Below are 72,089 nucleotides of genomic sequence, written 5' to 3'. Positions count from 1 at the left end.
AAAGATATTAACCAAAATGGCAACGGAGGAGTACAGACATGAGAAAGATATTAACCAAAATGGAAATGGAGAAACAAGTAGCATGAGAAAGGTATAACCTACATCAGAGAGAAAAATTAATACTAAAGGGCACAACTTTCAACTTCAAACATTAAACATTAAGTGCTAAAAATCAAGTTTCTTTGCAAGAATTATAATTTGTAAAGCTGGTCAAGTCTAGTAAACAGTGCCAGAAGCTCAGAAAAGACACAAAAGCAATTTCTGCATCCAAACACAGTTCCAAAAGCTGTCCTTGGATGAGCATAGACTTCTGGTGACCCAACTAATCAAAAAGTTACAACTGACTCTTGGAATTATGTCCAGGCGTCCAATTGGTCAAAGGACCACTTATTCCCGTTTCTCTAATGTCATATCTCTCCAGAAACAAATATGTAAATGAACCACTGTCTTGGAGATTATAAGAAGGAAAAATGAAAAACCAGCTCTAGTCATCGAAGTCACTAAAGGTGATTGCATCCTCCCCCTTCTCCTCTCCGTGAAGAACTACTATGTAACGACATCCCTCATCCCAATCAACTCACCAAGGGTGAGAATTTTTCCATCTGCTGCCACCTTAACAGCTACAACTTGCCAAATCCACTTAGGACAGAGAAAAAAAATTCAAGACCCAATATGTAGTGTCCTGCCCCCATCCACAGGGGCTCGCTGTTCCAATGCCTCACCTGGTATATGCTTGCATGGAAGCTACCTGCTGTGGCCCTCAGACCAGCCTAGGACACAAGGCATGAACATATCCTCAGGTGCAAGTCTTATGCCCCACCCAGATGAGTAAAACCTACATCAAAGTGAGTGCTTTATCTCATTTCAGCCCCGAAGAGCCTCCAGTAGATGTCCATAATCAGCTTTTCTCCCACAGACAAGCCCATAGTCAAAAACCTCCCTTCATAGTTGATCTTTCAGGTGACAAATGACCTCACAGACAATTGTCCAGTCGCCACAATTGATGTTTTAGAAGGTCATTTGGCCTGGCCAATGCCACAGCCAATCTCTCAGTCAACTGTTCTTGCCTATCTGCCAATATCATTCACACTATCTCATCAGTCATCACATAATCCATCCACTAAAACACATAAATATGCATCTCTTCTATCATTATAATATGCTGGTCCCAAGTACAAAAAGAACATAATATCAGCATTTCATCATCATGCTTTGCTTAATATAATACAATTTAACATGGTAGATTAACACATGCTAAGTATTGCATCACCACACAAGCCTTCCCCCAAGACATTGTTGGTCATCAATCTCCTCCCTTGTATGGTCTCAAGTAATGACTATGCAATGCACGGAAACATATCTCAGTAAGTCATGGCCAATCAATCTATTCACACACAGCAAGCAGGCAGCCACAAGGTTCTCAAAATCACTTCCCCCAAGTGCACCCCTAGGCTCATGTCCTATACTACCTTGGCAAACATCACCTCACACAACACAAAGGGCACTAAGTTCACCTTTGGCAACCGTTACTCCACACAACATAAGGGGAGTTTCTCACCTATGACACTGAGCCCACACAATCTCACAGCATGTACACAATGCATGGAAAAATAATACTATGACATTCACCAAGCTGCCTCAAAACATTTTGTGCATAATGCCATGTACTAACCATAACCGTGCACTTAGCTCACTCAAATCTCAGCTCCTCAAGTCTGTCTCTCAGCCTTCCAGAATCTGGTAGAACCTCCTTATTTCTCAGCTTTCCATCACCTTATTTCCTTTTCTTCTGCACTTCCCCACTCGACCCTTGAAAGGATGGGAGGCTAATTGTAAGCATACTGTCAAGACCCTAGGGTGTCCTAGGGTTTGAATTGGAATTTAGAAGAAGAAGAAGAAGAACAGAATTAGAGGGAGAGAGAGAGAACAGATTAAGGGAAAAAGAGAGAACGAGAGAGAGAGAGAGAGAGAGAGGATTGAAAGAAAAGGACTTGTCATTATTCTCTGATGATCCTTACTGCTGTGTAGGTCTTTATATAGAGCCTCTAGTACACTTCCTCAGCTAATTCAACCACCTAACTAACATACCTAACCGCCTAACCCTTTTTAGTTAGCCCCCAATGGCTCATACAAGATAAATGCCAATCAATTACAATTATAACCCTAGGGTAGTGACAATCCCTTCCCCTTCAAACAATTCTTATCCCCAAGAATTGACAACTGCTGACCCTGTTCTTCAGCCAATTCTAGCCTTAACAATCTAGTTCATTCTTCTCCTCGTTCTCCTTGCTTTCTTTCTCCTTCGAAGCTTTGGCCAGTCTTCTCTTACGCTTTGTTGCTTTTGTTTTTCTTGTAAAAATAAAATGTAGACTCCAAGAATCGCCATGTCCAGGCTCCCTTCTCCAATGTCCCATTTCCTGAACCAGATGGCAGTTGTCACGCCCTAAGCCTAACAATACCCTTCCTCCCCAATCCAATAAGAATTAGGACTTTACACCCAAACAGATAATAGAACAGAAAGAAAAAGAAGAATTAGTGAGAATGGAGAGAAGAACAGAGAGAATAGGAAGAGACAGACCGTGAGAATTCTGAAATTTTTCATAATGCCTTCCCCTTACACGACTAGGGGAATTATAGCAGCACTTGGGGGAGAAGATTCTCCTGCCAGGGTGGGCCCTACATGCCTAACAAACTCAGGAATCTCTAACTTCCCTGCATGTGGCAATAACAACCTGCCTTCTAGAAGTTACAACAGTAAAATGAAGAGCTAATCTACTAACTTAGGGGTACAGCAGTGAAAATAACAGCAAGCAGTAATAAGCAATAATAGTTGGCAACAAGAAAATTTAAAATAACTCAAAAAAGAGGGTCTTCTAGTGACAGCAACAACCTCCTCTTCTACAATATCAAAACTCACGAACAAAATGGCAACACCCTTCTCTTCCTTCATCTTCCGAATCTGGTCTACATCAGGTGACATGACAGCAATACTATCATATTGCCCAAGATCAAAATTACTCAAAAACAACATGGAGATTTTCTTCCGCTAGAATTATCTTAGCCTGTGACTCCTCAGTCTTTTCGAAAACCAAAGGAAAAGAAACCATACTCTTAGAATCTTCTTCCTTAGAACCATTCATGCCCTTAGCCTCCAATTTTTGTCTTTGGTCTGAATCCTCATCGGTTGCCTGTTCACCCCCAACAACTTCAGTATCAGCTTCCTTGAAGCTAATGTAAAGTTGTTCCGATCCGAATTGTTCCGTCAAAACTCCTTTAGCTACATGTGGTCAATTACAAACTTGCAAGCTGCTCTTATGATAATTTTCCAGTTGCAGTCCATGTTTTCTGTAAATGACTTCCAGCGCCAATTCATGCAACCTCGCCTTCTCCGTCGCTTGTTCCACTGTAGTAGGACAACATATTTGCACATTAAGCCTTAGCGCATCATCAAGACCATTAGTGAATTTTGACACAAAGTAAGACTCATTTTAAGGTTAGATGGGAGTTGAGCATCAACACTCTCCATTCCTCAAACCTGACCTTGTAATCTGTTACAGTGGCCAAGGACAGCTTGGCTCTAAATTCGCACCAATATCACCATTGTTCTGGCTCACCTACTGCATCGAGTCTCTTACGCCCTCTTGTTAGCCTCCAAGATCCGTTCTTGGACCTTGTCTGATGCCAAGAACACTGCTAGGCTCACTCGTCTCACCATGCTGGACCCAATTGCGATCGCCCAATTCTTGGGTCAACAGAATCCGGCCGAAATTCCCTAGGTCTGCCTTGTTTTCTCATTACGGTAAGAATCGCCCTCCACAATTCTAACTAGAGTCTTGCGAAATTTGGGTTGGGTTCTGATAGTTTCAAACTCGCTCTTAAGAGTCGTTGGAAGTACCGTCGGAACACCTGGCCAAGACTTGAACCAAGAATTGCTTGCTCGCTTGAGTTTGTTGGAATCAACGCAATTCACCAACCAACCTTTTAGTCATCAATACTTCGCCAGCCTATCTTGCTGCCGAGATCGCTGGAGAACTTCCAGGAATCACAGCCAAAGAATATGGCTCCACATTGGATCTTAACAGTGTCGAGAAACGAAACTAAATCCGCTGAGTCATTGCTAGATTAATTTCACCGATAATCGAATCAAATCACAGCTTCTAAAGATCCCCTTAGAAACAAGAATTGGTTCTTGTAACCTAGTTTGCCTCTTTAGCGGCCTCAAGTCCTGTCCACGTCTTCAACCCTCTGACAGAAATTAACACCAACCTGATCACTACAATTTTGCACCCAAAAACGTCCGACAGAAATTCACTTCAATTTTGCACCCAAGAACGCCCGACTTCCTTTGTCACCTGTTCTGCTGCAACTTAAAATCCGAGTCGTCGTCTCCAAAACTAGCTTCATCTTTCAATTCCGACCGAAAATCTCCGTAGTCACAACCTTCTATTCTATGTTGCAGATTCAAGATCACCCCAAGCCTGCGTCCACTTCTTACCCAATCGTCGACCAGTGGTTAGACGTCAGAATTTGTTGGAATCATTGCCAAGAATTGCACCAAGGAATTCAAGATCGCCCGACCTGCTTCCACGCCATGCCTTCACTCACCCAATCATCGTCCAAAGGCCGCAAGCCTCCGACTCTAATGAAATTAATTGTTTCGGAATCATCGAACTTGTCGCTTCTTGAATTATCTCCAGCGACTTGGTCAATTCCACCACAAACTCAAATTGCTTCATCCGCTTCATGTCCGTCTGTAAGCTTTAATCAAGACCGCCTCTTGCACCTACACCATCTTCGGGTCCATCGTACTGACTCGTCTAGGGTCGCGCCTTGCCTGCGTTCAACCCAGATCACCTTCTTTCGTCTGTTCATTTTGCCTACTGTAATCGGGCCAGACTTACTCACTCATAAATTCCAATGTCGCGGCCCAACTCAACCAGCTAAAATCTGGGTCCGCTACTGGATTCTTTGTCGCCGGAATTGTCAAAATCACTACTAGAATTAGTTGGATCCACAGCCAAGAATATTGGCTCTGATACCACTTGTCAAGACCCTAGGATTTGAATTGGAATTTAGAAGAAGAAGAATAGAATTAGAGGGAGAGACAGAACAGATTAAGGGAAAAAGAGAGAACGAGAGAGAGAGAGAGAGCGGGGGGGGATTGAAAGAAAATGACTTGTCATTATTCTCCGATGATCCTTCCTTACTGCTATGTAGGTCTTTATATAGAGCCTCTAGTACACTTCCTCAGCTAATTCAACCACCTAACTAACATACCTAACCGCCTAACCCTTTTTAGTTAGCCCCCAATGGCTCATACAAGATAAATGCCAATCAATTACACTTATAACCCTAGGGTCGTGACACAAACCCAAGCTACCTACAAGCTAGTGAATCAGCTTGGTAGTGTGTTTCTCCCATTCCTTGCAACCTAGTCCTAATTCATTAGCAAATTTTCATCTATACACCTCAGAAGCTACTTTAACAAACTGGCCACCTCATGCTTGCTTCTATAAGCCTCTAGATCTCTAAAGAACGGGCTGGAATTGTTTAAGAATCTAGCTAATCTCAATTAGTTTCCTTAATCACCTTATTAAACCCAGTGTTATTAAAGGCGCACCTTGGGCACCTAGACTGCTTCTAGGCAGGCGCACACCAACAAGGTGCGCCTGAGATTTTTTAACTATTTTTTAGGATTTTATTTTACTGTTTATTACTTTATTTAATTTTTTACTATTTAGGGTTTAAATTTATTGTTTCAACTACAAATTTGACAATGAGTAAAATGGGCTATTACTTCAAATGCTCCAATTGAATTTGAGCTAGATGGAGATGGAGAAGGAGATGACATGGAAGAAGATATTAGAGATGATGCTTCTAATGATGAAAATATGGAAATGTTTGATCTTGATGATGAGGATGAAATTTAGATTATTTAAAATGCATAATTAGTTAATCTTGATTAAGATTTAATACCTAGAAGTTGTTTTAAGATTTAATTTAAGTTGACTTAAAGACTTTTAAATTGTATTTTTTGGCATTTTTTATTGTTTTTTTCATTAGTATACATTGAATATGCTATCAGGAGTTAGGACCTATTTTATACCTTATTCTTCAACTAGTATATATATTTTTCTTTTTTTTTAGTTACCATGCGCCTAGTTCAATCAGGCGCACGCCTCACCTTGTGCTTTAGGCTTCAACACTCTTTTGCGCCTTAGTGTGCATTGGGCCTTTAAAAACACTGATTAACCCTTAATCCAAACTTCCACAAACCTAACCAAAATTAAAAGTTTTTATATATTTGGAAACTCTCACTATGCCTACCACATCTAAAATGTGCATAAATATTTCTTAATTTAATCCCTCAAAATCGAGCTTAAAGTCAACCACTTGCCTTATTCAGTGCAGCTGTTTCAGCAGAAGACCCAACAATCATCTATCACCACAATTGTTGGCCTTAGTCCTCAAATTCTTCACACAGTCAATCTCCACAGTGAATTGATGGTCAGTTGTTATTGCAAACTAAAGACAGCCAATGCCAAAATCTACTTTAGGTCTGCTGTCACCACTTCTTCTCATCCTTTATACACTATGTCCTAAAATCAAATATGAGGTATTACACAACTACTCCATGAAAAAGTATGGAACTTAATTCCCCCTGTCCAAACCCCACAAAAGAACTAACTAATTCTATATCCCCCCCCCCCCCTTATTGAACTTCGTCCCTCACAACATATCAAAAAAATCAAGCACCAACAGGCCTTGAGAAAAAAAAAAAAAAAAGGAAAATCGAAATAATATCAATCTTGTATATTCTATTGGATCCAACAACATAAGCAACATTTTACTGCCAACTCATACAAAAAAGGATCATGGTAATGAAGCACCCACAGATTGGACCAAAAACTCACCCTTTTCTGAATTTCATATGCAAACAAGCAGGAAAGATGTCCAAATACAGTACCTGGATTCTTAGAATGAAGACTCGGTTTCCATTAATTCTCAAATCCCTCGTTCATACAATGCGGTATGTTATGGAAAACGAATTTTCAGTTCTAAAAAATTTTTATCAATTGTTATCATAACAAATTCACGATTACCTAAGTGGACACAAGCTTTTGCATGGTGTCAATGTGATATTTAGAAGTCAATTAACATTATTAATGGCATGCCACCGACCGTAACTTGGTTAGGATAAGATGCAGCTGTGATGATGATATGGAAGGGGATGCATAGGAAAATGTTAGGTTCCATATGTAACAAATTCGCACAAATGAGCCCTGGCCTAAGATGCAAGACCGTTAAAAGAGGAATATCTTACCGTGCCATCTACTGAAGCAGAAACCAAGCGGGTAGTCATCCACTGGCACATTGACAAATCGGTCACCTCTCCCTCGTGGTTACCAAAATGTTGGACTCCATCAATTAAATTATCAATAGGGCATTTGAGAGGTTCTTCGGCTGAACATACTTCAGCTTTTCCAACTTTTGTAGTATCAATTCTCAGAACATGTTTTCCAATTCCAACTACCAGAATTTCCTGCAAAAGACAAAAGGAAAACCAAAGACTAAGAAAAAATTCGGAAACTATAATATGAAGTTACCTGACACAATAGTAAAAGAATTAGGGGAACCCAGAAATCTAGGAGGTCCAGGACCAAGATGTATTGACAGAGAATTCGCAGCATTATTTATAAACAAAAATTTCTATACTTGTTTGTGACAGTGCCAACAAACTCGTGGATGAACAGATTCCCCATCTCCTACTATCTGAATGGCAATGACTATCTTTCCGCTAATCTGTGGTTTATCTTCATCATCCGGACCTTCAGTAATCTTCCATATATAAACCCGCCCATCTACGCTAGCACTGCATGAAAACACACGAGAATAACCAGAGAACAAACTTGGACAAAGAATTTATCAAGAAAGAGATCAAGAATTACCTAGCCAAAAGGTGAACATCCTCAGCAAAGAAAGCCATGTCGGTGACCCTCTGGTAGAAAAGAAATTACTTAAATTAATAAACAAGTAGCCCCACAATGACACAAGCAATTTGGTGAGTTAACCTCCCAAGAGAAAAAGGATTTAAGAAAATAAAATAAACATGAGATGGAACAAACTTGGTGAGAAAATCAATTTTCAAAATCAATTTTTTTTTTTTTTGCAAAATTCATGCTATTTATTTCAATGGGGTTATATGATCAACAATTTCATGAGCTTGGGCTTCCACTGTTGAGATAAAAATATCTTTTCAAGTCTTCCGGTAAAAGCTACAAGGGCTCGTTGTCTTTGTGCATAATCCCTTTTGAGTTTTCACATGGTTTTAATAATTCTTCCGCTTCCAGGATAAATCAACCTGTTTGTGGTCTGTGATATTGACAATACACGTTCTGAGTCCGATTTGGACATAAGTAATTGGTGTCCCCAGCTTTCTTGGAGAATTAATTCTCATGATGAATTGGAAAGTAAACATTTTTTTTTTTTTACAGAAATGGTCAAATCATTATTATTTACTACTTAAGACTGTTGCCTCTGTTATGATATCTGCGGATGCAAGGTAACTTAATATTTTCCCAATTCAAACTAACAATTCAAAATGCACCCCTATAAAAAGACAAAGTAGCATACACTTAAAGAGACCACTCAATCCTAATTTACATGGACGGAAACCATGCTTAGCTTTACCTGAGGTAAGCAGGAAAATTATATAGGAAACCAGATAGGCCACAGATGCAAGAATCACTATATATAGATCATTTCCTCAATATGTGACTGTCTATTGAACAGTAGTACACACTCATCAATACCGTGAGGCTGATCAAAGGGTTGACGAACCACTAACTTCTTGGCAATACTATAAAACTTGGCCCTTTCTAAAAATTACCCTATCTTTCACAAGAAAATCATTTGATCCATTACCTTTAGATAGTTCAATATGGTATTCTAGCCCGCCTATGGCCTTAGTTAATAACTTGATATCTCTCTAAAAACTAAAACCATATCTCGCTTCTGTTCATAAGATGACAAAACAAATGAAAACGGAATTTCTATACATGATTCTACCCTCACAGCCATGATCACGATCACAGTGAACCATTTCCATTTAAACAAACTAATAAACGCTACCATTATACTGTATCTAGGGGTAAGACCGAGAACAAGTTCGCAGAAACCAGAACACACGTTTAATATATGACTTCAATTTCACAATATCTAGGATCACCGTGTACGCGAATAATTTTAAGAGAGAATAAAACTCGACTTATTCTCCACCAAAACAGAGCAAATTACCAACCTGGGCTAGACCTTTAAGCAATGATCTCAATGCAGTGTTTATGTTAAGGACCCGAATAGCTCCCATCTTCAGTCCATAGCATATGTAAGTCTTATTGACCGCAATTTGCCGGCCCAAAACGAGACCGGGATCCGATACGTACTTTGTTATTGGAGTGACTTCGAGCTGTGGCTGCACCTCGCCGTCCAATCTAACATCGATATCATACACGAGGCGATCGCCGATCAAATGGCGACCCTTGGGCAGCTTGCTGCTGGGCATACGCATCGGAGGCGCATTCGCGATCATCCCCGGATTAACAACATTAACATTTGGCGGCACCGAGGCCGAGAACTCTGAAGAACCGGAAGACGAGGGCTGGATAGGCGCCATCGGGACGGCCGAATTCGCCGGCGGGGCGCTCAGCAGGGCCATGAGCCTGGCACCGGCATTAGGGTTTTGGGCCTGGAGCGGGGGCGTAGGAAAAGACACGGACCTCTGATGGTGCAAGTTGGCGACGTGGGGGAGGTGATCTGGCTGCGGATAAGGAGGGATCGGGAACTGAGGAGAGTGGTGAAACTGAGAGTAAGGGCCAGTGGGTGGAGGATAAGAAGCAGAGGGGGGTGGCGGATAAGGAGAGCCCAAATTGGGGCTGGGGTTTTGAGAGATAGGGCTCGCCTGGGGCTTGAAGAACTTCTGCATATCGAACGGGCCTCCCGGCCCTGGTGAATTCGGATTCGCCATGGAACAGAGACTCAAACTCAACTCGATTTCGATTCGAATCTGTGGCCGCTGATACGGAGATCTGAAGATGAGTATATACGAGCGTTGTATATAGCGATATAAATCTAGAGAGGGAAATGGATTCGTAGAGATAGAAAGAGAGAAGAGACTGGAAGATTTGAGATCGGGAACTGGAAAGGGTTTGGAGAGAGAGAGAGAGAGAGAGGCGGAGAGCAGAAATCCAGAAACAGGGCCTCGCTCGAGTGATAAAATAGGTGGAAATAATGGAAGCGGGTCAGAAATGTTATTTTCCAATCTTTTCTGGAGCGCTAGACAATTTTCGGATAATATCACTTTACTCCCGAGAACGGCCAGGAATATGTAATTGAGGTCCTCGCTCACATCACCAATACATTTCTACTTAAAATTAGGAGAATTTCTTCATGTTTGGATCGGTTGCAGCATTTTTCCTTCTAAACCAATGAGTGTTTGGACTGTGAAAGGTGCCCTCAAAATCCGCTTTGATTCTTATGTCAAAGAAAGAGGAAAATAAATAAACAAAAGCTATTCATTCTAGTAAATGCTACTCCATTTGAGGGTGAAAAATGATAAATTATTTTGAGAAACATTTCTTTGCATGTACTCTCGTGAGAATGTCTTTTTATGGATGCATGTAGCCTCGATCGTCAACTTTTAGAGTCGTTGAAAATTTAAATTGTTTTTGTAACGTTACTATCAAATACGAAGAATTATAATTTTTTTCTTATTATAAGCATAAATTAAAAAAGAAATAAGTTAAAATGTGATGTTTTTGTAACTTTATCCATTTGACCAATACGAGAAGTGACGTTTGAGTCCATATAATTGATTAACATAGCGTAAAGATGCCAATTTGTCGTCGTGATATATCTCATCAATATATATATATATATAATAAATTTCACTGAACCCATATCTTGCATATAAAATTAGTTTCTTGAACTAATTTAAAACACGTAGTATTTCTCGCATCGCTTGCAAATAAACCACTAACTAATCTTCTTCAAAGAGCTATGAGGACAATCTCATCAATTCTTATAGTCCTAAATCCTTTCAAAACAAGATAAATAATCATTCAAGTCTCTTGAAATGAATGACAACCGATCAAAAAGAGTTTTAATCTCTATGTAAATTTGATTTCCGTCAAAACTAGACATAAAATTTTATTTTAATAGTACGATTAAGTAAATCCAAATAAAAACCCATTAAAAACTAAATTATTACTTATTATCATATTAAGTATATTATGGGACAAACTTTTTTAATCTTGTATTGAAGAAACTCAATCATATTATTAATCCATTGTTTCTTGTAAAATGGAAGAAACCAAATTTTGGGTAGTAAGAAAAAGGAAAACCAATAAAAATTGCAATTTCAATCATTTCATTGGATTCATTATAAACCCTAAAGTATTGATTGTGTAGAAGATAATATACCAAAGCCACGAGTATATAAAAAAAGATATCAAAAGAATGATGTCATAATAATATTTCATAACTTATAATTATTGTAGTGACTTCTGAATCTATAATTATTATTGAATTAATTTTTTATGTTATATTTTAATTTAGTCATTATGTTAGGGACAAGATAGAAGGACCAACCATTAAATCATTCAGTTATTCAAACATTTGATTATTTCTTATTTTTTATTTTCCTTTTTAGTTTAAAAATGTTTTGGAATGTCAAGTAAATCTTGGACAAAATCAGTAATAAAATAATTTAGGGTTTAGAGTCAATTATGAAGGTGTTTGGCTTATCCGTTTGACTGATTATGTAACTTATTTTTTGTACACATTTAGCAACATCTAAAAGATTAAATGCTACCCAGTTTTTAAGCTAATTCAGTAGTATTTTTCAAAAGCTCATTCCCCAATTTTTCTAAATAAGTTCTTAACAACTTATTGCGTTAACCAAATAAATGACAAATTTACTCTCAAATATATTCTAAATATTTACACACTATATTTCTATCTCTGTCTTCTCTCTCTCTCCAAACTCATCCCCAACTTTTTCTGTCATTGTCAGCATCTCCATCTCTTTCATGGCGGTCGTTGGCCATCGTCTCCATCCCCATCAATTGTTGCCTCCAACCTTCAGCCTCCATCATTGCCTCTTCCATCAACTTCTCTGTCGTTTGCCACCTCTGTTGCCATTGCCCATCACCGCTTCCCTTACTATATATATATATATATATACATACATATGTATATATATTGATTTTAATAACTTTATATCTATACTAGTGTTCATCCGTGCAATGCACAATAGGTGTAATCACAATAAATTTAAAAATTAAATATTAATTGATATTAAAAAGTTTATATATTAGTATTGAAAATGCACTATCTTAAATCTTAATTAGTATTGAAAAACTCATGCATTGGTCTTGCATTAAATTAAAGGTAGTGAGTGGTTAATTATTAAAATAAAATTATTTATTATATTATATATTTATTTATAAATTATAAATATAAATATAAATTAGAACTTATAAATGTGAGGAAATATGGATTTTTCAATGCTAATTAAAAATTCATTTGAAATTTTTAATTTCTGATCTTGAAATTTAATTTTTGCAGTGATAACAAAACTTTGAAAATATGAATTTTGACTTATTTTTCTTTCATTATATATTAATTTTCTTGCATAATCTTGCAAATGTGATTTGTTAAATCTTAATTAATATTAAAAAACCCATACATTAATATTTATTTTTTAATAATTGAGGAATTAATAAAAAATAATATTATAAATATTTTTGATTAATAATATTTATAAAAAAATATTTATTTTTAATTCATTGAGAAATTATATATCTATACATGACTTAATTAATAATTTAAAATGTCTTTTCAAATTTTCTATTAATAATATTTATTTAATTGATAATGAAAAGTTCCAAGGTACTTTATAGGAGATCTCCAATTGCTTTGGAATAATAAGTACTAAATACAAATTATTTTTATTTTATATAAATAAACAATTTTTTATGATTTAATTAATAGTTTAAGTTGTCTATTCATATTCTTTAGAAATAATATTTATTTTTGATTGATTGAGGGATTAATTGAGAAATTAATCAAAAATAATATTATAAATATTTGTAATTAATAATATTGATAAAAAAATAATACTTATTTATAATTAATTGAGGAATTAATTGATGAGAAGATTAATTGAGTTTAAAATTAAGTTATAAATAAATATTATAAATAGTATTCGAAACCCATGCTTAATTTTTTGATTTAATTAATATGTTTAATTTATTAAAAAATACAAGCATTTAATTACTGCTACTTTTAGTAATTAATGCAAGGTTTTTTTGGGAGGGGGGAATTATTTTGCAAACTATCCTACTTTTATATACATAAAGATAACACATATAATATATATTAACTTTAATAAAATATTATATTAATATATTTTTTAATATATAATATATCAACATGTAATGGTAAAATTTTATCAGTTGGATATTGATTTATAAATTTTTAATTAAAAATTAGTATTTTTATATATTTTATTTGTATTATTTAACAATATATTTGTTTTTGTCTTTTTATCAAGTTCTAATAATTTATCAATTTTCTTAAATCAAACACATAATTATATAAGTGACAATTTAAAGTACATTTATCTAAATATGTTATTAGTTTAAACGTTACTCAAGTTTTAAGTTTTACACAATTTAAAAACTAAGCAACTTAAAATAAAAAATCGCTTTTAAAAAAGGGTAAACCAAACACCCCTAGATTAACCTTCTCATTTAGCCATTTTAAACACGAAAATAGTGTTCCTAACAAGACATGCTAGGTAAAAGGTGAGTATTATTTTAGTTGCCACTAGGGCATATGTCAAGTGGTCGAATGAACAATATGTAGGGGCGGAGCTACGCCCAACCAACCCTTCAATTTCAAAAATCCTTCAAGTATATATGTATTTTATTTTTTTTTAATTTTTTTTTGAATATCTAGCCACCAGGGGCTATAAATGCCTACCCTTCAAGTATTATTTTTTTCCAACTGGTACTCCCATAAATGTTAAAACCAAAAAAGTTAAAATAAATAAATAAATAAAATAAAGTGCAAGTGGGCTTTATGTGGTGGGCCCCAAAGACAGGGAACTTTTTTTTGTCTGAATTCGGGTTAAACATTCAAACTTGCATCCAAATATTATTTTGAATAAAAATATTATGTAAACATTCAAACTTGTGTCCAAATAATATTTCCCTAATTCGAAAAGCAAATCATGATCAATTGAAATGTAGGACATCTCTGTGTTTCTCTCTAGCATGTCTTCAGATTTCACTCACCCACATGTCTTCTTCTTCGTCTTCTTCTCTCTCGTTTGTTTTCCTCCTCTATCTCTCCTACGAAAGCTCTGTAAATCACATATTTTGCAAAATCCAATCGTTAGATCTTGAATCCGATCATATTTTCACCGTGAAATCAATCCCGATCTATAATAAGGTAAGCTTTTTAGTTTTATTAGCTTTACTTTTAGCATAGATTCGTGAGGTGTTTATGTATATATGCATTATTTAGTTTGATCGAAATTTTAAGCTTAGATCTATGGAGTTTCGACCGTTGGATCTTACTGGTTTTTGAGTATGTTAGATGAAGGGGGTAAGGGAGTCGAGTAGTGGCCTTAGATCATTATAAAATGCTGGTTGTGGTGGCTGGCGGTGGCGACGAGGCTGGTTCAAGTTGTTATTTTGCGTAGACTACCGAATTATCTTATGTTTAAAAAAAAATTAGTTCATATTAGTTCAATTTCTTTACTAGTACCTGATAGTTTAAATTGCCGAATTATCTAATGTTTTAAAAAAATCATGTTTATTGTCTTTATACAGTTGATACATCATCATACCATTTTAAGATCTTGAGGTTTAACGAAGCCGTGGTCTTCATAGACGACATATCCTTCTTGATTTCAGATGTTTAACAAACAATATATATGTATATATATATATATATGCATATGCACATATAGTGAGTTCACGAGCAAGTCATGAATTGATCGAGGGTTGTTGTGATGGTTTAGGGTTTTGAGCAGAAACTCGATTGATTGTTATTTGTGAATAATTTTTTGAAATTTTGATAAAATGGGTTTATAACCCGAATAAGACCATGAATCACCTCAATCTTTCAAAGAAATATTGTTGGAGTAGGAATTGAGAAAATTTGGAGATTGAAATGAGTTTGGGGGTTTTCAGTTCATTCGTGTGCGTTTTTAGGTTCTAGGAGTTCTTCAGCTTATCCTTTCTCATTTTCTTTAGAAGCAACTAGAAAATCATGTCAAGATTGGGTTTTCTATGCAATGCGTGCAAGTACTTGAGAAGAAGATGTATCTAATTGTGCATTTTTACCCCTTATTTCTGCAACAAAGCATGAACTACTGATTTTGAAACTATTCACAAGGTTTTTGGTGTTAGAAATGCCTTCAATCTCTTGACCCATCTTTCGATAAGAGATTGTAATGAGGCTGTCGCTACAATTTTGTATGAACTTCAAGCTATGATTCAAGATCCGATTTACGATTGTGTATCTAAAATTTTTTCTCTCTAACAGCAGGTATGATGAACTCTAAATCCTTAATCTTTTTGAGTTTCTGAACTTAATTTACTAATTATGTGTGATTTTTAGGTTAACAATCTGCAAGTTTATCTATCATTTTTTAAGGAGTTTGCAGACTCTTATGCAAACTTTCAAAATATTCAAATTCGATTTCACCCAGAAACCAACCTTATTCTAGAACTGGATTTGAGCATCGCCAATGATTTTGTTCATATCCCAAAAGAAAATGTCGATGAATTTCACCATTGAGTGGGTGAATTAGATTTTTTTTTTTATTATGTGTATGATTTATTAAGATGTAATAATGAGAAATGAATTGAGAGAAATGAAGAACTTTTTCAAGATGTTATTTTCATCAATCAAATATATTTATTTAAATTATAAATATATAAAATAATTTAAATGGGTAAAAAATAAAATTAAATTAACATTTGGAGTGGTTAACAACGGTCGCAAAATTTATTAATTTAATAATTAAAAAATAATTTTTACGATAATTTTTATTAATTTAATAATTAAAATTAAATAATTTAATTTTTTTAGTATTATTTTATTTTTGCCCACCTTGCTTAAAATTCCTGGCTTCGCCCTTAGTAATATGTCGTTATAATTCGGTGGATTATGAGTTCGATTCTCGTGCTACGCAAAGACTAAAGACTCAACTTGTGATTTACCTCTCATGATGTAATCGAAGGTACAAGCACCGAGGGTAGCATAAAGGTGGTCATCCCAAGTATTATTTTAGTTAAAATTGAATTTTCCAATTGGATGGATTAATTTTGATTAATCCATATTGATATTTCTTAAATTCAGTTCAATTCGATTTGATATAAAAGTTTGATTTTCAAATTATAGTTAGGTTTTAACAATGGTTTTTTCATGTTAGAAAATTACTATTAAATTTTGAATTATTTAATGAAATCATCACTACTATGTAAACTTAAATGGAGGTCTATCACAATAATTGCTTATACAAAAGTGTCTTAAATTCATTATAAACCTATTTAAACATTGATTATTTTGAATAAATTTCTATTATTTTAACTAATTTTCACAATTTGATTGTTTCGATATTAATTAATTTTTAAAAATTTCACTTTAATTCAATTATTAAATTACTTTATAACTAATTGACATAATACTCACCCTTAAAGTTGAAAAATGAAAAATCTAACAAGGTGATACTAATAAGTGACACCCCTATCTAGACCAAAGAGCCTCGCCTCTACTCCACATGTTACATTTTAGATCAAATCAAAATAAAATTTGATTTAGCCTAAGTATAGCTTAATGGTTGGGACCTTACACACATTGATTTCATAGAGTTTTGGATTTAGCTGTTATATAGTCGGTGCAGGCTCCGTGTTCAAATCTCGTCACTGAGTTCTGTGATTTAATTTCTTGCAGAAATCTTGGGGCTGAGCTACGAAAGTCCTAAAATGAGAGATTTCACCTTTTGGTTCCCCCCCCCCCCCCCCCCCACCCCCCCCACCCCCAAAAAAAAAAAAAAAAAATTGACTTGACTACTAGAATGCTTTTACCATGTGAGCACATATCAACCAACTAAATTATTGAAAATTGTGCCTTTAACATTAGGACTACTAACGTTATGCCCCTAACAAAATAAAACCATCATGGTTGCGACTTTAACAAATAAGAATCACATTGATTACTTGAATGATAGATGAAAAATGTTGTGATTAAAGACATTTCAAAATAAAGGGTATTAACACTTATAAATACTATAAAAGGTAACTATATCATCACCATCTTCAACTTCTTATATGCTGGTATCATTTCACACCCCTCTTTATAACCATTTAGTTTTTGTTATATTTTTCCAATGCTTTCAAACTATCAAACACCCATGCTTTTATCTAATTATTGATTTAAATATCGAAAGATACTTCAAATCAAGTTTTCTCACAATTATTTGAGTTATTTTATGAGTACTAATTTTATTCAAATTAACAAATCTATTAAAACAAAATTATTATTATGTTATTTGTACCAAGCAACATAATGTTTGCCTAATGCAAATAACGTTAGAAAGGTAGCGTGGGCCCCCCTGCCCCCAACATCAGCACATTGGGCAAACCTAATGTGAATCGGAGAACAATACTCCAAAATAAATACTTTAGCATGGTTTAGACTACAAAAAGAAGCATTTATTTAGACTAAAAAAGCACAAATTTATTCTCGCATAACATCACATGCCTATAAGCTAGATATGAAATTCATCTTCAAAAGGGTTTTCCTTGTGATAATAGAATAATGGGAAGGCTCCCTATGATTCTTATGTAGCCTTCATATCATATTTTTTTGGATGTGATCATACCAGATTTTTTGAATAATAATTACTCAGTCTACTTATATATTTATTTAAAATACATCTTATTTCTTATATCATTTAAATATATTTTTTATAAATTTATTTTAATTTAAAATATGTAATTAGAGTTTATTAGTAAATGTTTAAATAAAATTTGTCCCTATTACTTAAAATATATATTTATAATTATTTTAAATTTTAAATAAATAATTATTTACTCATAATATTCTCAAAAAATCAGTGAAGCCATTGTTGACTTGACCCTTGATTTTAGTAAAGGGCATAAAAATGCCCCTCAACTTCAAAATATAGGAAAATTCTATTGGCAACTCGACAAATTACTCTTCACAGCTTATTTCCTGCAAAATTATACATTAATTTTCAACTTCCCATTTTAATCTCAACCCATTACCTCCTCCGACTATCGCCTCAGCTCTCTCTTTTTCTTCCACACCATATACACACAAACACATACACCATATATATATATATATATATATACACAATAGCCACGGCCATGAAATCATGTGTGTATATATATATGTGTGAGTGAGTGCGTGTATATATATATATGGTGTATGTGTTTGTGTGTGTATATGTGTATATGGTGCGGGAGAAAAAGAGAGAGCTAAGGCGGTAGTCGGATGAGGTAATGGGTTGGGGTTAAAATGGGAATTTGAAAATTAATGCATAATTTTGCATGGAGTGGGCTGTGAAGAGTAAGTCGTCGAGCTGCCAATACAATTTCCCCAAAATATATTGCGTTCTTTAACTTTTAATTTTAAATATATTATGCCCATCAACTTTTAATTTTATAATAATCATGCACTCGATCCAGTAAGCATGGCGTGTGAGTTACACGCGCAGTCTGATGTGGGTCCAACATTGATTGGGCCAATGAGAAGGTGGGGCCGACGGCGAACGACATGACGCTGCAAGAGAGAAAGTGAATGACGTGACAGTGGACAACGTGTTTGATATTGTTGTTGATTCACAAACACAAATTGGGCTAAATCGCCATCAATTCATGAACACAAATCAACGTTTTTGTACTCGGTGCTATCGTTGTCACTACAAATGATGAAGATGAAGACAACGGAAAAGGAAGGCAGTACTAGATGTCGTTGATTCACAACTCTGTTTGCTCGGTGGTCGTCAATTCACTAACACAAATTAATGTTTTAGTGCTTGGTGTTACCATTTCTGTGCAATACTAATCGTCACTATCCCTTGTCAGATTCGATTCACAAACATAAACTTCGATTGCTCAATCTTAATTTGGTGATGAAGAATGCGAGACTAAGGTTGGCTAGTGGTAAGGAAAAAAGGACTAGGGTCGATCGTCAGCAAAGAAGACGAGATCAATTGGGTTAAGGAAAGCGAGAGGTTGTCGACGCTAGAAATAAAGAAGAAGGAGATGATAGTTTTACCTTCACGTACATCAATTGTGTGTATGTTTCACGCATCATGCTTATTGGAGCTAAGTGTGTGATTATTATAAAATTAAAAGTTAAGAGATATAATAGATTTGAAATTAAAAACTCAGAGTACAATAAGTTTAATTTAAAATTGAGGGGGCAAATAATCTTTTATTAGAAATTACAAAAGACTAAAATGTTTTCACCCACGTTGCATTGGAAAAAGTGCAATGTAATATGGACGAGAGCATTTTAGTCTTTTAACTCCTATTCTGTAAATTTATCTGTCAACTTATCTGATTCTCAAAAAAATTTTCTTTTTTTACAAATCATGCCAGTTGGCAGCCTATTATTTGTCCAGAGTGTCTTCGAAGCCTGAGATGTTAGCAGAATGGGAGACATTTGGCCCGTGGCCTGGGTATAGGCCAAATGTTCCCTGTTGGGCTTTGTCCTTTTATTTATTTTTATTCATTCATCATTACTACAAACAATAATGTATTAGGTTTTTATTCTTAGAGTCGGTTACATAAATTTTAAATTTTCATGTATTAAGATATAATATAATTATAAAAACAATTACTATCTTATTATTATGATGACATTATTGTATAAAAATATAAATATAAAAATACTCTTTTATTATATTATGTAATCACTAAAAGTAGTTTAAGTGTTCAAGAGCCAGATTATTATTAATTTTTGTTATATTTGTTAATAATTTGTTATAATAATTTAATTTATTAGAGTAGTGTTTTGATATCCGATGTCAACATGCAGGGGGTGTTGGGGAGGAGGGAGGAAAGGAGTAAGGCCCACACTCCTTCTCTAATTTTGTCCACGTTAGACAAATTTTATGTTGTCTGATACAAGTAACATAATAATTTCGTAGTTTATTATAGTAAGACAATGAAAGAGTGGGGCTCATGCACTCTCTCTAAGTTTATCTATATCGGACAAATCTTATATTGCTCAATATAAATAATATAATAATTTCATAATTTATTATAGTGAGACAAGTCTCTTCAATATTATTAAAATTAACATATTTATATATGATAGAGATAACTCTAACACTGAACATTCAAATTAAGAAAAAAAAAACTGACATCTTAAAATTTCATTTTTTAACTCAAACAAATTTAATTAGGATTTAAACCAGAACTGGACCGATTAAACTGAAATAATTGATAGAAAACACACAAAATCTAAAAAATGATGTCGGTTTATAAATATCAAAACAATATCGTTTTAAAGTTTGGTGGGTCCAATTAGTTTGGTTCTTCTAACCAAAAAATTAAATTGAAAACCAAACTTTTGAAAAAAATTAACCAAATCGAATCGATGCAAGAAAAAAAATTAAACCGAACCAATAGATTCGATTAGTTTGGATAAACTAAATTTTTACTTTCCCCTAATTAATGCGTTCACGTGGTACCACCTCACACAAACCCCACAATAAACAACCTGTATTAAGTCAGTTATTAAAGGCGGTGACAAATTATATACTTTTGGGAAGATCACCCCAAAAATGCTGTAAAATAAATTAAATTGATTAAAATCTAATATTTTACAAAATACCACAAAATTCTAGGTTATTTACAAAATTGCCACTATTACAAACAATTTTGACATCTATTTCAACAATTGTATATACTAAAATACGTTAAATTCCCAGTAAACCTTCTTAACATTGATTGTTTTGAATAAAATTTGATCATTTTGATTAGTTTTGACAATTTCAATTATTTTGATTAATATGATTAAAGTAATTTTAAGAAAATTTGGTTATATATGAATTTGTTTAATCTGAGAATCTATACATGTTTGATAGAGATTTTATACAGACTAATTAAAATATAAACATGACAAAGTACCTCTGTTTCATTTAATGAAATTAGGTCAAATAAATTTTTAGGAGGCGTTTGGTATAAGAGAAATTTTTAAATTTTTAAAAATGCTAGGTTGGAAGTTTACATTTCTATATTTGATACAATTTTTTTAAAAAAAATATTAAAAAAAAGCATTCATAAAATTTATTTTTAATCAATTTTTCACAAAAAAAATTTAGATTCCCATGGACTAAGAAAATTTTTTAACAAATAAAAAAAAAATTAAAATACCCCCTCTACCCTCTTATATAAACATATATATTATATATATATACACAAAAATATATAATGTGTAAAAAAAATAATATTTTTTGACTTTCTAAAGAGATTGTGAGTTCTAATAATTTATATACTATAAAGAATTTATCATTTTTAAATAAAAAATCAAATAAGAATAATTTTAGAAAAATAACATGAATTCCTAGAAATATTACATTTAAACTAAATATAGAAATATAAGATTTTCATAAAAGAATACCCAACATTTCTGAAAATATTTAAAACTAGCCAATTATAAAATTACATAAATCCTAAAAATTAAATATTCTCAAAGAACATTCTTAAAAATCATGAATTCTAAAAATTTAAAAACTTCTCCTATATCAAATATCAAGAATCGCAGCAGAGTGGACAGAGCAAAATTTGACAGTGATAGAAAGGGAGAGATTTTTTTTTTTTTTTTTAATTTCAGAAGAGCAATAATAGCGTAATTGACGAATTACAAGGAGGTACATGCGCGTGGCGTAAGCACTTACCTTACCTTGGCCGATTGGGAGGGGGGAATGTATTGGCCATCTAAAGAAACATGTACCAATTGGCAGCACACAAAACAACAAATTGGTACCAATTGGTAATGATATGTTTTTCTATTGATGAGCCGACAATGTCATCATCATCATCTCATTTGATAATTGTAGTAACAATCAACTATGTATGAATAATTCATTTGTTACAAAGTTTTGATATGGTTTCTTAATAATTGTATATTGAAAAGTAAAATATATTTGTCAAAGTGTGATATAACCCGAAGAAGAATCAGAGAAAAACTAAACAGAGCTGTAGTAGAATCACAGTCGTTGGATATAAGCTATAAGCCAAAAATTGGACAATTAATAGATAGTATCATCATTTCAATGCAACATATATTATGCCAACCTTTTCTCTCAAGACAAAAGCAAAATTTCATTAGATGTACAGTTGTATTTGATCGCTGTGATGCACACAATTGCAACTGCTATATAGGCATCACCAACAGGGAAAGTCTCCTACACGACTCCATTGGGTCTATCGCCCGTCTTGCCAGATCTCTTCTGCGAGTCTGCATCATAATGTGCAAAAGCAGCATCCAGAGCCTGCACCAAAATGGTCTCTGTGCATCAGGCTAACAACACAAGTGCGGGGCGGCGATAAAGCAAGAAAAAACCCCAAACTTTTCCGTTTATTAAGAAGTAACACTTGTCCAAGAAATTATACGAGTTATAAGGACTTTACATAACACCATAGATAAAAATGACCAACAGGCTAAAACAGTTAGTATCCATAGATAGAATAACTACCAAGCTAGAATTCACGTAGTCGACCTTACATGATGGAACTAAGAATTGATGCATTGTTTTTGACAAACTTGTCTGAGAAATGACTTGCACATAAATAAATTATTTGTTATGCATAGTAAGAATTGAACTCACATGAAATCACTCCATGGTGGTGACAACTTTTATTGTTTACCTCCATGTCACTTCCCAATTCTTCCCCAAAATTTATCTATCTAATAATTAGGTTACTCAAACGGTTATATATGCATTTCCTAAACTCAAATGGGTAATAGACTCTAACATGGTCTATAGATGCCAACTGCTTTGAATTAATCCTTCATATTTCGTTGCAAGTTCATTCACCATTGGCATACTAGAAAACTCAGGATGCTAAGGAGTATGAAGGTGAACCGCTAACCTGAAGCATTGGTTGAACAAGAAGGGAAACTTGATGCCTGAAATCTGACTGCACCTTTTCCTTGATCTCCTGAAATTGAAAAAGAATAAAACAGAATCTTCAAATTGGGCATACGCTAAAAAAGTGTGAATTCACTACAAAGATGGGAGAGGAAAAAATATCTTGGAACTAGCATCCTACCCCATGCCTTTGATCAAGGGCATAAAAGGTCCATTACATTTCAGTGTCATGACCATGCATGAATGCACTAACTTGTCAGAACTAAACTTCAGGCATGCCGGAATATCTACCATCATCTAACCCCAAAACGCATTTGTCACTACACTCAAATAAAATCAACTAGCTAGTAGCACATTCAAGGGTCACCTATATCAAAAAGACTACATAGTGGCTATGAAGTGTGGACAGACACAAGGAGATGAGATTTTTCAAAAATAAATAGGACGCAACACAATCAAGATATGTTATTTAATAAAATATTTTTTTATATTTTTAAAACATAATAAAGTATCAAAAGATTCAAAACTATATTTCAAATTCACAAATATGCATTTAAAATTCATAAGCCAAAATTTCAAATAAATAACTCTAATCTAATTAGAAATCGACTCACAATCTAGTCAATGTTTAAAGAGATAGAGAATATAATTGTGAAGGAAATAAAAACTGAACAATCATGCAATCAAAACATGGAAAAATAAAAGAATCACGCAAGATTACCAAGTCGTAAAACTAAAGAGAAAAAAGAAGCCCCTCACTTTTTTGTCTTTAAAGTGTCCGTTTAGGGGACACATGTCCTACGAGTGTCCTATAGGGGATGCGTGTGTCCTACGCATGCCCCCTCCCATATCTTTTTAAAAAAAATTAAGAAAGTGTCGGACACGCCATGTGGGCACGTCCAATATGTGTTGGAGGCCAGTCGGATTGTCTGACACATCGGTGAAACCGATATGGCAACCTCTAGGAAGTGTCTGTGCTTTATACTATTTTGTGATCTGAACATACAAATGATCTAGCACACAGAAACAAAGTAAAGACAAACCTCTGCCATTAGAAACATGAGGGAGCACCTTGGAAAATATGAGATATACTGGAGAGATATATGCAAACGAGTTTCAGAAGATACAGACATGAAAGCAAGGTAATATTTGTTGAAGCACAAAAGATTTGCTTTCCTATTTCAAATTCAACACAGGAAATAAGTACTAACCCAGAGATAGAATCAATATATCTCTCCAGTACAATGAAGTTGAAATAACAGTATCAGTTGTGAAAAAAAAAAAATTTAAAGCAAGGAGTAAGACAGAAGAACATAAAGAACTAAAAGCAGGTTTAACTGTATACTAGGAAGTAGTCTGTTGGAAACGGTGGTAGCAACAGGAAGTTGACAAATATGTAGACATTGTAAAACATATTAAAATTTTCAAATGAAAATCGGAAGAGTAATTCTAGTGCCTGCATTAACATAACTGCAACTGTAACTCACAAGCAATAAACAAAGTGGTAACTGCAGCAATTATATGGTGATAAGCAAGAAATAATCACAGTACTGCGAAGGTTTTGGACAAGAAGAGTACCTGTAGCTTCGGATATATTTGTGACATGGCATCCTTCAGTCTTCCTACCTGCAGATTAATAGCCAAACAAACATAGCATTAAGTAAAATGAAACCACAAGTCAAAAGAAATTCTGCTACCATAAATGCATATTAGATAACTTCTAGTATCACCGTCATAAAAAATCTTTCTTACTTGCTCTCGTGGTGATAAGTATACCTCAGCCCCAGGAAACCTTTATTAACCTCAAAAAATTTATATGGATTAAGCTTCTTTCTTTTTTTCACTTTACATTTTTTAAAGGGAGGCGGGTTGGATAAATTGGAAATGCTAATTGTTTATAAATGCAACACAAACAGCCTTCAGAAACCCAAAGATTAGATATGTTTTATTCCTTGCTGCAACAATAATCATGTTTGGAACAACAGTAGAATGAATTCAAACTTCTGTATACAATAATAATAACAATCACAAGCCTTAAACTCTCACTAGGTGGGATTACACAAAAGAAATATCAAACGAAAATTTTCGACTCAATGAAATCTTTTGTTTTTGGTGATAGTGAAACTTTGGTTTGAAATATTACACAACATTCTGGAATCCAACTAATAATCTCATCAAAATCTAGCTTTTGTTTGGCATGGCTTTAGGCAATTTAAATCCTTCATTTGGCAAGGACTCCATGAAGTCCTCCACCACGAGAAATATGACTGTAGAATGTTGTTGGTGAAGCTAATCTAAACCATACATGTGCACACATGCAACCAAAAAAAAAAGGGCAAAGGGAAATTGATATGCTTTCCAGGACAGTATCTGCACCAAACTGCAAGATAAAACTTGTTTCACTTTTCCCATATGCTTCTCTTTATTTGTAAGTTACCCACATGCCTATATTCATACACCAATATACATACATACAAACACATTTTCAACGAAATGCACGTCATTGTTGGCCCCTAGAGAATCTTGATCACACCTTTATATCAAATTTAAGCTTTTTGTATCTTGCTAGGGAAATAACTGTGAACCAAGGCTGAATGTAAGAAACCAGAAGCCAACATTGACATGGAGGATATCTGGTTGCATCAAGAAGTCAATATAGTTTTTGAGAATTGTAACCATAAGATATATGCTTGGTAAAGCCTCATGATGAGTTTATTCAAAACAGTTAAGCAAAAGTTACCAAAAATAAAGGCAAAAATTAAAGTGAAAAGCGAAGACTAGCTTCTGTGGATCCTTCTAATAGCTTGATGAGAAAGACATTCACAAATTTTGCACATACTCACATATCACTGACGAGTCAAGTTCAGTTCAGAGTTTGAGACATCCTCATACTCTTATAACTATATGTAGCTTTTTGAATGGACTTCCAGAGAAAAGGCTTCTATCAAAGACTATATATGGGAACTAACCAAAATGCCTCTTCTATAGAAGCCATTTGGGCCAAAAAAGATTTGCTTTCATGAAGCTCCACCAATGACCCGTTCAATAAGCATATAAAAAGAAAGAAAGAAATTAACTTCAAGTTTTCTATTTTAATACAGCACAAACAAACTTAATTAAGTATAAAGAACCTTAGCTTTTACCTTGACAAAAAGGTATGAAGTTGTGATTGGATATGATGACCAGAAATGCTTAAGTAATTCCTGAATGGATGTCCAATGCTGAAAGAAAGCAAAATCAGTCTTAACAGGATAGGAAATAATACCGAAAAATGGAAACAAGATAAAGATTGCTCGTAGATTTTGATGCTATATCAATGGGCCAGTTTGGTAGTTCTAAAAAAATAGTTGAAAATTTGTTCTGTGAAGGGGGGAAAATTCTAAGATTGAAATGTTATAAGGTATTATAGTATTTCAAGTAAAAAAGAAAGAACAGAGAAAGAAAACAACATCCAAGTTTATTCTAAAAATTATTCTTTTGAATCCAGTTATTAACAGTTTCTGCAACTATGAGGCAAACAGAAACTAGAACTTTTTTGGGGGGTCCAATTGTCTCCTAGATATAACCTATGAGTTTCTACCTGCAATTGAAACAAGCAAGTATCCTCAATGAAGGGTAGATTCAGAATACGATGTAGAAAACATCTGTACAAACTCACAAGTAAGAGTTCCTCTTTAACAATGTCTGGCAACCTATCCAACACACTCTCCCGTGGATTCTTCCCAAGATGATATTTGGAACTTGAAATATTCTGGGTCAATCCGTTAAAAACCTACATTATCATATTGGTCAGTGATCTCTATTTATAGATCAAATCATGATGACATTTTGCACCAAAAGTTTACCTTAAAAGCAACTTCAGGTTTAACTGTGGGCTCACTCAATCCAGCAATTTTAATCTCACATATACAGTCTCTCAAAGAACCATAGGCTTCTCTGGTACTCAGACTGCACTTCATTTCTCTTCTTCCAGCTAGTGTATCTCCCAAAGTTTTCAATGCATTAGCTTGTTGAGAATCAAAGTAGTCTCGAGGATCCTGAACCAAAAGTTAAAAAAACTAAGTACAAGCCATCAAAACTACAGCAATTTGTACTTTGCTTCTATAATGGCATACCTTGATGAAAAGTGGTGCCAATGGGGGCTCACGAGGAGCCTGAAGATCCTCAATCTCAGCCATCTGAGAAATTCGATCCAAGCGTACCTGGTTTGCTTCGTTAGCCAACTCAACTGCAGAAAAACTCAGGTTAATGTTGAAACTAATAGGTTTTCTTTTTGCTTCAAGAGGGGTGGGACCAAATTTAATTAGAAGGAAAATCAGACTTTACTAACCCTGTTTTGACCTCGCAAGAGCTTCAGCTACAGACCTTGTGTCTCCCAACTCCACATCTGCAAGAATTAATGAAGCATAAAACAAAACCAGATTACTGAACTGCACTAGTTGGCAATTAAAATATTAGACGACTTATCAAATTATGTTTTCTAAACAGATTAAAATATCATTTCTTTGGTTAGCTCAAAAATGAAAACGTTTGAAAATGATAACTGATATTTGTATAAATATTTATGTAAGCTTAATAATTGAATATTTTTGGAGGTATACACTTCTTTCTACGTAAAGCTTTGAATTAAATAATTTAGAAGTAAATTTAACCCACATTAATTAATTTTTGAATCTCAAGCACCTACATTTTTAAATATGAAGAAGATTCCAACTAACTAATATTTACAAAGAACACAATAGATAATTCGTAAACAAATGCTACAGTATTTTGAGAAGACTAGTGAAACATAGTTATTTTTTGTTTTCCTCAGTAACAACATTAAGAATGCAACTCAATGGAGGATAATCTGAATACAAAAACCTTTGAATCAGAAGTTCTGTGTCAAAATAGAATTCACAAAAAAACCTAGATTATATAGGTCATACTATGATGAAAAAATGAAAATATGATGATAGCATCTGTACAGAAAAGATACCTACTTATAACAACAAAGCATGCAAATAACTAGTGGTTAATGCCACTTTTATTTTACAACATTCCACTAATTTACATTTTGTCAAACTTTCTAATATATTTTAAGAATCTTGTTTTTCTATTCTCGAACATATTTTTATAATAAATTTTTATAGCTTTGCTCATACCTTGAAAACAAGCTAGCATTTCAGAGTGCAAGTTTCAGTGTGTTTATAGAAATGTTTTCATTGGAAACTTTGAAATTTCAAGCTTTTAGTAAATTCTGTTCCTTGTCTCTGATCCAAGCAACTTATTCACATTTTTTAGTTATAATATACTCAAAAGGATCAACAGATAGTCAGTTAATATTAGCAAGAAAGATTTTTTTTTCCTTCATATATATGCTCCTAAACTTTCGATTACATCCTAGAATGCCAATTGGACAGTAAAGTAAGAAAAGGGTAAAGATTTGGGAAGAAAGGGAAGAGATTATAGATCATTTAATTACCCCCATTGACAACCAACAACTCTATCAACAAAGGGAAGAGATTATAGATCATTTAATTACCCCCATTGACAACCAACAACTCTATCAACCAACGCAATGAACATATCTATCTGTGACAGTCTATAAAAAGCATATGAGAGGCTCACAAAAGCATGCTACTGGGTTTCCATGTTAAATAGTGGCAGAAAAAGACTTAAGAAACATATTAGTCTGTTCCAGGATTGTCCCGGTGGTTATAAAAGGCCATGTGCCAGTAAAGGATCGAATCATAATATTATAGAAACCCATTAGTTCATTTACATTAAACTCACTTCAAACTGGCCTGGCCTTTAAATCATTTGAAAATAAAAAGGTGTTGGAAATTGTGTCCTCGGCACCTTATGCAGGAATTTATTTTCTTTTTCTTTTTCCTTGCCAAAGTTATAAATATTCATGTCCACGCTGGATTAAAAACTTGCACCTACTGCTTCGGATATGTTCCATTTCCCCTTCTAATGGTGGCATAGAATTACTTGAGCTCACAGTTGGTTGTTACATACAGATTTTGGTAACACCCTTGTGGCACTTTTTTCAAAGAATAGAATATACTTCAGAGCGTAACCAACCTATGGATCTCCCCTCAAGAACAACAGCACCATGCCGATTAAGGACTTGCGAAAGAGACCTTCTATATTCTTCGTATTGTGAGTCAATAGCATCGTTGCTGCCATCACAAGAGATCCCATGATCCTACATTTATGAAAAGTGCAATTAGGTGCAAGATAATGTAAGTTATTGGTCAGGGTAAGTTGAAGTCACTATAGATTACAATAAGCAGCCCTCCCTCTATTATTGGACATCCAGCAGCAAGCACAGAGTGTTTTCCTCCAAAATGCATTTAGATATATTCCAGATATTAAGATGAAAAGGATGAAATAAAACACAACACTCAGCTTAACATTCATTGAGCTAAGGCATTGTTGACATAATTTGTCATTTATCATCTAAAAAAATGCACAGAAATACATGTTGTGAAAGCCATCCATTATGAATTGGAAGCAATAGTGTAAGGAAAAGGTAAAACATCATCTTCACTAGCATAACTATAAACCAGGTCTTATTGATAAGATAGGAAAGCATGGACATCACAAAAATACCGGAAGATGAATGTAGTCATCCCCTTCATCAGCTTGCATGTCTAGAGTTGGATCAACCTGTCTAATCTGCAATTGTAGATAGGACACAAAGGGCTAAGATTATTTTGGAAAACAAAAAAAGAAAAAAAGAAAAAGATAAAAAGTGAGAACAGAAGCAGAAACATGCAGCAAATATAGAATCTTTCCAATATTAAATTGTTAGCCTAAAATGATGGAAAGTCAAATGTTCCAAGAGAGCACCTTACGCCGAGCTTCATTTTGCCATACATCATCATGTTTCAAGAAAACAGCAAGCTCTTCATCTTCAGCAGCCTCTGCTGCAGCAGCAACGGTATTTCTTGTTCTGTGAAGGTACTCTGCTCGGCAATATTTGGTCCAGAAGTCCTTTTCTGTCATCTGGAATCCAAAAATATAAGAAACAAAAATTCTAATACAAGGTTGATTCAGTTAGCATATAAATTCAGGTAACTGATCTTTGATATTAAAAAAAATAAAGGCTCAACAAGTTCAAATCAAACATCTTCATTACCTTATTGGGAACAAACTTCAGGAATGCTTGATGAACAGCTGGTTTCTCAGCAAAAATCTGGGGAAATTTCGAACATTATACACAGGAAGTTTAGACAAAACTAAATTCCAACTGCAAACCTTACAACAGGTTCACCATTTAACCATCAATATAAAATAGATTTTCAGATCAAACAAAAATACTAAAGGGCTGTTAGCTGTGGAAAGTAGCCCCAGTTTTTTAGAAAATTACTCCACTGAAAATGGAGATTTGGAAACCGCAGTTTTCCAAGATTGAATGAATTTGGAGAACTCCTAAATTGAGTTTTCCAAATTTTCCTTACTAATTTGGAGATTTGGAAAACATGGTATTCCACAAAATTTTACTCACTAAGAAGCTTATATATCATGAAAGCCTCAGTAGAGCATATCATAAAAAATAAACAAGAGAAAAATATAACTGCCACTCCAAGTAGAAAATCAAAGAACACCAACAGTTAATTGTGAATCAACTCAAGCATGAAGTGGAGCTTCGAGCGGGCCTTAATGGAAGGGCCCGCTGCTTACCAGTGAGCAGGGAAGAGAGACATGCTACGCCGCTCAGAAGGCCAAAAACAGCTGTAGCATATCAGCTGTTGGAAGCATAGTAAAGGATTTGAGATTCCTTCCTACCAAAGAATCTTTCTACAAGTTATTCGTTAGTAACTCTTTTACCAACCCTAAGGTTAGGGCATAAAAATAGTTTGGCACCTTCCAAAAATTTCTCACATTTCCACCGATGAAAGCAGGTTGATTGTTTTGCGCAGCTAATCTTGAGTTGCTTCAGCAATTTTCTATACACCTGGGCCATCAATGGCATCACCAATACACAAACACCCTGCTTTAAAAGGGTAGGGGAGGGGTTATACTTGTACGCAGCTTTTCCCTTGCCTTTTCTTTTTCACAAAGATGCTATTTCCATAACTCGAATCCACAACCTTTCAGTCATAAAGGATGAAACTTACCATTGCCATCAAAGCTTGCCTTCATATGGGCCCTAGAAAGCAAAACTCGTGTAAAACCAGGGAGACCATGTTAGATTTGTACTGCTTGAAATATCTGTGGAGGAAAATAAAATCTTATTGTCTGAATGTGCTGTACAGAGACAATATTTATACACAAAGGTCTACCTAATTAAGGAGATTCCGCCTCTCTATCAATTCTTAAAAATCCAGGATTCCAAAGAATCAGGAATCAACTAATCTAAATAGTAATATACAATTTCTTAGCTGTACATAGCTATTCTATAAATAACAAATAAACTTAAAGATCTACAACACTCCCCATCAAACTGGTGAATAGATGTTTTCCGTTCCCAGCTTGTTTGTAATCTCTTAAAATCTTGATGTAGGTAGTCCCTTACTTAGAACATTTGCTAGCTAATCACTTGATGGCATGTAAGGAGGGCTGAGCAGGCCACTGTCCAGCTTTTCTTTTATTAAGTGTCTATCCACTTCGGTGTGTTTAGTGCAGCATGGTTGCACTAGATTATGTGTAATATTGATGGCAGATTTATTATCACAGTAGAGTTTCATAGGTCCTTCCCTTCTGACTTTGAGATCATCAAAGATTATCTTCAGCCTTAGAAGTTCACAAACTCCATGTGCCATAGCTCTAAATTCAGCCTCAACACTTGATCTCTCAACCATTCTTACCCCTCCATGTCACTCTATTGCCTCCAAGGAAAGTACAGTAGCCTGATGTGGATCTTCTATCTACAATAAACCTGGCATAGTCTACATCTGTATAAACTTTTAGATTAAGCTCTTTATTCTTCTTGAACAAGAACCCTCTTCTTGGTGTGGCCTTAAGGTAGTGTAGAAACCTGTGGACAACTTGCAAGTGTTTTTCCTTCGGATCACGCGTGAATTAGCTCACTATGCTCACAACATAAGCTATATTCAGTCTAGTGTGAGACAAATAAATCAATCTCCCTACCAACCGTCAAACAGGCAGTAGAGTGCTAGGCTGCAAGAACTTACAGTAGAAGCCTTAATGAGAAAGAACATAATCCCATATAAAGGAATTGAGTTGGGGGAAGCATTGGCGTCCTCAGTTTCTAGAAATTTCAATTATGGAACCAATAAGGGAAAACTGTTACAAAAACCTCCCCAAAACCCATCCTCACCCAATCAACTGAATATAACAAAAGCTGATATTACAGAACAAAGGAGGCAGATGAGACTTTGCTTCAAATGCGGAGAAAAATATTCTCTTGGACATCACTGTAACAGGCAGCTGTTACTTTTGGAAGGCAGAAATGAAGAGGAAGCGCAACAGAAGAAATGGAAGCCACGTATGAAGGAGGAGGAATTTCATTACATGCTTTAAAGGGGTGTCCCTCAAATAAAATCATCACAGTGGAGGGTCAGGTAAGGGGTAAAACGTTAATGATATTAATTGACAGTGGCAATACACACAGTTTCCTTAATGAGAAAACTGCCAAGGACTTGGATTGTGAGTTGAAGAAAACTTTTCCTTTGTCGGTCACTGTGGCAAATGGGAGCAAGGTGTATAGTAAATTCAAGTGTGTTAACTTCAGCTGGGAAATGCAAGGGGAAGAATATATCACTGATTTACAGCTACTAAAGTTAGATGGAAGTGATATTGTGTTAGGAGTGGATTGGATGAGAACATTCAGTCCAATAATATTTGACTTCAACAAATTGGAGGTTACCTTTGAGAAGGGAGGAAAGAAGATAACTCTTACTGGAAGCTTGAAGATGGGAACCAGCAAACTGATTTCTGGAAGGAATTTACAGAGAATTTTCAAGATTCCTCCATGCAAGATGTGGAAGAGAGAAGAAATAGAAGAGGCTGAAATTGGAGGGCTGGAAATCTACTCCTATAGGTCATTGTATTTCTTGAGGACAAGAAATTTTAGGGGGGGAAATTTGTGATGCACCTGCTTTTAGGTTTGATTGTACCTTTTAATAGCATGTACACAGTTGTACTTCGAGATTAGCCAACAGTTGTACCTAGAAGGTAGAAGCCTTCAGTTGTACTTAATTTAAATATTTGGCAGCCCTATTGGCGCCAAACCACTGCTTCTTGGATCAGTATATAAGACTGATCCAGCATAATGCAAGGCATTGAAGAGTTATTATTCACAATTCTGGTTTCTACCTCTCTCAATTTCCCTCTCTTTCTCTCGGCTCCCCATTTCTTTTCCTAGGTTAAACCCTAGGTACATGACAACCGTCTCCCCCTGAAGATAAGAACCTTGAACCTGAAAGAAAGGCTCATTTTCAAGAAATGTGACATCCATGGAAGTGAAAATTTTTCGAGTGGTTGGGTGGTAACACTTGTAACCTTTTTTGGTTGTTGAGTACCCCACAAACACACATTTTAAGGCCCTTGGATCAAGTTTACCCCCGTTGTGAGCATGAATATGCACAAATGAGACACAACCAAACACTTTAAGTAGTAATTTGCAAGAACCATTAAAATAAGGGTGAAAATTAGAGTACATTTATAGGGCTTCGGTATCCTAGCACTCTAGATGGCACTTTGTTTATTAAGTATGCTGCCATCAAAACCACCTCTCCCCATAAACTTTTTGGAGAATTGTTTTGAAACAATAGTGCTCATATAACATTGAGTAGATGCCTATTTTTCCGTTCAACAACCCCATTTTGTTGGGGGGTATCATCACAATAGAACTCATGGATAACCCCTTCGTTATGGAAGAAAGATGAGAGAATTCAATTAAAATAGTCTCTTGCATTGTCAAAGCTAAACCCCAAACTATGTACTAATCATTTTGAGAAAAATTGGAAAAATATTGCTTATCTCAGATTTTTCTTTCATGAGAAATAACTAGGTAGTTCTAGTGCAATCATCAATAAAAGACAAGAACCATCTAGCAAAGAAAAAGGTTTGGAAGACCTTGTATTACTTAATGGAAATGACACACGGTTGTGTTTGGCAAGTGCACAAGTATCACAAATTCACAATGAAAACTGCTAAGATTGACATTTCTAAAAAGTGATGGAAACATGCTTTTAAGAAAATTAAAAGTTGGATGTCCAAGGCAGAAGTGATTAAGCCATATCTCGGTGAGATTGGAGGAAAGAAAAAATTTGATGAGCAGGAAAGAGATAGCTTGTTGTCTTTGTCCACATTCATTTCCTCAAGATAGTAGAGCCCATTTTTCTTAGCAAATCCAATCGTCCTCCCCGAAACCTAAACTTGAAAGATGTAACATGTGGAAAAGAAAGCTATTTTGCAATTGAAGTCCTTGGTGAACGGATACAATGTTAGTGGACAACTTTGGAACATGCAATACATTCTTCAAGAAAGAGAGGGCATTAAATTTATGAGTCATGCTATTCATACAGGGGGGGTTTACAGCTGGATGTTCTCACAATAAATAGGAGGATTTATCGCAATATTCTCTCCTCTCCTCTCTCTCTCTCTCCCCTTCCCCCTTCAACAACCACTCCTCTCTCCCCTTTCCCCTCCAACACCGCCTATCATAGCCTTCCTCTCGCCATAGCCGCTGCCTCGCACTCGCCGCTGCATCCCTTGCCTGACCGACAGCCACCGCCCGCGACATCCTCACCTGGCATGCAATAGGCGAGTAGCAAGGCAGGCGGCGGCGGTTAGTCAAGCAAGGATGCAGTGCGGGCAGCGAGGGCGAGGCAACGGTGAGCAACGAGAGGAAGGTTGTAAGAGGCGGTGCTGGAGGGGGAAGGGAAGAGAGAGGAGAGGAAGGGTAAAACGGTTATTGTGATAAGAGAGGAAAGGGCAAAATAGTTATTTAAATACCTATAAACCCACCTGTAAAAACCTTATCTGTAGAAATAGCATTATTCTAAATTTATTGTGTCATGAACCTAGGGTTCATAACGGGCTGAAATTGGCATTCGGAGGGATCCGAGAGGCTTAGGATTAAGAATAGAAAGTTTAGAGGGATATTTGGACAGAAATGGGGGAAGGATGTAGAGAGAAATGATGGAGAGAAGTAGAGAGAAAATGAGAGGGAGAATTGTAGAGAGAGAATCAGATTTTCATTAATTAATTCAAGCATATTCATCTCCTCCTAAAATGAGCCTTTTTATAGGCATAGGTAGCTCCTTAACTAATTTCTAACAGCACCCATGTGCTCCTAACAAACAACCAAATATCTCATAACAAACTAATATAAGCCTATTACAATATTACCCCTTTATTATATCCCTATCCAATATTATCCTTCTAATCCTCCTAGGAACATGACAATTTCCCCGCCTTGAAACATGTCTTGTCCCCAAGACATGCCAAACCTTCACAGCTTCCATTATGCTCCCTTTTTCCTTTTCTTCCACAGCTTAGATGGAGAAATTTTGAAGATATCCTTCACTGCCAATGGAATGATCTCAGGTGACTTTTGCTCTCCATGCATGGTATGAGTCTTCCCACTGCTAGTAACACCATAAGTAAACACTATACCATGAATTCCTTGCATGGCACCACTTACAACCTGCTGGGCTGCAACATCAATTCCGGTCTTCAATCCTCCCTTCAACAAGGGTGACAAAAATTCTAATCGGCCAGCTGTAGCAACAACGAACATAATGGAATGAGACTTGTTCTTTCCAGCCAAACTCTCAACAGCAACATGGTGACACCATTTAGGATCAGCGAGACTTCCTCCTGCTAGTGTTGTCTTCGCTTTATCATTAGCTAAGGAATCCTCAGCATTATCCAAAACCATAGGCAATGGAACCTTATCATTAGGAACTCCACCACCCATTCCTTTTCTTATAGAATTCTGATCTTGGACACCCTCCAATCCTTCAGTCCTTGCACTAGTCAACAGAGGTAACGAATTGGCCTTGGCTTCCTCGGTCACTTCATCAAATGCTTCCCCATTTTCCTCCTTCAACTGCTCCACTCCAAGGAATTCCTCCTTGTTAAAATTTCTGTGATAATCATCAAAGTATTCCACCGAAAAGTTGTAATGATACTTCTTAATAAGTATCATCGCAAATTCTTACAGTTTCTCGTGGAACATTCGACCAAATTCCTTGCACTCTTCATGTATTACACTTCTTGTTTCCTTGTCAACTTGGTTGATCCTCTTCTCCTGTTCCTTATTGCTGCCATTGAGGCTCCATTCCAGCTGAAAGTGAAGCATTATGCTTCATGTATGCACTACCTCCCCTAGCTTCACGAGTAGGACACCCTACCGAAAATGCAGCCTCATTCTGCTGCAATTGAGTCCCCCATGGCCTCATGTGCGCACTGCTTGCATTGGCAGAACCTTCACTGGCAAAACGGGACACGAGCCAAGGATTCGGAGCACTGTCCACCTTACTTCGCCTCCCAAATTCAAATGCCTGATTGAAGGGTTGCTCTCTCTTTTGGAAATTAACCACGTTAGCTGGTAATAGCCTAAACGGATCGAAATTTACCTGGTTAGTTTGCCGATGACATCCACCTCCGGAACTCCAAACCTCAATGCTACAACAGTCGTATATAACCCCAGACACTGGCATCAATTTTTGGAAAACAACCTGTATCTACTTCCCTGGAAATTCCGCCTAGCCAAGTTGCCTTCAAGCCTTCTCACCCTGGACCTTAACTACAGAAACTGATTTCCCTGCCTTCAACTCAAATCAAAAATCACAGCTAAAGATCAACTACTGCCCAATCACCGTCCAAGGCTCCTAGCCCAATTTGCGCTCGTTTCTGATTCCAAAATCACCAGAACTCACTGCTAGTTCAACCGCTACACCCACTCTCGAGTCCAAATCTCAACATTTCTGCTATGCAAATACTTCCGAAACTTGATTGAATCGGTTTGGCCTCCAAATTCACCTCACAAAACGTCCACTACAGTCACCGTCTGGGTCGGAATCCCCAATTGATCAAAGCAACAGCATCAGCAATGCACCTAATTGGATTCGCGCTCGCCTCCCCCAAAATCGCTTCTCACCGTTTGAATCGAACTTGCTTGCTCGCCGTGGATTTCGAAAACCTGATGCCAACTCTGCTTCTGAGGTCACCCTTTTGAGTCGCACGCTCCCGGTTGGAATCGCCTTGCTTCCAAAAAATCCCTTCCAACAATCATTGGCCTGTTGCAACTCTAAAAATCACTCCAAGTTCTAACAACGATTGTCCCTTAGGTTTGGTCAGACTTGTGCTCTCTAATGGAAAACTTTGCACCCAATCAGTAGGCAAATTTGCTTAGCCTCTCATCTCCTTCCTCCGATTTCGCTCTACCTGCGATCACTTGTAGTCGCGAACCTCTTGCCAGTGATAACCCAACCAGTGATGAATCAACGCTTTCTTCCTCAAGTTCTACCCAATCACCAACCAAACCACGATCGCCAAAAACCCATTGCACAACCACGATCGCTTGGAACTCCTGCGCTAGTCGTGACCTCTTGAGCCGAGGACCACTAGCCGATGGTAGCTCCTTGAATTCGCCTGGGTTGCTAAGAATCGTGGCCGTCACCTCCTGATGCTACTCCACCTTTCAATTTCGAACTGCTTAGGATTAATTGATGTAGTTGGCGAGAATTGTTTTGCTCTATCTCGTTCACTACCGATCTTAATATCCTCCGAATCGAATTGAAAACAATCACCTATCAACAGCTGATAATCACCATTGGAACTCACCGATAATCACCGTCAGAACTCGAATCAAAACCACATCCAATGATGGACTACTCTGATACCAATTTGTCATGAACCTAGGGTTCATAACGGGCTGAAATTGGCATTCGGAGGGATCCGAGAGGCTTAGGATTAAGAACAGAAAGTTTAGAGGGATATTTGGACAGAAATGAGGGAAGAATATAGAGAGAAATGAGGGAGAGAAGTAAAAAGAAAATGAGAGGGAGAATTGTAGAGAGAGAATCAGATTTTCATTAATCAATTCAAGCATATTCATCTCCTCCTACAATGGGCCTTTTTATAGGCATAGGTAGCTCCTTAACTAATTTCTAACAGCACCCATGTGCTCCTAACAAACAACCAAATATCTCATAACAAACTAATATAAACCTATTACAATATCACCCCTTTATTATATCCCTATCCAATATTATCCTTCTAATCCTCCTAGGGACATGACATATTGTTCCTTAGCCAGCAATAGTCATGGGTGAGCCATCTGCAACAGTAATTTTTCTATTTCCAGGGCATGAGTTATAAGTGGTAAATCTAGTCGGAGTATGTGTCATATGGTTAATAGCTCCTAAGTCTAAAACCCAGGAGCTAGAAAGAGGTGACTCCAAGGCATTCAAAGCATAAGAGACAAGGCACTTACTTGATTCAATGAACATGTACTAGAGGGTTTACTAAGGGAATACAAAAGATTTCTAAGTTTTTAAATTTCTTCTTTCTTGAGTTCTCCAATTTCATCGCTATTGGGGTTGGATTTCTCCTGAGAAGGTCCTTCCCCATTTGTGAAGTATGCTTGGCTTTGTTGTTGTCCTTTAAACTGACGCAGCGTGTAGCGCGAGTGTGAAGAAAACACACCAAAATAAACACTTGAAAGAGCAAACTTCAATGGCCGAAGCTTGGCTTTCAAGAAGACGCAAAAACAAGACTGTTTTGCTAAGAAAACCTAAATAGGTTGCTGAAATTTGATTAAGAAAAACTTGATTACAAACTCTAGATCCTAGGCATATTTATAGCATTTGGCTAATCCAAATCCATCTAATATTTGGAAAACAAAATCCAACTAGAATCCTAATAGAAATAAATCTTAATCCAACATGAAGTAGAATCCTAAATCAAGTAGAAATATGAAATTGAATCCTAAATCAAGTAGAATTCTAAAAACTTAAGAAGTATTACAATATTGTTCCGGCGTGGTCGAGAGTCAGCTTTGGGCCGGGTCTTGATTGGTGACCGCATCATTCACCTCCACTTGAGAAGAATTCGTCCTCGAATTATGATCTGGGTATGACAACTCAACGTCCGGCAAATACAAAGAAAGATCAGCAACATTGAATGTTTTGGAAATACCCATATGATTTGGCAAATCCACAACATAAGCATTATCATTGATCTTCTTTGTAATCTTGTAAGGACCATACTTCTTTGGCTTGAGCTTGTTCTGTTGTCCTGTAGGAATCCGTTCCTTTTTCAAGAATATCATGACTTCATCTCCAACCGCAAATACCTTGTGCTTCCTATGCTTGTCAGCTGCTGCCTTGTACTTCTTATTCGCCTCGTGCAACTTTTGCCTGACATCTTCCTGAACTGCTTGAACGTGTTCGGCTAAGTCACTGGCTGCAACACTGAAACCTGGTACCTTTGGCAATTTTACCAAATCCAATGCATGATTAGGAACTTTCATGTATACGATAGAGAATGGTGATCTTCCTGTTGAGCTATGTACGGCGTTGTTGTAGGCAAATTCTGCTTGAGCTATGACTAGGTCCCATTGTCTTGGCTTGTCTTTGCAAACACTGCGAATCAGATTTCCTAAGGTACGATTCACCACCTCTGTTTGTCCATCAGTCTGGGGATGTGCTGTGCTACTGAAATTCAAAGATGAATCGAACATTCTCCACAAGGTAATCCAGAAGTGACTCAAAAACCTTGTATCACGATCCGAAGTATAGTTTTAGGGACTCCATATAGTCTAACAATCTCCTTGAAAAACAGTTTGGCTGTAGCTACTGCATCTGCCGTCTTCTTGCATGGGAGAAAGTGCGCCATCTTGGAAAACCTGTCAACCACTACAAAAACAGAATCCATACCTCGTTGGGTTCGCGGTAGACCCAACACGAAGTCCATAGACAAATCTTCCCAAATAGCATTGGGAACAGGCAATGGCATGTAAAGACCGGCGTTAGAAGAGTGCCCCTTAGCTATTTGACATATATAACACCTCGCCACAATAATAGAAACATCTCTCCTTGCTCTTGGCCAATAATACCTTCCCATAACAGCTTCAATAGTCTTGTCTCTGCCAAGATGCCCTGCTAAGCCACCACCATGCAAATCCCGAATAATTTTCTCACGAAGAGATGTGCAAGGGATGCACAACTGATTTCCCTTCATGAGAAACCCATCATGCACATAAAAATCTCCTGATGGTTGCTGAGACATGCATTGTTCCCACACATGTTTGAAATCCTCGTCTGTCGCATATAATTCTTTCAAGCACTCAAACCCAACAATCTCAACACTAAGGGTCTTGATCAAATCCACACGCCTACTCAAAGCGTCTGCCACTCGATTATGTTGTCCCGACTTATGTACAATTTTATATGGAAATTTATCAATAAAAGCAGACCATCTAGCATGCATATCACTCCTCAATTGCCTTTGGCTACTCAAGTACTTAAGAGCTTGGTGATCCGTGTAAAGAACAAATTCTTTGGCAATCAAGTAATGTTCCCATATCTTAAGAGCCCTCACTACTGCATAAAACTCCTTATCATAAGTAGACCACTTTCTTCTGGCTTCACACAACTTCTCACTGAAAAATGCAATTGGTCTCTTCTCTTGGGACAACACAGCACCTATACCCACTCCACTCGCATCACACTCAACCTCAAACAATTTGTCAAAGCTTGGCAAAGTTAAGACAGGAGCGGTACATAATTTATCTTTTATCAAGGTGAAACTTTGCTCTTGTTCTTCACCCCAATGGAACTTTCCTTTCTTTAAACACTCAGTAATTGGAGCCACAATACTACTAAAGTGTTTGATAAACCGCCTATAGAAAGTTGCTAACCCATGGAAACTTCGCACATCACTGACATTTTTAGGAGTTGGCCACTCTCTAATAGCTCGTACTTTTTCCTCATCTACCTTTACGCCCTCTTTACTTATAACAAAGCCCAAGAACAACAAGCTCTCACTCATAAAAGTACACTTCTTCAAATTAGCATAAAATTTGTTTTCCCTCAACACACTCAACACCTGTCGAATATGCCCCTCATGCTCATTAATAGACTTACTGTATATCAAAATATCATCAAAATACACCACAACGAATTTACCAATGAAAGGGCGTAATACTTGGTTCATTAGTCTCATGAAAGTGCTTGGTGCATTGGTTAGTCCAAAGGGCATGACTAACCACTCAAACAACTCATCTCTTGTCTTGAAAGCTGTCTTCCACTCATCTCCAGGTCGAATTCTAATTTGATGATAACCACTTCTAAGGTCAATTTTGGAAAAAATCACAGCCCCATCAAGTTGATCAAGCATGTCGTCGAGCCTAGGAATTGGAAATTTGTACCCAATAGTAATTTTGTTGATGGCTCTACTGTCAACACACATCCTCCAACTCCCATCTTTCTTTGGTGTCAATAATGCTGGCACTGCACATGGACTCATGCTAGTCTGAATGTGCCCTTTTCTCAACAATTCCTCTACCTGCTCACGCAAAATCTCATTCTCCCTAGGACTCATCCTGTCGTGTGGTAGGTTAGGCAAGCTAGCACCAGGAACCAAGTCAATGTGGTGTTGAATATCTCTCATAGGAGGTAGCTCATTAGGCAACTCCTCAGGAACCACATCATGAAATTCCTCCAACAATCCCTGCACCTCCACTGGAATTTGATTTACCTTCAGTAGCTCACTCACACTCTCTCCCTTGATAACCAATAAGTGAACCTCTCGAGTATCCTTACACTCCCTCACAAACTCTGTGTGTTTATGTGTAATGGTAAGAAAATTTCGCCCCTCCACTTTAGAAGCTTTGGTTTGATTCTTTTCCACTATGGGTAACAAAGTATAACGCACACCTTCTTTCTCAAGCTGATATGTGTTCTTCCTACCCGAGTGCTTAGCATCCAAATCAAATTGCCAAGGCCTCCCAAATAAAATATGGCAAGCATCCATATCAACAATATCACAATAGACTTCGTCGGAGTACTTACCGATAGAGAAAGGCACCCTGCAACGTTCATTCACATGTATGCCACCAACTTCTTTGATCCATCCAATCATGTAAGGGCTTGGATGTTTTTCAGGAGTTAACTGCATCTTTGCCACCACGTCTCTTCCTATGATGTTCTCCTGACTTCCACTATCAATAATCAACTCAAAGATTTTTCCTTTCACCGTACACCTCGTGCGAAAAAGCTTATGCCGTTGAGTAGTATCTTCATTCTTTTGAGATAGCATTAACTTCCTCACTACACAGGTATATTGCCCATGTCCATAATCTTCTTCATCATCCTCCCCATCAGGCCCGCAATATACTTCCTCTTCAGCAACATCTTCCTCTTCCTTTTCAACAATGTTAACTGTTTTCCTCCTTGGACAATCACTAGATCGATGCCCAACCTCATTGCACTTGAAACATTTTAAAAGAATAGGCTTTGCATAAGGATTAGGGGATTTTGGAAGATTAGAAGTAGTACCTCGAATGTTTCCCCCCGTTGTAGCCTTATTAGGGTTGACTGTATGGGGTGGATTGGAGGGTTGCGCTCCTTGAACCGACTTGCCTTTATCAAAAGCTGGTTGTTTATTTTCATTCCCATTATACCGACGATAGGTGTCATTACGAGATCTCTCACTCAACATTAACTCAGCCTTTAAAGCTAAGTTCCTTGCTTCTTGCACACTTAGAACCATCTGAACTCCAATTTTATCACGAATAGCAGGCTTCAATCCATTCAAGTAACGAGCTGCTTGTTGATTGTCACTTTCTGACAATTGGTTTCTCTCCGCTAATCGTAAAAACTCAGAGGTATATTCATTCACACTCTTCATTCCCTGTGCACATCTTTGATAAGCTTCAAACATATATTGTTCATAGTCAGGGGGCAAAAACCTACCTCTTAACAATTGCTTCATTCGTCTCCATGTCTGAACTGGCTGTCGGCCTTCCCTCAATCTCGTTTCTCTTAATCGCTCCCACCAAACAGATGCACCGCCCTTCAACCTGTAAGCCACTAACTTTACTTGTCGTTCATCTGGGATCTCCATGTATTCGAAAAAACGGTCAACCTCAGTGATCCAATCCAGGAACCCCTCAATATCAAGATCTCCACTAAAGGTGGGAATATCAACTTTTAGTTTATACTCATCGTTGCTCCAGTGGTTGTGCTGATGCGCATTCCTCCTAACCCCTCTACCACCAGGGTTAGCTATTGCTCGACCAAAATCATCCTCTTCATCGCTATCTTTAATCACTGGTCTTCTAGGATTAACAAGGACATGATTAATAGGTGGTCTTCCCGCTCCGGCTTGATTCACCCCATTATTCAGGTTCCTGTCATCATCAACTCGTAGTAAGGTTCCCAATTGGTTGCTATGTTGCTCCAATTGCTGCTGGATAGTACGAGTTACTTCCCGCTGTTCTTCAATTGCTCTCCAAACTGCGGACAACCCCTGATCACCGTCACGAGGCTGGTTGCTACCGTTACCTTCAAGATTGGCCATCTGATTGGTTGATTAACCGCTCTGATACCACCTGACGCAGCGTGTAGCGCGAGTGTGAAGAAAACACACCAAAATAAACACTTGAAAGAGCAAACTTCAATGGCCGAAGCTTGGCTTTCAAGAAGACGCAAAAACAAGACTGTTTTGCTAAGAAAACCTAAATAGGTTGCTGAAATTTGATTAAGAAAAACTTGATTACAAACTCTAGATCCTAGGCATATTTATAGCATTTGGCTAATCCAAATCCATCTAATATTTGGAAAACAAAATCCAACTAGAATCCTAATAGAAATAAATCTTAATCCAACATGAAGTAGAATCCTAAATCAAGTAGAAATATGAAATTGAATCCTAAATCAAGTAGAATTCTAAAAACTTAAGAAGTATTAAAATATTGTTCCGGCGTGGTCGAGAGTCAGCTTTGGGCCGGGTCTTGATTGGTGACCGCATCATAAACCCCCCATTCTAATTGAGAACTTGAGTTTTCCCATGGAGTTTAAAGCAGTTCTCCCTCGTGGTGTGGCCTCTTACAATATATGTACCAGATTCCTTCTTGGTTTAGTGTCTTAGAGTATTCTAGTTTTTTTATTCTCAGGTTTACCTTAACTCCATCATCCACGAACTTTGTAGAGATCATGGTTGAGCCTTCTATTGTTTGGGAATCAAGCGTAATTGTTCTTCAACTCTCCTCAGGAAGGATTATTGCGAAAGTATCATTAAGAGATTCTTTTCCCAACACCTGAACACGATCTGATCAAACTCTGCATTTAGACCTGCAAGAAATTCAACGATTCCTTCCCTTTCTACAAAACTCTTGAGCATCACAGCATTGACACTGCACTTCACCTTAATATTTTGGTAATGATCCAGTTAAAGCCAAAAACTTTCATCAGGTTATAGTACTTTGTGACTGAGTGTGTACCTTGCTTAGTAGATGATATTTTAGTCTTGATTTAATAGATTAGAGTAGCATCTTGCATCTTGGAGTAACTCTGGCAAGCAGCTTCCCAGATTTCTCGAGCAGTTGTGAGAAACATACAATTCCCATTTATTTCAGGCTTCATTGAATTCCAAAGCCAACACATAATCATCGAATCTTCCATGTCCCACACACTAAACTTCATATCTTTGGAATCTGGACCAGTTTCAGTCAGATGGCTTAATTTTCCTCTCCTCTTCAAAATTGTTTTCACGATCAATGACCACTGCAGATAGTTTCTTCTGTTCAGTTGATATGAGGAATTAATATTCTGAAGTTCCCCAGTTGACAGATTTGGCACAAACTTGATAGCAGATCCAGAGGGATTTGATGGATTTTCAGAGGTTTCTGAAATTTTTAGGCAAAGAGCAAAATTAGGAGGGTTTGGCTATGAAGGCCGAATTAGCAATGAAGGCAGAGGGATTTCCCAGGGCTCAGAAATTAAGGCTGTAGATGATCAGAAAGAAAAACAAAAAAATTAGAGAGCACAATGCTCAGGTACCATGTGGAGAAAAATAAAATCTTTCTTGTTGTCTGAATGTGTTGCACATAGACAATATTTATACACAAAGGTCTACCTAATTAAGGAGATTTCACCTGTCTATCAATTCCTAAATATCTGGGATTCCTAAGAATCAAGAATCAACTAATCTAAATAGTAAATATATAATTTCCTAGCTGTACACAGTTATTCTATAAATTAAAAATAAATTTACAGATCTACAACAATATCTCCTGTGTATTCCTATGCTTAAACCCCTCTGAAGTAGAGTCCCAGGTTTTTCAGCCAACTCATTAAGAATATGCATTAATATGCCAACTTTTGAATAAGAGGAGGCCTGTCTTTTCAGATTTCATTGACAGCTTGCAGTGGGAAAAAAAACTCCCTGCTAGGATGGCCCTACCCAACCATCAGACTAGGGCATTGGACTGGAAACACATGGCATAGGAACCATAGAACCCTTCCATTAGGAGAAGAAAAAGGGAGTGAAAAAAGGATTCTTCCCTTTCTTATTGAAAAAAGGTAAACTTCATTTAGCCAAAAAAGAAAAAAAGTAAGCATCGTCATTACTAGTTACAAATCATAAAACGGCATTGATGCCCCTTCAATAAGTTGGGTTGTTGGACACAATCTTGGTAGTATGTTGGACCAACCTTCAGCAGAGAAAAAGTAGTCTTTAGAATTGTAAAATCAGCATCTTACACTAGGAGTTGTAGTAGGATAAAAGGAGAGATTAGGATTATTAACCCAATAATAAACCGCTTTGATCGTCCTTGTTGGGTAGGGGAGTAAACAAGCCAAACTGAGCCCAACTTGGCTCTATTGGGGCTCAACCTCTGTCACGACCCCAAGGGTATATTAGTTATAGTATATTACATTTATTAGTTAGTTGTTGCACTTTACTGCTTTCCCTATTTGTACCTTTCAGTTGTTCTAATAACTGGAAGCCTAGACAGCCTATAAATAGGCAAAAGTAGTTAGAGAATAACAATTGTTGAATGATATCTGATTTTTTCGCTTCAAATTCTCTCTCCCTCTTTGTTCTCTCTGAAATCTCCATCCATTCTTCTGATTTCCCCTCCCTTTCTATCCTCTCTCCCAAATTCCCTTTCAACCCCTAGGTTAAACCTTGAAGCGTGACATTCAGTATAAGAGCCAATGGTTCTTGGCTATGATTCCGATTGATTCTTGGCTGATCATAAGCAGTCCTAGTGAAGCAGAATCCAATCAATTTTCAAGAAGCTGTAATTGAGCCACTCAATTCTAAGGAGGTGGATTCATAACAGCCAATCCTCAGCTACTGCATTGGACTTAGGCAATTCAGGCAGATGATTTTAGAAAACAAATTTAGGCGATTTTGGAAGTAGTTGCACAGGCGATTGCTGATCATCGGTGACTGTTGCTCATAGGCGATCCTTGAATTGATTAGAGATGATTTCTGAAGCAAGTGAATTGAAGAAATGGCTGAAGGAACACAGATGAAACAGCTTGAGGCGAAAATGGAGGCACTGAAATTAGGAATGCTGCAGACTCAGGAGGCAGTGAGTCGCAGCAAGGAAGACAGTGCTGCAACATGAGAAAGTGTGCAGAGAGAACTTGAGAAACAGAGAGAAGAACTTGAGAAAAACAACGAACCTCTTGATAATTTTGGCTAGAGAATAAACAACATGTTCAACATGCTGTCAACATTATTGCCTCAATTTCATTTATTAATGGATTTTCCACCAAGATCTGCTTCCAATCCAATCCTGCCTGATGATGGAATTCTTCCTCAAGTTTCAGGACTAGATTTTCCACCAAGATCTGCTTCCAATCCAATCCTGCCCGGTGATGGAATTCTTCCTTGAGTTTCAGGATTGCAAGAGGCTAAGGAATTTCAGAGCCTGGAGCCAGTAATTTGGGTAAGAGGTTTTTCTCAAACCTCTCATTATACTCCCATGCCAAGGGTGGAGATATCGGTTTTTGAAGGATCAACATCGAGAAGGTGGATCTGCAGATGCGAGAGGTTTTTCCAGTATTATAATTTATAATATTGCGGAAGGACAAAAGATCAACCTTGCTGCAGCCTATCTTAATGATATGGCTGAGTCGAGGTATCAAGGTTGGATCAAGATGAGGATAATTGAGGCTAATTGGACTGACTTTGTGGAGGATCTATGTGATCGTTTTGGAGAGAAATCAATGACCGATGTGATTGAAGAGTAAAACAAACTAAAACAAGACGGATTTGTGATGGAGTATCAGATCCGGTTTGAAGAATTCAGGTCTTTAATGTTAATTCTCAGCCTGCTTTAACAGAACAATATTTTGTTCCCAGTTTCATAAGTGGCCTTAAGGATGAATTAAGGCCAATTGCAAAAATGATGCAGCCTGCTACTGTTAAGCAGGCTGCTGAGAAGGCAGGGCTACAGGAGCTTGCATTGGAAGCGATTTTCAAAAAGTACACAATCTTAACGGAAATTCAGCCTTCATTCAGTCAACAGTCAGAAGGAAATCAAGGAAATTTGAATTCTAGGGTTTATCCTAACCCTAACGCAGTTAAATCACCTACCATGGAGCAGAGAAGGCAGTTAGGATTGTGCTATAAATGTAGAGATAAATTGAGTCCCGCCCAAAAATGTAGAAGACAATTACTGTAATATCCCCCAAAAAAAATAATAATAATAAAAATAATAAAAGTGTAAACTAAATTTACTGAAATTAAATTTAGTTAATTAATTTAAGTTATTTAAAAAAAAAGTGTTATTTTTGTGTGTCTCTCGTTGAAGCTTCTTGAAGCTTCTGGTGAAAAAAAGAAAACAGAGGAGCAGAGGGTGAGAGTTGGAGAGGGAGAGCTCGGGAGAGAGTTTAAGGCCGAGAGCTCATGCGAGGGGGAGAGATCAAGACCGAGGGAGTGAGAAAGAGAGATCGAACGAGGGAGAAAGAGGGAGGTGACAGCCATGGAAGCTCCGAGTCAGCTCGGCCATGGCCGCTGAGTGAGGCAGGGCAGCAGCTCGCGAGGGGAGGCAGCCATCGATGGTGGCCTTGCAGCGACGTGGAGCGCTGGTTCGTGGTGGCGCGAAGTAGCAGCCAAGAGCTACGGCGGTGGCACGGCCGCAGCTGTTGCAGCCATGGAAGCTGGCCGAGGCGGTGGCTGGTAGCGGCTGTGCGCATGGAGGAAGATGCGGAAGAAGAAGAAGAAGAAGAAGAAGAAGAAAAGAAAGAAGAAAGGAAGAAGGAGAAGGAAAGAAGAAGAGAAGAAGAAGAAAAATGGCGCTGGAGCAGTGAGCGTGAGCGTGGGAGAAGAAAGGAAGAAGAAGGAAGAAGAAGAGAAGAAGAAGAAGAAAGAAAGAAAAGAGAAGAAAAGAAAGGAAAGAAAAATAAATAAGGAAAAAAAATAAATGAATTTTGGGATTTGTCGGCATGGGAAGTGATCAGGTACGTGGGTAATAATTTGTAGAAGCATTATATGTTTAAATTATAAATTTTACGCGATTAAAATTAATTAATTTGAGTCCCGGTGGTGTTATTTGCCAGGAAATGATTTAATTTACCTCGGGAGCTTGAGAGAGGTCGGAATCAGCTAATTTCAGGCAAGATCCTAATCCTTTCCTCGTATTCTTTAATTCCCGTGAGAAACCCTGTGATTTCTCATATTTTATACCCTCCCTTCGTCTGTTTCGATTCGTTTATTAATTATGAAAATTTGAGTCGTCTGATTTAAATTTAATTTATTAAGCTGGCTTCGAGGATTTTATTAGCGTGATTTAATTTAAAATAAATATAAGACTCATTGAGATTTTAATTGTGGTGCGCTTACGTGGGCCATAGCAAGGGAGTCAGCTTTAACGGCAGAGTCGGTGTGGTGTACAGGCAGTCTCGTCAATCCCTATCCACTCTGATGATTGTGTAGGGTCTACTCTATTATTTTCTACTGTGCCAGGTGTTTTCTCGATTCTTGTGTATTTCGGCACAGGAGTTTGTGTTTGTTTATTTATCTTGTGACCGCTGTGTTAGCGGGGTACCCGTAGTGCATACATGTGTTTTTCTTCGCTTCCGTTGCTCTCATCTTTGAGTATGCATGCCGGGGTGGTTTTTGTCTGGTGTCTCATTCTTTTCTCCTCCCGTAGGTGCTCCCGTTCGGGTAGTCCGGGTGCTTGGGATATCCGGGCGGGGGTGCTTACAATATTGGTATCAGAGCGTAGTTTGAGTCAGTTTTGAGGGACGAGTTCCTGTACACCAAGGTTGTCGAGTAGAGTTAGGGATATCTAAGTGAACCGAATAGGGTTAGACTGTGTCCCAGTTGTGTTTTGCTGATTCGTGTAAGAGATCGTGTCCCAATTTATATTCGTGCAAGGGTGATAAATGCACGTTAGGAAGGGACTGTGAAATGGTATGAATAAGGTTTATTTAGAACACGTGCCTGCCCCTAGGTGTTTGGGTAAGATGGTGATTTCGCCTTCATAAAGTTGTCGGATGTTTAGTGTTGTATGCAGATTTTGAGTATTCCCAATAGGACCCGAAGGTCTAGATCCCAGTGTACCCCTACCCAATTTGGATGCCTTCCCAGAATTGCATTGTTAATGGTGTCAGTGGTAACAGGAGTTTGCTTCTGGATAGGGAGGCGGGCAAGACGAAGTGGAATACCGTGTGAGTTATATATATCGTCTTGATGAGTTGTTTCAAGAGTCGATTCATGAGATCTTTTGGGGATTGTCAGAGAGACAAGTCCTGTTCGCCCGTGAGCACATGAAGGACATATGGAGGCGACTGACTAAAGTAATGATGAATGATGTGAGTCTTCGTTCCCATTATAATACTTTTGCCAGGGCTAGGAGCTAACAAGTTGTCATTTGGGAACCTTATCAGGGGGCGATATAGGATGTGCTCGGGATTGAAGCACTACTTGACACCTGGTCAGTCTAAGCCACCGTGAGGGAACCGTCGCAGCCATTAGAGGGACCTGTTGAACCCGGCTCTAGCATAGCTAGCAATAAGGACTTAGCCTACTTGGAAGATGAAGTTATCTCGGTTGCCAAGGGTGACGAGGGGAGTTTTAGTTAGTATGATTGGTAGGGGGCTGTAATGCAAATGTGTGGTTGTAAATTACGAGTTTTATAAGGATGAGAATTATGTGAGAAACATCATGTGCAATGTTTGAGGGTATTATGTAATGAGGTCGTGGTAGAATGTGACCTGGAGGTTCATGATTGAATTTTGCCAAGAGTGATACGGGAAGGTCCCACCATGTGAAAATGTGCTATAGGAGTTCGATGGTTAATGGTAGATCCGTAGGCACCGAGATGTGTGCTTGGTGTGAATGTATTTACGATAAGGCTAGGGTCGATCTTATTCCAAGAGAGATCTATGATGGGAAGTAACCGAGGGACTATTACAGGAATTATGGACTTGGAGGTTACAGTGGTTATGTTATTTGGAGATTTAGCATCACGACCTAAATAGGGTATAGGTCTTTAGTTCTCACAGGTGAAGTAGAGTTCAGGTGACGCCGCGATTGGCGTGTCGAAAGACTAAGGTTGTGAGATTTTGTAATAAATAGGGTAAAGCAAAGGTGATAGTAGACATTTTGGATCGCTGTGGAGCGTCTGTGATAAAGTGAATTAGAAAAAAAAAAAACCCTCTAAGCTTTGATGTGGTGGGAGATACCAAGGTGTATGGCTAGGACTGAAGTTAGTTATAGGGTTAAGTAACTGTTGGGTTTTGCTGTAAGGGTAGTGGTTGCTATGAGTACGCGCGGTACTGATTACGGACCACATGCCCTAGGGTCAATTATTGACCGAGTGAGAAAATGAGATTCCCCTGGGTGCTGGTCAAGTGGTACATCGGCAGAAACATGAGATGGCTTGTTATGCCAGTCAGATGAACGCTTAACCACATCTTTAAGTTGCTTTTCGTTTTTGAGGCGACTTATGAGATGCCTTAGGAATTAGAACAGTTGTTGACACGGTGATGTGCTATCAGTCGAGTAGGCTACGGAGTTGATAACACCAGTTCTAGAGCTCGTGTTCTAACTAGCCTATTGAGTCTTCGAGGAGCTCAGGATTCGTAATTAACGGTCAAGAAGAGGTACGGTCCAATTAGCTATTGGGAGTTAAGATCAGTAGCAAGGACAAGACTTAGGATTGGTGGTCATTGAATAAACCACAATTGGGTATCTTGATTCCTATAAGGAGGGGAGATCTGGTGACGTTTTAGATTCCGAGATGTATTGAGTGGAGAGTGTTTTTTTTTCCTTGATAGTCCTGACTAAACGGCTACCCGTATTTATGAACGAGACCCCGAGCATTCGCGGCAAATTATGAGAGAAAGTACTGCCGAGAAAATGCTGTGTACCTAGTTAAGAATCAGTTGGCGAAAGTCAGACTAAAGGATATTGCTGTTGAATTCTTGATTGAGGATGTCGTATCGTTTCCACATTCTCATGGAGCGTAAGTACGTGGCAGGTTCCGGTCACGTTATCGAGTATTAGCTTCTCGACATGCAAGGAGGTGGCTCTACTCCTGTCACTACCGGTTGTATCTGGAATTAGCTGGGTTCGCATTGAGCCTGGTGGTGCGAGTCAGTTTATCATTAGGATTGAATGCCACTGAATTTTGAGTTGCCTTTAGGTTGATAGGTGGTCGAGATAGCTTTGGGGAACGGTTGAGTTATGAAGTGGTAATAGGAGAACATTGTGGTTGTATGTAATATATGATTGATGACGTTCTTTAAGCTAGTTAAGGTATTGGCGATTATATCGTGGCCCTATTGAGGTGATGGATTGTGAAGTTGTGCTAGTGTGTTAAGTCAATAGGAACTGGAAAATGATGATATGGAATGTTCCAGAAATGTTGATGAGTAATATCATGAGAATTGTGAGTGTATCTTGAGGACATGGACTGAACGCGAATTTCGAGGACGAAATTCTATTAAGGAGGGGAGAATTGTAATATCCCCCAAAAAAAATAATAATAATAAAAATAATAAAAGTGTAAACTAAATTTACTGAAATTAAATTTAGTTAATTAATTTAAGTTATTTAAAAAAAAAGTGTTATTTTTGTGTGTCTCTCGTTGAAGCTTCTTGAAGCTTCTGGTGAAAAAAAGAAAACAGAGGAGCAGAGGGTGAGAGTTGGAGAGGGAGAGCTCGGGAGAGAGTTTAAGGCCGAGAGCTCATGCGAGGGGGAGAGATCAAGACCGAGGGAGTGAGAAAGAGAGATCGAACGAGGGAGAAAGAGGGAGGTGACAGCCATGGAAGCTCCGAGTCAGCTCGGCCATGGCCGCTGAGTGAGGCAGGGCAGCAGCTCGCGAGGGGAGGCAGCCATCGATGGTGGCCTTGCAGCGACGTGGAGCGCTGGTTCGTGGTGGCGCGAAGTAGCAGCCAAGAGCTACGGCGGTGGCACGGCCGCAGCTGTTGCAGCCATGGAAGCTGGCCGAGGCGGTGGCTGGTAGCGGCTGTGCGCATGGAGGAAGATGCGGAAGAAGAAGAAGAAGAAGAAGAAGAAGAAAAGAAAGAAGAAAGGAAGAAGGAGAAGGAAAGAAGAAGAGAAGAAGAAGAAAAATGGCGCTGGAGCAGTGAGCGTGAGCGTGGGAGAAGAAAGGAAGAAGAAGGAAGAAGAAGAGAAGAAGAAGAAGAAAGAAAGAAAAGAGAAGAAAAGAAAGGAAAGAAAAATAAATAAGGAAAAAAAATAAATGAATTTTGGGATTTGTCGGCATGGGAAGTGATCAGGTACGTGGGTAATAATTTGTAGAAGCATTATATGTTTAAATTATAAATTTTACGCGATTAAAATTAATTAATTTGAGTCCCGGTGGTGTTATTTGCCAGGAAATGATTTAATTTACCTCGGGAGCTTGAGAGAGGTCGGAATCAGCTAATTTCAGGCAAGATCCTAATCCTTTCCTCGTATTCTTTAATTCCCGTGAGAAACCCTGTGATTTCTCATATTTTATACCCTCCCTTCGTCTGTTTCGATTCGTTTATTAATTATGAAAATTTGAGTCGTCTGATTTAAATTTAATTTATTAAGCTGGCTTCGAGGATTTTATTAGCGTGATTTAATTTAAAATAAATATAAGACTCATTGAGATTTTAATTGTGGTGCGCTTACGTGGGCCATAGCAAGGGAGTCAGCTTTAACGGCAGAGTCGGTGTGGTGTACAGGCAGTCTCGTCAATCCCTATCCACTCTGATGATTGTGTAGGGTCTACTCTATTATTTTCTACTGTGCCAGGTGTTTTCTCGATTCTTGTGTATTTCGGCACAGGAGTTTGTGTTTGTTTATTTATCTTGTGACCGCTGTGTTAGCGGGGTACCCGTAGTGCATACATGTGTTTTTCTTCGCTTCCGTTGCTCTCATCTTTGAGTATGCATGCCGGGGTGGTTTTTGTCTGGTGTCTCATTCTTTTCTCCTCCCGTAGGTGCTCCCGTTCGGGTAGTCCGGGTGCTTGGGATATCCGGGCGGGGGTGCTTACAATTACTGAATATGGAAGGTTTAGGGGAAGAAAACGAAGAAGAAGAGCAAGCGGGAATTGGATGACGAAACATCAACACAGTTGTAGTAGTTTCTTGGGGACAAGAAACCTCTCAATAAGGGGGGATTGTTACGACCCCAAGGGTATATTAGTCATAGTATATTATATGTATTAGTTAGTTATTGTACTTTGTTGTTTCCCTATATGTACCTTTCAGTTGTTCTAGCAACTAGAAGCCTAGACAACCTATAAATAGGCTAGAGTAGCTAGAGAATAGCAGGTGTTGAAAGATATTTGATTTCTTTCCCTCAAACTCTCTCTCCCTGTTCTCTCTGAAATCTCCCTCCATTCTTCTGATTTCCCCCTACTTTTCCTTTCTCTCTCCCCCGATTTCTTCCAAATTCCCTTAAAAACCCTAGGTTAAACCTTGAGGCGTGACAATCTCGTTTACTTATGAATGTTTTCAAGCTCAATTCATTTATATATTTTCATATTCGTGTTCAGTTCGTTTAACTTAAACGAGACTCATTTCGAGCTTGTTCGTGAACAAAAAATGAACCTAATAAATGAGTTGGCCATTTTCAGAATTGCTTATTGTTCTCGAATAATAAACTAGCATATTCAAAAGATAAATATCTTCATTGGAAAAAAAAAAATTGTTCATTAAAAGGATAAATTAATTATATAATTAATTAAAAATAAAATTGATTATATAATCATTTATAAATAATACACTATATGGACTATAATATATAAAATATAAGTATAAAATATTTTAAACGAACAATGAATGATCTTTAAATGAATTATAAAATGAACTTGTTCATGAACTTAACATGAGCTTGTTCATGAGCACAAACAAGCAAAACAAGCTTTTGTTCGAGCCCAGCTCATTTATTAAATGGGCAGAGATTTTTTGTTCAAATTCATTTGTTTACTTAATAAATGAAGATAAACAAGCTCAAGTTGAGCTTGTTCACGAACTGTTAATCGAACATACTAGTTCATTTACACCCCTATCGTGGGCCACACATGAGACAGACTCTACTGACAGGACATAAGCCACTAGTTACAATTCAAAGAAGATACTGACAAGAATGTGATAGTCACTTAGGTGTGTAACAAGCAAGAATAACAAGCAATAAATTACCCCTATTCTAAATGCCCAAGCAATAACGTAACTTGTGTCACAAAGTATGTTTCCAATTGCCTAACTTTGACCTCCACAAAGAGGAAGTTGTAATGTATGTAGCTTACAGCTGTTTAATAACCAGCCAAAGCAAAAGCACATCAGCTTATATGAACTGAAAAAGGATAAAAGGAATCCTAAAAGCTCAAAATCCAAAATAAGGTAATGCTTAAGGAAAGTTAAAGATAGAAATCATACCTGATGAATAATCTCTGGCGTCAAGTTGAAAGTAACTCGATTTGACTGAAAAATAAATTCAAAATAAATTAACAACAAAACCTTCTATGTGATTACAAGAAAATAGTAATCCAAATAGTTGAGAAAACAAATCTTACTGAAGAACATAACCACATATTTTTGCAAGGAATGAAGCAATTCAACAACTCATCGCAGATGTTAGGAAAGAAAAAAAGTCTGTTAACTTAGCTACAGAACGGCCTATTAGGGTTTAGTCAGTAATCCAGATGTTTTGAAACTAGCATTTGGATTGGGATAGAAAAATCTGTTACCTTAGAGCTTCAACATTTTCGAGTAGGTTTTTTTATCTAGAAATCTTCATGTTTTCATACTAATAAACATGCAAAGGAAATGCAAATGCAGAGAAACCTAAATGTGAACACACAAAGACACATGAACATACGACACTGGGGCATGCACACCCTCCCCCCCCCCCCCCCCCCAAAAAAAAAAAAAAAAACACACACACACACAAACCAAGAGAAAGAGAGGCATATATGTTGTACCCGACCATCAGCTGATGGTTTGACATCTGCAAGCATTGCACTTTTAAACCCCACCCGCTGTCTTTTCACCTTTCGGGCGTCTCCTTCCAGCAACTTCTGCACTTAATTTGTAAATTCGACTTTCTGTCAGACAAGCATCCCAGTGCTGTACAGGAGTTCAAAGGAAAATGAAGCTCTAAAAACAAAAATGTTTGAATCATATCTTAATAACTACTAACCTTCCTTGTTGCCCAAAATTCAGCTTCTGTCAAAACACCTCCTATCACAAATTGCTTATGGAGTTTCTGCAACTCACTGTGGAGGATAGATGTTAGTGCCAACAAACTGAACTATGTGCCAGATTGCTAACATCTTTGAAACAGGTGTTAAGCTCCAGCAAAGAGCTTAGAAGCTAGTGGCCTGTCTTATGAGCAAATTCAATTAACTTCTACATTTGTGCTTTCCTAGTGGTGAGAACATTTGTTCATCACTCATCTAATAGAAACAATCACATGTAGTTGAGTACTTAAGTCTATTATTACTTTTCCACACACATTTATATGTATATCAAACTCTTATAAGTCTGAATGTACGATTGCATTAATCAAAGTATCAAACTGTCTTTTCAATATAAACTTACCCATCTTCCTGCAGTAGCTTAATCCGACGCTCCATTTCTGCAGTGGTAAGTTGTTCATCATGAGGTGTAACAGCAGATTTCTCAGAGCCACTTTTGCCACCACTTTTGCCAGCTTCTCCAGCAATGGCAATAGCATTGCCTATTCAAGAAGCAACAGATGCAAGATACTAAAGTAAAAAACGTTCAACCAAAAAATAAGAAAAATTTTAGCTAGTTGTCTATGATGGTTAACAACACACAAAAAAATATAAAAACCTTCAATAGCATTCTATGCTATTATATGAATAGTTATCACATAATAATATAAAAATGTTCAGATGAGTACTTTAAGTAGATGTAATTCATGAACACAGCATTTTAAATTTCATTTATAAAATAGCCTGGTACAAAGCCAGAAATAGAACAATCATAATGTCAATTAGATAATCCATCTAAACTTTCTCTTGGTACAAAAAGCTATTTTTCAAATGCCAACACAAAAGATTAATATCTAAATTCTTTGAAGAATGGAAGTGTTGCAAATTAACACTTGTCCCCTAAAAGACCTAAGATTTTCTTTTTGTAATAAAACAATTGCCCTCAAGGACAGATCCGGTACAACCAAATCCTAAACAATTGTACAGTTAATGGCTCAAGTTAAACAATTCATTCATAGAGATAATGCAAGAATAAAATCTCTAGATCGGCAAAAGAAGATATATGAGATAGATCAACAACAACGAGAAGTGAAAAAAATAAATACATCTGTCGGTTCCCTCTTTCTTCTTTTTCTTTGTTCTCTTTTTTTTTTTTTTTGGGGGGGGGGGGGGGGGGGGGCATAACATGCTACAAAAATGCATATAAGAAATATAACCAGCAAAACTAGTAACATTAATGGACTCCAAATCAACCAAAGTGAAAATCCAGTCTTATTTTGGGCTGAAAAGCCGAAGAATAATTATTGCAGCCAGAATAGAGACCTACCTACAAACTCTTTGCAAACATCACGATCAGAGAAGTTTTCAAACTCAAAAATGTAACTCCCACCCTGCAACAATGCATTCATAGCACTTCATGTTTCATTCATGATAAATTAACCTCATGTCCATTAAATAGGTCAGAAAAAGGGAAATGAACAGATAATCCTGATTCATGAGGTTAAATGCTGAGAATGAACTGAGATACTGCAACAAGAATTCAATAACTAAAGAAAAACAAAAGGCAATTTTGCCTAAGCAACCTGTCCATGAGTGAGATTAAGCAGTGCTTGCCTATGTGATCCCTCCTTGGTGAACTTGTGTCCTGGCAGTTCATGACAAAGATCAATGGAGGCACATTAAAAATTCAATCAAAAACACATGGCATTTAAAATTCATATATATCTACGTAGGGTGAGTACCTAAAATAATTTGAAACTGTAATTTTGGTACCAATAGAAAAAATAAGATGTACAAAAAGATCATCCCTAGTGCATGAGGTTCCCAACTTTGCAAGAAGGACGAATATTTATGCTATTTTCTGGTACAAGAATTCTCAAGAGAAAAACAAATCAAATTACATACATGTATGCATTTTTCTAGATAATGCAAACAGCAAAAATCTATTCATTTTTTTTTCAAATTTTCTATCCTAACAAATAAACAAATTTATTGTCAATTCCTTTGTCTTCTTTTGATACATTACTTTCATTTTTTATTATACCTCTATAGCATCAAGTTCCCAGATAAGGCATTAAACCATGCATTGGAAGAATAAAAGACAGGCAGAAAGTGAACAGTAATTTTATTAAAAGACTCCTGCAAAACATTCCAAGTTATATAATTTGCTTAATTGCTTTAGTAGACCAAAAGTACATAAGATTTATGAATAATACTGAAGAAGCCTAAGGCTCCTTGACGAAAAATATCAAAAACCAAACATGAACCAAAGTAATACCTTTAATCAACTTGAACTGTACGTCAAGGCTTGGTGAAGATCCTGGGTTGTTAGGCCTGAAGATGAACCTTTCCTCTGTCTGAAAAGTTGAAATGGTTCAAATTTGCAACCAAGAACCACGGATACATCATCAATAGACATTTACTAAACTTTCTCCATTAGAAGGTTTGAATCCTTTAATCCTCAATCACTACAACATGAATTTATTAATGCATTTCATAATTCCTAACAATACAACTAACCCAAATTCAAGGTCAGTGACCTTCTCACAATGCCTTAGGATTAGTGTTTTGAAAAGCACTAAGTGCACTTAAGGCTTAAGCACAAAAGGGTACGGAGCTTAAGCTCAAAGTGCAAAGTGAGCGCATATAAATAAGATAAAGAGTATAAACTTTTATATGCATAAAACATATAAACTATTAAAAAATTAAATAAGAATTAGGGTTGCAAATCTAACAAAAGATGAGATACCATTTTTCCTTTATACTTTATAACAATTTACAAGTTCATGCAACCATAGCAAAAACACATAGGGGACATATAAAAGGATATAATCTGGTCAATTGCTGATCCTGATGGAACTTGGAAGATAAACTGGTTAAAGGATCTGAATATGCTAAAACTTCTTTTTTAATTTGTAATTTTTTATTTTGTTGAGTCTTCTTTTGTTCTTTGTAAAAGTTTGGCAAAAAAATCCATTTTATTTCAATAACATGATTTATACAGAGGATGGATGGAAGAATAAGGAAAAATCATTCCCAATTTACAACAATCCCCAGTTAATCAATCCCTAATTTACAACAATCCCCAGTTAATCAATCCCTAATTTACAACAATCCCCAATCAATCAATTCCTAATTTGGAATCAATCAGCAATTCCTAATTTACAACAATCAAGAATCAATCATCAATCCCTAATTTACAATAATCTGGAATCAATCATCAATCCCTAACTTAAAGCAATTAAGAATAAATTAGCAACCCCTAATTTACACCTAATAACATGTTTCCTTCAATATCTTTTGCTTGGTAAATATAACTGAGACTTCTTCTTATTTTAAACAAATGTATATATGATTTTATTTAGATCTTTCGAAGATCTGATAATAACTTTTTGGGGTAAGGATTCCATACAAGCAGCCAAACTATTGTAAAAATTTAAAACAAATCCAACCATCCATATTGTTTGATGAAAAAAAAACTAAGTGTATTTCTGAAACGCCCTTTAATAGCACTCAGCTAAAGTCACTGAGTTTCACACAAAAAAAGCCCCAAGCATGCGGCACTTTGCACTTTTTTAAACACTGCTTAGGGTATCAATGGCATGCAATCATCTACAGTAATTTTTTTTTTTTTTTAGGGATGACATCAGTTCAGCATTGGCTTCAGCTGCGCCAAAATCACACTAGGAAATTGCCATGAAACAAATTATCTATGTATTACTCCGATGACTTCTACTTTATCAAAGATTGCTTGTTAATGGTGCTTGGAACTGGGACGATTAAAGGAAGGTTAAAAGGAAACCTTAAAAAAAAAGTTGTATTTGGAAGACTAGTTATTTTCTTCTCATTTCTCACAAACCACCAAATTAAGACACATGCATATACCATCAAAATTCCGATTCAGTGTTTTTCTTCTTCCCGTTCTCCCTTTTCCCTCCGCAAATCCAAGTTCCAGATACACCATATGTCCGTGTGTGGGCAGACATAAATTGCAGTCACGCATACAAACAAAAACAAAGATTTGAAAGAATCACCATGTCCAGTACGCCAGGAACACCAGGGTCCTTCACTGAAGGCTTGTACTTGGCACGCTTGACGACCTTCCCGCCTCCCATTCTCGGATTACAAAGACGAGAGGATCAAATCGAAACCAATCGAGCTAAGGCAACAAAATTCCGCACTGATCTGAACAATTTGGGCAGGGAAAATAATAGAGAACAGTGAGTCGGTTTCTTCTAGGGCTATGCTGCTGGAAAGTCGAGAAACCACTTGCGATCTAGATATATACTATTGGAGAAAGACCAGCGATCCTGTGCTTAGAGACTGGGAGTGACGGGTGCAGGACCGCCAATCGCCGTCGCGTCGTCTGAGGTTGTGGGCGCCAGCGCCACCTGGTGCAAATGGCATGAGCCTTGCGAAAACCTCTGAGCGTATATTTATATATTGACAGATTGGCCTAAGTTTTTACCAAAATCCGTCTGTGCCCCAAAACTACATGTTCTCATGTTAACCTTTTTGGGCAAGTACGGCCACGTAACTTGAGCTGTAACGGGAGTATTATTATCTATTATTAGATTAATATTTTGATATTTAAATTTATTATAATTTATTTATGATCAAATTTTTATATTACATAGCAACATAAAATTTATCCGACACAAACACATTAAAAGAAAAACGACGTAAACCTCTTAAAGGAATGGGATCCACGTACCCAACCCTGCTACCTCGCATCGGATAATATATTATCTTTATTATTTAAAAAAATTAATAAATTATATCTATATTTATATTCTTTTTTAATTCTCGTACTCACTCAGTGGAACATTTATAACATGTTTGATTTAATTATGACAAATTAACGATACTTACTTTGACAATGACTTAAACTCGTATTTGGTTCAATCTAAAATTAGACTCAATTAATCTTCCTTTTTCCACATTTCTTCTCTGTAGACAGTTGGGAGTAATGGCACGTGAAATTCAAATGCAAAGGTTATGCAGCAGAAATGGCAAGTGTCAAATCTGTAGAGCTCTTCTTTGAGTTGGAGAACCACTTATTATTTTTTTTTATGTACTCAATACACATTCATATTATATTTATATCTTTCACAAATCAATAGGGTGTTTGGCTTACCCTTTTTTTTTTTCAAGTTATTTAGTTTTTAAATTAAAAATTAAATAGTGTTTAAGTTGATAATGTATTTAGATAAATATACTTTTAAGTTAATAATTAATAATTATGTGTTTGGTTTGAAAGAGTTGATAAGTTATTAAAATTGAACAAAAATATTAAAATAGACATGATATTAAATGATGTAAAATTTTATCATTAAATATTAATAAATTATATATTTATATTAAAAATATAATAATATAATATTATTATATATAAAATATATGTTTATTGTTGTTTATATATATATATATATATATATATACACACACACACACATATAGAGATGGCAAAATGGGCTGGCCCGTTGAGGCTCGGCCCGGCACCGGGCTAGGGCCAGCATTTTGCTGGCCCATTTAAGGTCGAGCCGATTTGGCCCGACGAGCCAAATGGTGGCAGGTCGGGCTGGCCCGTTTGGCCCGCTAATCAACCACACCCCCCCAAATAGCCCGCGCCCCTCGCTCTAAGCCTCGCCTCTCGCCTCTCGCCCTCGCCCTTGCCCTCGTCTCGCCCTCTCTCGCTCATTGCCTGCTGCTGCTTACCCTTGCTCTCACGCCGCCTGTCTGTTGTTGCCTAGCTAAAGATAAGTTCAAGTTGTTGATGAAAAATATGAATATTAGAGGCATAATTTTTAATTATTTTTTTTCTTCTTATTTGTAATTTGGCCTCCAGAAATGACTCTTTGAGCATGTTGTTTTTCTTCATCTGGAATTTGTATGCTCATATAGTAGTAATTTTAATTGCTTATCTGGTTAAATAGTTGAATGTTTTGTGATTGGATTGCTTTACCAGTTTTCTGCCACATACCACTTTCTTTGATACAATGTGTAACCTTGCAGCATTTTAGTTGCGGTGGCTACCATTTTCTTATTTAATTTAATTTTAATTGTTTTAAATATCTATAAAATTACTTGTTTATTTTGTAACTTCTGATATAATACATTACAACTTTGAGAATGGCAGGTGTAAAGGAATTGGCCTGCAACTAAAGAAGGAAGTAGGTAAACGGAAATGGGCCACGTAGTCAAAGTGGGCTAAATGGCCAAAAATGGTATCAAACAGAAAAAAAAAAAAAATCTGGGCGGGCTAGGCTGGCCCGTTTGGCTCGCGGGCCCGTGTAGGGCCGGGCTAGGGCCAGCAATCTGCTGGCCCGTTTTTAAGCGAACCGATTTGGCCCGGCCCGTTTGCCATCTCTGCACACATACATACACACAGGGGGAGGAGATGAGGATGGGGACGACGACCAGCAGTGGCCAATAAGGTGACGGATGGCTAGCAACGAAGGAGAAGTTGAAGCAGATGGGGGTGGCGATCGACGGGTACGACTCACCAACCCGATTGTGGCTTACGGTGACCTAGCTGGACGATAGCAACGATAGATTTGGATGAGAGGCAATGTCAGCAACAACGATAATGATAGAAGCTCGAGGGAAGATGGAAGTAGAGAAGGACAATGAGGGTAAATATTAAAAATGTTTGAGGGCAAAAAGGTAAATAAGTCAGTTAACGCAATAGTGTTTTTTGCAAAAGTTGGGGGCACAAGCTTTTTTAAAATGCTATTGTAGTAGAGTTTAAGCTACATAACTTTTAAACTAATTAGTATTGTCAAACACTTAAAAGAAAAATGTTATATGGCTTATAAGTTGCATAACTTATAAGCGGTCAAACTATTTTGTCAATCACCCTCCAAGTAAATTATAGTGTCACCTAAATACAATCTAGTATTATTTAATCTCATCACTAATTTATCATATCCTTAACTTAATTATATTAAAAATAATGATTGAGTCAAACCTATTGTTATTTTTTTAATCATTTTCTCTAATATCCATTGAATACTCATACTTATTTCTTATCTCAATCTCTCCATTAAAATTTAGGGTTATTGATTTTTTTCTTAAATAAGATTATTAATATTAGTGTTATTGAATGTTACATCTTTTATTTAGCTAAATTAGATCCAACACTGTAATATCTAAAATCTTTTAAAAAATTTAGATACTGATGATGCGGAGCCGATCACCTTATTCTGTCTCGAACCAAGTACCTGCAAAAAGGGTGGGGACTTGCTCCCCGTGATCCCTCCGACGCTCAAGTCAGTTCATAGGGTTTTAGAGGAGTATAATAGTAATGGAAAAATAATATATGAGTCCCTTAGGAGTCAGATCCCATACCTGTAGAGGTTGCCCTCTATTTATAGATGTCCCGTGGCCTTTCCCTTAGGAGATAAGATATATTTCAAAAGGAGAGGTTGATCCTCTTTCCATGGGGAAAAAAGATAATCTTCCCTAATAGAGATAATTCTTGGGATATTTAAAGATATCATTGGTTGACTTAGTCTTCTTCTTTATCTCTTTCCAGTTCAAAATCATAATAAAGATTATAAAGATAAGTGGAGCTCCTAAGTCTTGACACGTGGCGATCGCATATTGGTCTTTACTGGCACACATGGCTCCGAGTTAATGGTAACCTCCCAGGGGTAGTACAGTAAAATTGCCCCCCTGTAAATATTCCCTCATCACTTGCCCCCCACTCCTTGAGCTGATCGAGTAAGAAGGTTGGGCAGCTGAAGGAGTAGTTGTCACTGTTTTTCTGAGCCTCTGTAAAAAAGTTCTGCTAAAAATTTGGGTTAGCAGTCTCGGATGCTGAATTCGCTTCTTAAGTCTCCCAGTGCCTTTTCAGTCTTCCCATGCAAAGGGTGATTAGGTCGCTCGAGGTGATAGTGACGTTCGAGAATTTTCCTTATCTTCGAGGCCGCTGGCCGAGGCTGTGTGCCTTGTCTTCGGGGGCCACTAGCCGAGGCTATGGTGGCCGAGGCTGTGTGCCTCGTCTTCGGAGGCCGTTGGCTGAGGCTATGGGGGCCGAGGCCGCTTGCCTTTGGTCTTCATTTGGCGGAGGTTCGTAGCCTCCGAACTGATGCCTTTTGGTTTTCATTTGGCGGAGGTTCGTAGCCTCCGAACTGGTGCCTTAATTAGTAGGGGTGGTCCCCTTTGGTCTTCATTTGGCGGAGGTTCGTAGCCCCCGAACTGGTGCCTGAATTAGTAGGGGTGGTCCCCTTTGGTCTTCATTTGGCGGAGGTTCGTAGCCCCCGAACTGGTGCCTTAATTAGTAGGGGTGGTCCCCTTTGGTCTTCATTTGGCAGAGGTTCGTAGCCTCCGAACTGGTGCCTTAATTAGTAGGGGTGGTCCCCTTTGAGTCGTTCATGTTTTCTGGTTAGGGGTTCGAGGCCCTGCGAGGATCACATTTGATCCTTTCATATTGAGTGTTCGGGGGTTCGAGGCCCCCCGAGGATCATATCTGATCCTTTGTTTTTGAGTGTTCGGGGGTTCGAGGCCCCCCGAGGATCATATCTGATCCTTTGTTTTTGAGTGTTCGGGGGTTCGGGGCCCCCCGAGGATCATATCTGATCCTTTGTTTTTGAGTGTTCGGGGGTTCGAGGCCCCCCGATGATCATATCTGATCCTTTGACTTTCGTTGTCGAGGCCTTTCGAACCTTCGGTCTTCATATGCACATGATAGCTTGGATTATAGTTGATGACCGAGATTTTAAAGAATATTGGATATTTTATTTTTGCGGTTCGGCGAAATGCCTACATCCGCAATTAAAGAATGATAATATTTTGTCTTCGCGGTTCGACGTAACGTCTACATCCGCAATTAAAGAATAACAAATATTTTGTTTTCGCGGTTCGACGTAACGCCTACATCCGCAATTAAAGAATAACAAATATTTTGTTTTCGCGGTTTGGCGTAACGCCTACATTCGCAATTAAAGAATAACAAATGTTTTGTTTTCGCGGTTCGGCGTAACGTCTACATCCGCAATTAAAGAATAACAAATGTTTTGTTTTCGCGGTTTGGCGTAACGTCTACGTCCGCAATTAAAGAATAACAAATATTTTGTTTTCGCGGTTCGGCGTAACGCCTACGTCCGCAATTAAAGAATAACAAATATTTTGTTTTTGCGGTTCGGCGTAACGCCTACGTCCGCAATTAAAGAATAACAAATATTTTGTTTTCGCGGTTCGGCGTAACGCCTACGTCCGCAATTAAAGAATAACAAATATTTTGTTTTCGCGGTTCGGCGTAATGCCTACGTCCGCAATTAAAGAGAGTATTTTATTTTTGCGGTTCGACATAACGTCTACATCCGCAAGTGTTCTGGATTTTAACATAACTAATTAAAATTCAAGTCATTGGAGCATTTATATCAAGCAATTCAAATTAAAACCTTTTGCCTCTACCTATATATCTAGCAATTCTCCAATAGATAGTAGTTATTCCCGAAGCTAAGGCTTCAAAGTTCTCTAATGCGGCCGAAACTCCCAAGTTGGCAGACTTTGGTCCCCAACAAACCATTCCACTTTCTCTAACACTGCCACAACTGAATCCTTCGTTGGAAACAACTTTTTTGAAAACAAGCGTACTAACATTGGGATCATAAAACAGGGCAATCTGTTTTGAACTCAAACTATTATATGTTTGTTTTACACTGTCCCAGCAATCAACAGTACCCAAAATCATTATCAAAATAATACGAGCCCCTAATGATATTTACCGGCAGTGATATGTGAATATGCAATTGTTTGGAAGGTGGGGGGAATGACATCAGTACTCAAATCATTCAAATTCCAGCAGTACGCCTGCGAGGTGTTCGACAAAATACCGCACATAAACCCGTCGCCGCCTGATAGAGCAGCCACGGAAGGGATGTAGGAAGAATACACTTATGGGCTCGGGGACGAGGGAGACGGAGATCCTATGGCGTTTTGGCCCCAGCAGATCATAGCCTGCTGCGCCGTCGACGCCGAACGCGGCTCAGCTTCTGAAAAAGCTTTCATATGCCTTATAATATAATATGCATATGTACATGCTTAATAGCTTTTTCTTAAAACCCAGCATCCCCAGGAAGCTTCCATATGCATATATATATATATATATATATATGAATGAAATAACTCTTACTTCTGGGCTTGATTTTTAGCAAGCTTATCTTTATAACATAATATATACACATAAGAATGCTTTCTGCCCCCAACTTCTATGAAAGGCTCTTCAAATATATATAAAATTCCTCTCGCCCTTTTTCAATTTTTTATTTTTTATTTTTGAATAAAACAATAATTGAAAAACGAAACGGCGACAACAGATGCAAAAATATTAATTGAAGGAACATACCATTAATTTTATTATCACATACGTGTAATGCCTTCTTTCTCAATTGATTTGATTTGGCTTCATGCGACTTGAGATTGTGCTTGGCAGACAGAAAGAAAAGACGATGGCCCCACGGTGGGCGCCAATTGATGATGCGGAGCCGATCACCTTATTCTGTCTCGAACCAAGTACCTGCAAAAAGGGTGGGGACTTGCTCCCCGTGATCCCTCCGACGCTCAAGTCAGTTCATAGGGTTTTAGAGGAGTATAATAGTAATGGAAAAATAATATATGAGTCCCTTAGGAGTCAGATCCCATACCTGTAGAGGTTGCCCTCTATTTATAGATGTCCCGTGGCCTTTCCCTTAGGAGATAAGATATATTTCAAAAGGAGAGGTTGATCCTCTTTCCATGGGGAAAAAAGATAATCTTCCCTAATAGAGATAATTCTTGGGATATTTAAAGATATCATTGGTTGACTTAGTCTTCTTCTTTATCTCTTTCCAGTTCAAAATCATAATAAAGATTATAAAGATAAGTGGAGCTCCTAAGTCTTGACACGTGGCGATCGCATATTGGTCTTTACTGGCACACATGGCTCCGAGTTAATGGTAACCTCCCAGGGGTAGTACAGTAAAATTGCCCCCCTGTAAATATTCCCTCATCAGATACTAAATATTAATTTTAAATGAATCAAAAATTAAATCCAATAACAGAGATCTAACAGTATTTGGACAAATTATCAAAAACTCAAGAAGAAATTATGGAGCCAAAAGTAAATAGATAAATAAGTAAGACCTAAGGGTAATTCTCTTAAGTCAAAGAGTTCATTTTGGACCCAAAATTCGAGCAAATTGAGTCAAATTGGCTAGAACCTATTATTGGTCTTGTGCACGAGTTTGAAGCAAGTTTGTCGGACTTCATTTCATTGAAATATGTTGAGTGAATCGAGAGATATTTACATTCAAAATTGGAATTAACTCAAAACAACCAAACTACCGATCTATTTTTGAGGTTGGATAAAATACAAATATAGTTGAAATGAACAAACTAATAAAAGATTTTTAAAGTAGAGGTTACTAGAGTTCAATGAGGTTTTCGACTCCCAAGTTCAATTAACTGACTCTAAGATATCAAACATCAAACAAGATGAAAAAAATTATGTGAAAGTATTAAATTAGTTTTTGATGCCTACTTTCAACTCGATTTCGCAATGATTAGTCATCAATCAAAACAAACCAGCAAATGGGCCTCAAATACGACACTAAAGAAAGTAACTCATTGATTTCGATACAAAATGCCAATCACAAACAAACAAGAAATTTAAGGCTAAAATTTGAAGAAATAGTGCGGTTAAATAAACAAAAATAACACCAAACAACCAATGATTAAAGCCATGAAACAGTTAAATATTGCTTGGACTTGATCCAAATTTGATGCAAATCCAGCTCAAATTCATCTTGCAACCAAATATAGAAGGAAATTGGAAGAAATCTTACAAGATTTAGCAAAAAAAATGAGAAAAAAATAATGGTTTATACATATTCCATATTCCCTACAAAAATAATTTGAAATCACTATGAATCAACCAATTAGATAGTAGGGGATGATTGGTGAAGTTGACAACGTGACATAATGACATTAGTGGTGGTGATGGTCAGACTCATGAAAATTTCAAATGTGACCAATAATTGGATAAAAGGGTAAGCAGATAAACAATGAGTTTAATCTTCGTTTTGATGCACCAAGTAGTGAGAAAGTGATAAAAGAGGGTGAAAATCTTTGTAAAGCAAGAACAAGTAATAAGAGAGTAAGAAATTCAAGTTTGCTGAAAAAACCAATCCACATACTGAATCGTTAAAAAATTGGCTAAAGAGCAAGCTTTCCATAGTTTTACAGTGAATGGACAATGGCATGGTGGTTGGCGAACAATAGGGAGTCATTTTGGTGGTTGGCAGTGGCAAAAAGATTGGTTTGAAAATGGTTGGAGCATCGTTAACGATGAAAAAAATTGTCAGAAGAAAAATGTACGCGTGCAATTCTTAGAAACTAAGGAGAACTTTAAAAAGGGACATTTTCACCCTAGAAAATTATATTTTATTATAGTTTTATTTAGACAAATTTGAATTTTTTTACTTACGCCCTCATATTTAGGCCAAAATTCATCGAAACCCCACAAGTTACTATTTATTGCATATGTGACCACGTACTTGACATTTATGCATATTTAACTTTATGAAATTGCATATTAGACCAAATTGTTGTGTTTAAAATTTAGAAGTAATTGTATTAAATCTCAATTTAATGTTATTGAATATACATACATAACCATGTCATTTCTTAATGATCTGATGACTTAAAAGAAAATGTTATAATTCATTACCAATAAGTAAATGGTGTTAATTACCCCAACCCATGGTGTTTGGTTTAATTGATAAATAAATAAGTGTTTTTGCAATTCCTTTGTGATAAAGTCTGGATAGTTAGATCATAAGTACGCATGTGCATGGAAAATGATTTAAGGGTGTCACTAAATACTTTGATCACTTAATGGCTATTTGACATGTCTAATAGGTCAAGTACTCCCAAAAGAAAATAAAAGATTAAAAAATAGGAGAACAATTAGTGGCTACTCATTTCATAGATCAAACGTCTTAAGTTATTTGTATTATGTTATAATAATTATTGCTAAAGTACATGACATGATGTGTAAGGTGACATATTTTGAATGGGTATGTTTAATTTTCAATGTAAGGTTGGATCTTAAATCACATGTCATGAGATGTTTGATAAAAATAAGAAGATTTTATATATAAAAAAATAACTTTGTTTTATCATAATAACACTATAAAAAAAAGCGAGGTGTTACAACTAATTGCTCAATAACAATAGATATGGCCATAACCAATAGTTAACTACTAGACTTATAATAGGTAAATTGTTTATGTATGGTCTTCGCATGCATAATGCACTAATATTATACCATACACACATATTGGTTAGTAAATGCAAGAAAAATATGATTAAATGCCTTTATTTGTCCCATATCCGTAAAAAAAGTAAGATTACAAGCCTTTACTTGTCTCCCACCGATATAAATATGTAAGGTGTTCCCTTTTGTCCATGTCGTCACATTAGACAAAATATTTTACAATCATACATATGCTAAATGAATTAAGTTTATCAAATACACATTAAGTTGAGTAAAATTGTCACCTTTACTAAAAGACTTTATGATACCTAAATAAAATATTGCTCGAGCTTTGAAAGTGGAAGAAGATATATGAATGAGTACAAGATTCTTAAGTTCGAACATTTGAGGAAAAACTTTTTAAATGACCAAATAAAATTTTCAATAGGAAAGGAGTTTCTAAAAAAGTTCAAACATCTGAGAAGATCTCTACTGAGTTTGATTTTGAATGTTTTGATGATGAGTATTTAATGAAAAACTTTAATGAACCTCAACAAGATTATCTTTAATATGTTACTCTAGGGTTTCAAGGTTAAATCTAAAGTGTCCATAGCACACAAATGAAATCAAATGACTTACTGCCTTTTAGTGTACTTTAATAGCTTATAATGATATTCTAAGTATTCAAGTGCATTGTTGTTAAAATCCCGATTTTATGCGTACGATTTTACGATTCGAAGACCCCTAAACGATTCAAATCCCATGTAAAATCCAATTTGGGATAAAATCCTATAAAATCTCGATTTTACATATACGATTTTACGATTTTACGCTTCAGAAATCCCTAAATGATTTTACGATTCAAAGACCTTCATTGATTTAAGTTGCAATTTAGAGGATGCTTCCAACGTCTCAATGTCACATAGCATCTGACATTGAAACTTATGTAATAAATTGTTATATTTTGCCTCTAAATTGGAACTTGATTTAACATTTATTGTATAAGTTTTAATGTCACATAGCATCTAACATTAATTGCATAAGTTTCAATTTACTTGATTTAGATTATAATTTTTACTTGATTTAACATTGATTGTATAAGTAAATCAAGACAAACAAGTAATTAATTAATGGACCACCAAACCCCAAATTGGGATTTTACTTGATTTAATCAATGTTAAATCAAGAAAAAAATGCAACATAAATCTAATGGAAGACGTTGAAAGAATTCTCTAAAGAATTTTAAGCTATATTTTACCTCTAAATTACCTATATTTTGGCTCTAAATTGCCTATACCAACCTGCTAGTTTTTGAGCTATATTTTGGAAATATAATCTTTTGAACTATAATAAGGAATAATCAGGTTATTAAAAGATATTAATTCATTTTCTACAAAATTATGTTATTATAAACATATATTTATAAAAATTGAAGGGTATTTTTAATTATCTCTAAAATCTTACGATTTTACGATCCGATTTTATGGACACTTTTTCGATCCCACTTAAAATCCCGATTTTAACAACCTTGTTCAAGTGTGAGTCAATCAAGTTACACATAGAGTGAGCTTAAAGTAAAACATTACTCGAGGTTTAAAAGAAATCTATTTCAAATGCACACTTGATGTTTAGGTGACAAACATCAAGCCCTTAGTGAATGACTCTATACTTTAAGGATGAACACTCAAGTGGAAATATGTTTCAAATGTTGAATGTTACTACTTGATAAGCAAATCATTTAAGTGTTTGAAAGAATCTAAAACAAGAGTTTCAAAATAGATAAACATATGCTTAAAACTAAGGTAGATTGTTAATTAAGTAAAGACTATCATCAATCGATTAACACATATTTTACTCGAGTAAAGTTAAATTATAATCGAGTAATTATGTTTGAGAATGTTAATTGTAACTAACTTTCAAATATTACTCGAGTATTAAATATTATTAATCGAGTAAGATATGCCATGGATTGAAGATTACTTAACCAGTATATCTGTGTAATCGGGTAACTATTGTTTTAAGTGAGTAAGGAAATGTTTTACTTGAGTAACAAGTGTTGCACTCAACTAAGTTATCATTGTAATCGAGTAAAGATCAAAGCATGTATGTATTAATCGATTATGCAATGGTATTATTTGAGTATGTGATGGAGTTATTTCAATAATCAAATAGTTAATTGACTAAGTGTTATATTAATTGAGTAACCATATATTGTAATTGAGTAATAAATTTAAAGCAAAATGACAAATATATGGACTTGTATCATTAATCGACTAAAAAGAACACGTTAATCGAATATTTCATATAATTAGTTGAGTAATAAATTTTATTAATCGAGTAATAATTCAATAGTAGAATGTCAAGTTTTTATACTCGAATTATTAATCGAGTAAGAGAAACTTTTTGTCGAGTAATGATACTTCTTAATCGAGTATCAAATTGTTTAATCAAGTAACTTTGTTCTTACTCGAATAACTAAGTGATTTAGTTGAGTAAAAATCATTGGATAAATAGTGAGTCTTTGTATTCAAATTATTAATCGACTAACAAAAAGTTTTAATCTAATAATGATACTTTTTAGTCGAGTATCAAAACCTCTTTAATTGAGTAGCATTTTAAACTATCAAGCGTTAAAAATGTTAATCGATTAAGATATGCTCTTAATCAAGTATCATCACCCTTTAGTCGATAAACAAATATATTAGTCGAGTAATTACTAATACAACTAATGAGTTTAATCGAGTATCTTATTTAGTTGTCGAGTAATTTTTAAGTTTAATCAACTAACTCTTAGGAATACTTGACTAATTGTGCATCTTACTCGAGTAACATAAATTTTGCTCGACTAATGTTGTACTGAATTTCAAAAGGCTTAATACATACGGCAGCCCTTCAACAATTAAAAAATATGGTATTTGGTCCTTAAAGTGCAAAATATTAAAATTCAATATCTCAACTATTAAAAAAAAATTATTTTAAATTTTTCCGTAACTAAGAGTGAACAAAGAGATTATTTA

The 72,089-nt window shown here is 36.6% G+C and overlaps 2 protein-coding genes across 4 annotated transcripts in view; both read right to left on the bottom strand.

Annotated features, from left to right (window-relative positions):
* LOC127811316 (enhancer of mRNA-decapping protein 4) overlaps positions 1 to 10,251 on the bottom strand; it is a 17,323-nt gene extending 7,072 nt beyond the window's left edge. Inside the window, exons 1-4 of the mRNA XM_052351059.1 lie at positions 9,302 to 10,251; positions 7,950 to 7,999; positions 7,717 to 7,873; positions 7,325 to 7,543 (exon numbers count right to left, since the gene is read on the bottom strand). Of these exons, the coding sequence (XP_052207019.1) occupies positions 7,325 to 7,543; positions 7,717 to 7,873; positions 7,950 to 7,999; positions 9,302 to 10,024 (1,149 nt within the window). The 5' untranslated portion in view covers positions 10,025 to 10,251. The remainder of the gene's footprint in view (positions 1 to 7,324; positions 7,544 to 7,716; positions 7,874 to 7,949; positions 8,000 to 9,301) is intronic.
* Positions 10,252 to 22,160: 11,909 nt separating this feature from the next.
* On the bottom strand, positions 22,161 to 60,256 carry LOC127811321 (general transcription and DNA repair factor IIH subunit TFB1-1-like). Of its 3 annotated transcripts, none has more exons than XM_052351065.1 (20): positions 59,864 to 60,256; positions 58,108 to 58,186; positions 57,413 to 57,474; positions 57,157 to 57,220; positions 56,194 to 56,332; positions 55,793 to 55,868; positions 55,575 to 55,670; positions 55,030 to 55,074; positions 30,342 to 30,398; positions 30,053 to 30,208; positions 29,813 to 29,878; positions 29,282 to 29,405; positions 27,543 to 27,599; positions 27,328 to 27,440; positions 27,058 to 27,249; positions 26,871 to 26,984; positions 26,356 to 26,433; positions 24,791 to 24,838; positions 23,214 to 23,282; positions 22,161 to 22,641 (listed from the first exon to the last, which is right to left on the bottom strand). In XM_052351065.1, the coding sequence occupies exons 1-20, from the start codon at positions 59,942 to 59,944 to the stop codon at positions 22,495 to 22,497; spliced, it is 1,863 nt and encodes a 620-aa protein (XP_052207025.1). In that variant the 5' UTR covers positions 59,945 to 60,256; the 3' UTR covers positions 22,161 to 22,494. The 3 variants fall into 3 exon arrangements, with proteins under 3 accessions (XP_052207025.1, XP_052207026.1, XP_052207027.1); XM_052351066.1 differs by having other exon boundaries at positions 22,161 to 22,612; positions 59,864 to 60,255; XM_052351067.1 differs by lacking the exons at positions 58,108 to 58,186; positions 59,864 to 60,256 and having other exon boundaries at positions 56,194 to 56,360; positions 57,413 to 57,453.
* Positions 60,257 to 72,089: the final 11,833 nt, after the last annotated feature.

The sequence above is a fragment of the Diospyros lotus genome, chromosome 10 (genome assembly GCF_014633365.1).
Source record: "Diospyros lotus cultivar Yz01 chromosome 10, ASM1463336v1, whole genome shotgun sequence".
Taxonomy (NCBI): Eukaryota; Viridiplantae; Streptophyta; class Magnoliopsida; order Ericales; family Ebenaceae; genus Diospyros; species Diospyros lotus.
The sequence above is the reverse complement of the archived record's forward strand: the minus strand, read 5'-3'. Positions and strand labels throughout refer to the sequence as shown.

Excerpts from the sequence above, each read along its gene's own strand:
- LOC127811321 (XM_052351065.1), bottom strand. The coding sequence starts at position 59,944 with ATGGGAGGCGGGAAGGTCGTCAAGCGTGCCAAGTACAAGCCTTCAGTG. Across the intron at positions 29,406-29,812 it reads ATGACTACATTCATCTTCCG|GATCATGGGATCTCTTGTGA; the intron begins GTATTTTTGTGA and ends TCATAAATGTAG. Across the intron at positions 27,600-29,281 it reads TCTTGAGGGGAGATCCATAG|ATGTGGAGTTGGGAGACACA; the intron begins GTTGGTTACGCT and ends TAATTCTTGCAG.